The sequence below is a fragment of the Pediculus humanus genome, genomic scaffold (genome assembly GCF_000006295.1).
Source record: "Pediculus humanus corporis 1103172108318 genomic scaffold, whole genome shotgun sequence".
Lineage (NCBI taxonomy): Eukaryota > Metazoa > Arthropoda > Insecta > Psocodea > Pediculidae > Pediculus > Pediculus humanus.
Window position 1 is genome coordinate 2,243,352 of NW_002987887.1, and position 72,089 is coordinate 2,315,440.

General features: G+C 29.7%; 4 protein-coding genes across 4 annotated transcripts; 2 read left to right on the forward strand and 2 right to left on the reverse strand.

The window, feature by feature from the left end:
- Nucleotides 1-25,713: 25,713 nt before the first annotated feature.
- Phum_PHUM606450 (BTB/POZ domain-containing protein, putative) lies at nt 25,714-28,246 on the forward strand (the record flags this gene model as incomplete). Its single annotated transcript, XM_002432914.1, has 9 exons — nt 25,714-25,828; nt 25,911-26,095; nt 26,191-26,421; nt 26,500-26,764; nt 26,846-27,065; nt 27,147-27,376; nt 27,476-27,665; nt 27,752-28,067; nt 28,160-28,246. The coding sequence occupies 9 exons, from the start codon at nt 25,714-25,716 to the stop codon at nt 28,244-28,246; spliced, it is 1,839 nt and encodes a 612-aa protein (XP_002432959.1).
- A 1,093-nt stretch (nt 28,247-29,339) lies between these two features.
- On the reverse strand, nt 29,340-38,480 carry Phum_PHUM606460 (uncharacterized protein; the record flags this gene model as incomplete). Its single annotated transcript, XM_002432915.1, has 20 exons — nt 29,340-29,504; nt 29,604-29,807; nt 29,880-30,009; nt 30,095-30,268; nt 30,348-30,535; nt 30,623-30,778; nt 30,860-31,037; nt 31,123-31,403; nt 32,689-32,766; nt 32,938-33,144; nt 33,256-33,447; nt 33,532-34,059; nt 34,136-34,392; nt 34,445-34,724; nt 34,751-34,931; nt 35,006-35,311; nt 35,389-35,548; nt 35,707-35,784; nt 36,891-37,354; nt 38,110-38,480. The coding sequence occupies 20 exons, from the start codon at nt 38,478-38,480 to the stop codon at nt 29,340-29,342; spliced, it is 4,578 nt and encodes a 1,525-aa protein (XP_002432960.1).
- A 14,245-nt stretch (nt 38,481-52,725) lies between these two features.
- On the reverse strand, nt 52,726-53,412 carry Phum_PHUM606470 (uncharacterized protein; the record flags this gene model as incomplete). Its single annotated transcript, XM_002432916.1, has 2 exons — nt 52,726-52,734; nt 52,804-53,412. 2 exons carry the CDS (start codon nt 53,410-53,412, stop codon nt 52,726-52,728), a joined length of 618 nt encoding a protein of 205 aa, XP_002432961.1.
- A 15,094-nt stretch (nt 53,413-68,506) lies between these two features.
- Nucleotides 68,507-71,986, forward strand: Phum_PHUM606480 (ATP-binding cassette subfamily B, member 7; the record flags this gene model as incomplete). The annotated part of the gene is made up of 13 exons (XM_002432917.1): nt 68,507-68,556; nt 68,613-68,754; nt 68,885-69,109; nt 69,184-69,364; nt 69,459-69,625; nt 69,880-69,981; nt 70,062-70,238; nt 70,326-70,500; nt 70,599-70,756; nt 70,911-71,074; nt 71,169-71,442; nt 71,556-71,687; nt 71,768-71,986. 13 exons carry the CDS (start codon nt 68,507-68,509, stop codon nt 71,984-71,986), a joined length of 2,166 nt encoding a protein of 721 aa, XP_002432962.1.
- Nucleotides 71,987-72,089: the final 103 nt, after the last annotated feature.

Consider the following 72,089-nt stretch of genomic DNA (forward strand, 5'->3'; position numbering starts at 1 on the left):
AATTTTTTTTCGGGAGGAAAAAAGGTAAGAAATGTTTTCCATAAAATTTTCCGCCATTTTCCCGCCATTTTACGTCATCCGAAAGGCAAAACAAAAAAAAACCCGTACGGAAGACGAAACGTCTATAAAAATATTTGTTACCTTCCTACCTTCCTTTCTTTGGTCGGTCTGTTCAACCCTTTTCAACCCTTTTTTTTTTTACATTATTTTATTTATCGAAAGAGTTTTTTGAGTGACCCGTGAATGACCCGAACTATCCTACTGACCAAAACATTAAATAATCTCACTCCCTTCCATTCATATTCGACCACTGCAGTAAACACATAATAAATCATTTTTTTTTTTTAATACCCTCGTTCTTGTACGTTTCGTGCTCGTGCTTTACTTTACCACTATCATTATTATTATTATTAAAAATGGCAACGGAATTTCTTTCTTTTCTATAAACGCGTGCGAATGACGTAAGTAATAAAATTACGACAATGTAAAAATAAACGAATAATAATAATAATCCTATCATTGAACGTTGCCAAGCACACAAGTTCAGGCAGGCAGGCAGGTATTCTACGGTTTTGTTCTCTTTTTAATTTAATTAGTTTTGATAAAAAGGATTTTGTTACGTAGTAATAATGATAATAATAATAACATCAAAACACGGATTTAATGTAGAAAACAAAGAGAATATGTATAAAATTGTACGTGACTTGGAATGAGACGTGAAGTTTGTGGTCAGATTTAAATTAATCTTACATTAATGGCATAAAGAGGGAAAAATTATTAATGGTTTATACGTGTGTGTGTGCGTGTCTGTGTATATACACGAAGAGAAAATTCTAGATAAATCCTTTTCCGTCGTCTGCAAAACTATACTTTTTTATCCGACGGTAAATTTTTTTAATATCATTTTCGCTTAATAAATACCGACGTGAAATTATACGAATTGCTATTATTATTATTATTACTGTTATTTTCAAATTGCGTTTCCCGGAGTTTTCCCAACGTTTTTCACGGGTTTTTACTCTCCTCATCCCTAAGGAATAAATTCCTAAATATGAGTGGTACGATGCCTTTGAATATGTTACAACCTAAACCACATCATTCTCGTGAGTTTTCCTGAGACCGTTTTTTCCTGGATTGTGTTCCTGTGACAACAACATCTGTGGTGTCACCAGGATCAGTTGCTGCTTCAGAAGAACAAGAAGAACGGTTATAGTTCCATCTTGTTCTTCTTGTAACCAAAAACGCATCACGCTTCCAAGTGGCAACAACCCAAACAAATACTAATCCCGTTCGATTCTGTCTAATTTCTAATATATCCGGCACGAGTTATTATCATTATTATTATTATTTTTCGAGTGGTAGTGTCTTCTGCTTCGATGTTTTTCCCCGGAAAAAAAAAACGCGGAAGAAATAATTTTTTATTTTGGTTCTTACCAGGTGTCGTAAAACAGGTTTCGGGGGTATACAACACACACACACACCTATCCTAAGGTCATCGGTCACTCGTGCCCGTAGGACAACATAGTAGGTCAGGTCATCATCATAATAATAATAATCACCCTTCGATTCACGATCAATCCTGTCAAAACTAGTTTTAACCAATAAAAAAAAAAAAATTTGACCATCCTTTCATTGTATCCTTTTTTTTTTAATAAATAATTTTTTTTTTGATTTATGTAAGTCTAATGATGATGATGACTTGTGAATTAAGGGTTAATAATATTGGGTTGGCAAAAAGATATTTACGAATTTTTTAAGAAAACAAAAAACGATTTATTAATTATGTCAAATTATTTTTATCCATTATATTATGTTTATTATTATTAGTGACCTTTTGACATTTTTCGGGTGGTATCATTTTCCTTTTTTTATACAACTCTTTAGTTTTAGGAGCAAAAAACTGCTCCAATGCAGTTTTGACCTCATTGTCGTTTTGGAATTTTTGTCCGTTTAAAAAATTTTTTAGGAATCGGAAAAAATGATAATTATTTGGAGCTAGTTTGGAACTATATGGAGGGTGCAGCAAAACATTCCAGCCTAGCTCCAGTAGTTTTTGTCCAGTGGCTAAAGATGGGGAGGGCCTGGCATTATCGTGGTGAAAGACAATTCCTTTGCTATTGGCTAGTTCCGGTCGTTTTTCTTGGATGGTATCATTTAAATTTGTCAATTGTCGAATGTAAACCTCTGAATTTATGGTCTGACATCGTGGCAGCAGCTCAAAGTTGACTATGCCTTTGTAATCCCACCAAAATGATAACAATACCTTTTTTTGGTGAATGTCAGCCTTAGAAGTTGTTGGTGCCTGTTTCCTTGCCTAAACCAGGATCTTTTTCTCAAAAAGTCATCATAGACAACCCACTTTTCATCTCCGGTGACCATTCTTTCAAAAAAGAATCATTTGCATTGCGTTTAAGAAGCATATCGCAAAGACAGAGTCGCCTCGTTAACTAACGTTCCCCAAAGTAACGCATCAAGCTTCTTATGGCACCCAAGATGCCGCAGACGGTTTTTGACGCACATATGTGACTTATCTAGCTTTTTTACAATGTACTTAGTCAAACTATGCCGATCATAATCAATGAGGGCCTTTATTTGCTCATCTTTAACCTCCAATTGGCGCCCGGAGCACTCCTCATTTTGCAAAGAAAAATCTCCAGAACGGAATTTCGCAAACCAGTTTTGACACTGCCGTTCTATTAAGGCTTCATTCCCCTACACGACCCACAACTTTTTATTGGCCTGGGAAGCATTAACACTCTTTCAAAAATAAAAAAGTAAAATGTGGAGGAAATGCTCGCTCTGGCTCCCCATGTTTAATTATCTTTTGCTCGCGTACTATTTAAGAGTTCAATGAAATTTTGTTACCGAATGTTACAGAAGGAACCAAGTAATAACATATCAAAAGTTCATGTCTGTACAAAAACGTAAACGTACTCAAAAAAAATAACAAACTATCTGTTGGTAAAATCCGCAGTTACTTATTTGCCAACCCAATATTTTGTAAACAAATAAAAATAAAAATTTATTTTTTACCACTTCCGGTCATTTTTTTCTTTTTTTTTTTCTCAAATTTAATTTATAACGTTGAATTCGCGTATGCAAAAATAAATGCATCAAAACGAAATTTTTTTTTTTTTAATTTAAAAAAAAATACGAATTCTTAATTGAAATAATAACGCAACGTTTAACATTTATATAAAACGGACAATTAATATTTCAAAAAAAAAAAAAAAACGGTTTCGTTAAAAAAAATTTCCTTTGTTTTGTCCGCCATGTTTTTTTTTCCCGCGCGTTAATTAATTAACAAAAAAAATTTTAATATTAAAATTAGTTCGAACCGACAATGATTTTAATAATACCAACCTACTACCCCTTCCTTTTACACACACATAGACATCTGTCCAATTTACCCCCCTACCCTTGTTTTGGCAGCCATTTTTCTATACCAGAAAATCCTTTTTTTTTTTTTTTTATGAATTTAATTTCACGCGCGACCCGGAAAATGTTGTATATAACAGACACAAAAACATTTGCATTTCCGTATTTTATTATTATTATTATTATTAATTCAAACTTTGTTACCTGTTTCTTATTATTATTATTAAGGGTTGATTTTTTTTTCATCCCTTTTTTTTTTTTAGTACGTTAAAAACTCATCAAACCAGTCAGTCTTTGTTGTGTAATAATTTGATTTTTTTTTTCTTTTAAATTTTAATTTCCGCATTCCTCATTATTATTATTATTATTATTATTCACTATCCTGGAGAAAAAAAAAATTATGTACATAAATGTAAATATTTATTAATTATTAATTATTCTTTATTTAACGTGTGACGTAATAATTCGCATAATTTTTGTAAGAAAATAATTTTTCGTTACCGAAAATTAAAAATTTTTTTAAAACTTTTAATATTATTATTATTATTATTATTATTATTATTATTATTATTATTATTTTAATAAATACCCGGAGGGGGATGAAAAATTAATAATTAATTATTAATTTTTTTCCCCGTGTATGTGTGTGTGTGTGTGTTTCGTGTCATTAGAATTTTTAATTGTTAATTTTAATAATTTTATTGAAAAAGTTTTCCTTTTTTTTTTTTCATTCACTGTCTCTCTCTCTCTTTTCGTAGAGTTTAATTATTAAGTAGAAATAATAATAATAATTTTTATGTTATGGAAAACGAAGGACCAATCAGTTAAATGAAAAATAGGAAAAAAAAGGAAAACCCAACCCACTCACAAAATGGCAGAAATGTCAAAAAGGGAGGAACGTATATTGAATATGTTAATGAACGGACATCCGGGCAAACGTTGGTCCATTGTTTAATCTTTTACCCTCTTAGGGGTATACACATGCCCACACCCTCAATAATGGCCGACAAACTAAGAGAGAGAAAGAGAGAGAGAGAAAAATGCTTCACCCCTCGATTCGACTGTGTTATACAAAATGTTTCCAATTTGAAATTTTTTTTCCTTTTTTTTTTGAAATATTAGAAAAAGGAAAAAATGGAAAACAATGGAAAAAAATAAAAGGAAAAAAAGGAAAAGATATGAACTTCTTCTTATTCTTCAATTTATATTTTCTGCATGAATTGAAAATTGTTTTCCAGTTTTTTATCCAGTTTTCCCAATTTTTTCCTTTTTCTTGTATTGATCAATAAAAACTTTCCAGAAAAAAAACCTGGAGAAGAAACCTTTACGAAACTCAAAATTACAAAACAACCGGATATGGTTATTCTATTCGTACTCACAAAATGACGTCACAATTATTAAATATGTCCGATGATATTCGTCGCAATAAATTTTTCATTTGAATTAAATCAATCCGCCATTTTTTTTACACCCTTAATATTTTTTTTAAAAACAAAACAATAATAATAATAATAATAATAATAATAATAATAATAAATAAAATCTTCCGAGAGAACCGGAAATTCTAAAACGAAAAACGTTTCATTTATTAAAAAAATTCATTCGTTCGTTTCCGATTTGAAAAATTTCATTTGAAAATCTAGAAATAAATCCGACGCCATTAAAATTTTGAACATTGATGTTGATAATAATAATAATAATAATAATAAATTTAAATTTTACTTGTGTGAGTGTGAAGAAGATGATTTTGGGGCTCTAAAAATTTTTTTTTTAACAAACTCGATGATTTCCACACCAAACAAAGGAAAAAGGAAAAGAAAAGTGAAATAAGTTATTATTATTATTATTATTATTATTAAGTATCGAAACGGAAACGAATTCGCGTTACGTAAAGAACATAAAATATTGTTCGGATGAAATGAAAAAAAAAATAAAAAAGGAGAATAATAATAATAAAAAAAAAAAATTGTCTTCTGCTGCTACCCAATTACGATTTCGAATTCGAAAAAAAAAAATATAAAAAAAAAGGATAAAACTTCCCTTCCGTGATTAAGCTAGCTTCGTTCCGCCTCCCCCTTTCTTCCCCTCCCTCTCCCTTCCGTCTCCCCAAACACATTTTGCCCGGAGGGACTTTTATGGCCCATTTCAATCTTGATTTTCTCAATTTCGTCGAATATGTGGGGAGAACAAAGGCCCAAAGATATAACATTCAATAGAGTTTTTCTTTTTTTACGTTTCCGGTTTATTAGGATATACGGAAAATAAAGAAAGATGCGGGATGATGATCGAAGGGAGGATCAATGGGGAGGCAGGAAAGGGAAGAAGACGAAAATGTAAGAGAGAGAGAGATAGAGAGAATAAAAAGGGGCATTTGATTTACGCTTATTCGAGTCGCCATTTTTCTTATGGTTTCAAGTCCCCAGTAAAATTTAACTGCTTATAAAAAATAAACGGGGGTGGTAAGAATTCATATTTGAAAATTTGAATAGAAAATCAGTATTAGTAGTAGCAGAAGAAAAAGGGATGAAAAGTCTTTTTTCTTCTCCTCCTCCTCCTTCTTCTTTTCTCCGGGGGGAAATTTTTTAAACTTTTTTTACAACAACAATAACAAACGTTTGATTTTTTTTTTTTTTTGTTACGTTTCCGTTTTTTTTTTTGATTTTCTATTCGAACGAATCCAATCGACATCGAGCTAATTTAAAAAAAAAACCTTTTCTACCTCCCCTCCCCCCTGTTTCACTCTCAAATAATAATAATAATAATACAAAATTAATTTTTATTTATTTCTATGAATATTTTTTCCATCCATCCGGTTTCGTGTAAATTTTCGCAACAAACTAAGGAAGAAAAAAAAAAATTTTGCGGTGTTTGTTTGTTTGTTTGTTGTTATAAAGCCTACATCAGATAAAAAAAAATTTTTACGCTCAACCCTTTTTGTTGAAAAAAAAATTTTTTTTGTTTCCTATTGAATGACACTCGATAAAATTTTAACTTTTTTTTTTTTTATCTATCACCTAAAATCATCATCATCATCATCATTCGAGAGTACTCTTGACTATTACAATATTATTTAATTACTCACTTATTTATAAATAATCAATTGATTTTTATGTACTTCCGGTTTTTTTATTAAAAAACCAACAACGTACTTGATTTTAACGATAATAATCAAAGGATTCGAATATGGTAACGACACGTTTTATTTTTTTTTTTATATTTTCATCATTATTATTATCGAACAGAAATTTATTTATTTTTCTGTAAATGAAGTCGTTAAAGGAAAGAAAGAAAAAAATGTCGGAAGGTAACAAACCGTTTTAAAAAAAAAAATTGTGAATGCGTTCGTCACCCCGTTCGAATCGTTCGTAGTCGTCGTCATCGTCATCGTCGTCGTTTTTTTTTACATCAAAAGAATATTCAAATCACATTCATGCCAGGGGTTCTTTTCCATTTTGAATAGAAAAAAAAAAAATTCCCCCTCCCCTTTTCCCTGCATTCTCCTCCTTGTCCCCCTCTTCCTCCCTCCCTCCCCCCCAAATCACTTCATTTTTCTTTTTTCCAAACAACAACAACAACGAAAAAAAATCGTTTTAAATAACAATTTTTACTGGAAAAAAAAAAAAAAACTGGAGAATTAAAAATTTTATCCGAATTAAAAAAAAAGAAAAATTTTTTTTTGGAAAATTTGAATTTTTTGGAATTTATGACGTAAGAGGAATAAAAACTCCACGTGACAGTTTTTAAATTTTTAGTTTCAAAATCAATTTTTAAAAAAATTTAATAATTTTTATTGTTAAACATTTTTATACAACTCTCTCTCTCTCTCTCTCTCTATCTCTTTCTCTCCCCAGAAAAAAATGAAATGATGATGATAATAATAATAATCAATTCAGATCACAATTCTTATAAAAAAAAAAAAATTATTACTCCGGTCAACCCTGGAGAGAAAGAAAAAAAAAACGTTTTTAAATGACGGAGGGAACTAAACGATTTTTATTATTTAAAACTTTTTTTTCCTTTTCCTTTCCTTTTCCTTTCCTTTTTTTTCCTTTTTTCCTTTTTGTTTAAAAAATACGTTTTTATGAAAAAATTTTTATTATAAAAAAAAATCACTTTAGGATAATATATATGCCGAGAAGGACGGTTATAGGGAATTTTCTGGAACGAAAATTAATAAAAAAAAAAATTTTTTTTTTTTTTGAAGGGAAACGAGAAAGAGACTTTTTTTTTAATAAATAATTTTTTTAAAGAGTTATTATTATTATTATTATTATTATCATTATTACGATTTCATTTCCGTTAGTTTGCGATACATTTCCAGGTGATTGAATATGCATCCTTTCCCTACTTCCAGGTTCGAATAAAATCATATCGTTTTTTTTTAATGGTACATATGCGTAATAATTTTTTCATTTTTTTCCATAAAATTATTTTACATAAAAAGGAAAAAAAAAAGGAAAAAAATTTTCCTTTTATTATTTTATGTATCAAATATCCCCTATTCAATTTGAATTTTCGATAAAATTGAAAGTTTCCACCACTAAATCTATCGTAAAAAAATAAATTCTCTTTTTTTATATAAAATGATTCAAAAACAATTATTAAAATACATATAAAACAATATTCATTTTAAAATGAAAATTTTTTAAAAGGTCATTTTATTATTAATTGACCATTTTACGTCATATTAATTCAAATACGTATTACCTTCTTTTTAAAAAAAAAAAATTTTATCTCAAAACTCAATTTTAAATTCGACTACGACGTTCTTCCCGCACACGTGAAAATTCCGAGTTACTTATTTAACGAAAACCCATTAGGCTCATGTTTAGCATACGTATACGTAGGGTATTCTTTCGATTTATCAATTTTTCTCCATCCGCGTACAACAACACAATATTCGATCGAATCCTCCTTTAAGTTTAGAATCGAAACATTTTATTCGACTTAAATCTCGCTTATGTTTAACATATTATTTAATACATTCGTTTTAATTAAATCAAAAACGCACATGCACGCACGCACGCACGCACACACACACGCGATAGTTCGGAAAGTTGAAGAATAAAGAAGAAAGAAGGAAAATGTTTCGCTTATGTTTTCTTTTGCCAAATGTCAAATGGGAAAATGTTTTTACGAGTGAAAATAGTTTAATTTGATGCATGGGGCTAGTTATAAGTTTTGAGACCGGCGTAGGGGGATTCTTTAGGCCATTTGTGAGACATATATTATGGGTGTGGTTCTTTAGTTTTCCTATATATACATGTATCGACCAAATCGAATTTTCCCTTAAGTTTTCTTTTTTTTTTTTTTAAAAAAAAAAAGAAATTTAAGGGATGTACATTAAGAAAAATAATGTTTCTTTGTCGTAGATTGACTTTGAAAAGTTTGCCGGAGGGTTGAAAAACTGTTGGATCGAAACAAAACCTCTCGAATAAGATTGATTTTGATGGGAGACTTTTCTTTTTTTTTTTTTTTTCCTGTCGTATAAAATAAGATTGCTTTTCTCTCCATTATCTCCGTCGACCTTTCTTTTATATAAAAACGAAGGGAATAAAATAAAATAAAATAAAACTTTCCGTTGCTGCTGCTGTTGTTTTTTTTTTAAATAAAAATTTAGAAGAAAAAATTATTATTATTATTATTATTATTATATTATTATTATTATTATATTATTATTATTATTATGTTTTAAAAAACGTTTAAACGTAACCCGGAGATTAATTTAAGAAATCGAATATGTTTTAAAAAAAAAATTTCACCCCGTAGGTAAATAAAACGTTACGTTTTATCATCCCTAAAAAAAAAAGGTAATTAATAAATATAATAATAATAATAATAAAATTCGCGTCGTTGTCGTGGTAGTAGAATCCTTTTAAATAATAAAAAAAAAAGGTCAAAAAAAAAAGAAGAAGAGAATATAACAACAACAACAACAACCTCTTCACTCTCAGGGAGCAAAAAGCTAAAAATTTGCTAAGAAAAGGTTCGTGTGAAAAAAAAAAGAAAAAAAATGTCGTGGGGTGTCATTGAAAAAAAATAAGGGTAGCAGGGTGAGCGTTCCTTTTTTTTTTATATATACATAATAAAATATCGTACCCAAAGGGTTGAATGTATACATACATAAAAAATTATTCAAATAAATTTTTTTTGGCAAAGAGTTTTTTATTAAAAAAAAAAAATTCAACGAGTTGTAAATGTAACACGGAAAGGGTTGGTTTTTTCTAACGGAAAGGGTTGGTTGAATATTCATTTTTTTTTTATAAATTATCCCACAAACACAAATTTATAAGCACCCCGACCCTTCTCTGAAGGGTCGTATAAAAAAAAAAAAATCAAAAAGGAGTTATGAGGAAGAAAGAAAGAAAAAAAAAAAAATTATCTGTTATCCTTTTTACAAAAAAAAAAATTTCTATGCAAAACGGTTGACTCGCATATAATTATTATTATTATTATTACTTTTCAATGGGGTTGAATTGTAAAATAAGGGATGTTAACGTTAAAATTACGTTTATTAAAAATAATAAAAAAAAATATTAAAAATTTTATTTTTTTTTTTTACCGTCGTTGTTACTCTCTCACCTTTAAAACGTTTTTCCCCGCCTCCCTCTCTTCCGTTTTTTTATCAAATGACCTTTAACCTTTTCCATCATCCTTACACCCCCCTCGTCAAACCTGAAATTTTTTTTTTTTTCGACGAATCGAAATCTGAGATTTTCTTTGATTTACAAAAAAGGTTTTCAATACGTATCGAATTTTAAAAATAATTTCTTGGATTTAAAAAAAAAATAATGACGTCATTACTACTAGTTACGTAATCCAAAAAATTTTTTAAATGTTATAAAATGATAATAATAATAATAATAATAATATGATTCGTCTTTGATGAAAAGGTTTTCGAAATCCTTTTGATTCGGGTGTTGTTACCTTCAACGAACCGGAATATAATTTTTTTTTTTTGGCATGAATAAGAATAAATTTTTTTTGATTAGATTTAAAAGGGTTAAAAGGTTATCGTCTTCTTGAATCTTTTTATTACATCTGCTGGAACCATACGAAGTACAACAACAACAACGACAAACAAGTAACAAAGTTAACGCGGTTACACGCGGTTGTTTGTTGCGTTTTTTTGAAAATTTGCGGATTTTTTTTGTTTTTTTGTTTTTCCTTTAGTGTTTTTTTTTTAAATGTGTGTGAAAAACGCGCGTTTTTTTTCTTTGTTCATTTCCGGTTTTGTGAAAAAATCATTATTATTATTATTTATTTTTTCCGGTTTTTTTTTTCAAAGTTAAATTGGTTTTTTTAAATTTTTCACTTAGCTTCAACTAGAAAAGCGTAATGAAGGAAAGAAAATTTTCTTCCTATTTTCTTCTTCCTTTTACATTTTACCTTCCTTCTCCTCTTTTTTCTCCTACCCCCTCCCTACTACCCCCCTTTTTTTTAACCTAAGCCTTCTTCGTTACAAAAAAGAATCACTTGCTTGCCGTAGGGTTTTTTGCGCCATCTTGAAATGTAACCACACTCTCTTTCTTTGATCTCTTTTTCATTTTCTTCCTCTCCCCCCCACCACCATCACTCCTCCTCTTCTTCTTAACCCGGGGGGCATTTTTTAACTTTTCCTCTAAAATTTTCTTCCTCTGACTAAAAAATTTATTTTCAAATTTTATAATTTTTCTCCTTCCTTTGTCTTTAACAAACAAACAAAAAACTATCAATTTTTAACTTTTATACATATATAGCGAGCGGCCATTTTTATATTTTTCCAAAAAAAATTGGGGGGGGGGAAAGGAAAAAACCTGACAAAAAAAATCAATTTACGTGCAAATTTTCCTTTCCTTTTTTTCGTGCATCATTTAACATTAAATTTAAATAATTTGGTTTTATTTCTTGTTTTTCCTGTCGGTGTAAAAAAAAAATAAAATTTTCCTTTTTTTCCCAACGATTTAAATTAATAATAATAATAATATTAAAATTGCTTCTACTGCTGCCACTGCTGTTGTTGTGTTTCGTTGTAAGTTTTAACAAATCGAACGACGGTTGATCGTTTTTTTCTTTTTTATGGGAGGCTGTGTGCGCGTTTCGAATGATGAAAACCTTTTCCTTCCTTTTTAAAAGACGTTTTTTAGGAGTGAAAAATGATTCTAGAAATTTCTTTTCAAATATTTTTTTTTCTCACTCCTGCAGCGGTTTGTGAAAATATTCGTTATATTATAAATAACGATAAGTTAAGAAGATTGCCTAAAGCCACGATTCACATCAGAACCATGTTTAATGAATTATATGTAGAAAAAAAAAAAATTTTCTCGTCGTTGGTTGGTGTCTTTTCATTCCGCAATTCTAAAACTTCGGCATTTAATTATCTTGCAAGATTTATCTCCACCATCTTGCTTTTTAAATATATATCTCTCTCTCTCTCTCACTCACTCATTTCGTTTCCTCCCATTTTCCGTATGCGTGTATGTGTGCGTGTATATTTCTAAAATTTTCTCTCTCATTTTATCCACCCTTTCCTTTCCTTCTTTAATTTCTATTTTGCACAATATGTCAAAAAGAGAAAACTAGTTTAAATTTCCCTCTGAGCTTTTCTTAAGTTTATTTCTTTAAAAAAGGAAATCTATTCTTTAAATCAAGATTAAAAATTTCACTTTTTCTTAAAGCATCCATTTTGTTTAAACTTTTTACCTTTTTTTGTTTGTTTGCTACACTTGATTTAAATTCGAAAATGTTTTTAAATTAAAAAATATCATTCTTTAAAAATCTCTTTCTCTAAAAAAAAAAAGGAATACCAACGTGATGGATGGAATTTGAAGGAAAAGGAGAACCGACGGTGCGGCGGTGGCGGTGAAGGCGGTGATGGCGGCGGTAAATTTTATTTATTGGTCAAATATATAAGAAACCATCAATCATTTCTCCCTGTGCTCCCCGTTCATCATTTAGACCGGTTCCAAATGACCTCTTGTGACTCTAACACTTCATTATTACCCTCAATGACCCTGTGTGTCCCCGTGTCGTACATCCCCTACTGACTTTAAACCGATGCATTTTTTTTCAAAAAAAAAAAATATCCAGTTTAATTTTTCGTATAATTTATTTTCGTTCATCACGCCCCGCCATTTGTTATTTTCGGCTCATTTAATTGTTTAAATGACCGGTTAATTCGATGCTTAATACCGATGCTTTAGGGTCAACTAATATTTTTTTTACTTTCGATTATTATTATTATCGTAATCGTCATCGTCATAATCGATTGAAATTTCAATCATTTTGTAAAATCACGTGGAAAATAAAATTATTAACGATAATAATGATCGTGATGACGATGACGTAGATGATGACGATGATGGGAATGCCGATGAAGATGATGATGATGATGATGATGATGATGACGATGATGGAAATGACGACGACTTAGATGATGATGATGATGAGAATGATGAGAATGATGACGATAGTGATGATGATTTAGATGAAGATGATGATGAGAATGATGATGGTGATGGTGATGATGATGATGATGATGATTATGATGATGAGAATAACGTAGATGATGATGATGATAATGAGAATGACGTAGATGATGATGATGATGATGAGAATGAGGATGACGACGATTTAGATGATGATGATGATAGGAATGACGATTTAGATGACAATGATGATGGAAATTACGACGATTTAGATGATGATGATGATGATGAAAATGACGACGGTTGCGATAATAATAATAATAATAGAAGAAAGGAAAAAATTAAAAGTAAAAGTGAATAAAAAAAAAAAGAAAAAAAATTTTTTTTTCCCCCGTCAATGAAAAATGAATAATAAAACAAAATTATAATTGCAATAATTCCATCAACTCATTAAAAAAAAAAAAGCAGAAGAAAAAGAAAAAAAAGGAAAAGAAAAGAAAGAGAAAGAGGAAGAGAGAAAGAGAGAAAAAAAATGGTGAAAGTTTTTTTTTTTTTTTTTTTTATGAAATAGTAAGGGTAGGTCAAGCACATTTTTTTTTTTTAAAACATTTTTCAAACCCTTTTGTCTACTGCTACTACTACTACTACTACTACTACTGCCACGACGACTCAACCTCTCATTCTTTTTTTTTTTTTTATTTAAAAACTTTGATGAATAACTTTGCTACTTTTTTATTATTATTATTATTATTATTATTTTAATGCGAGAATCGTTACGAACAATAAGAAACTTGGCAATTTTCTTTTTTTATAAATTTTTACGCACACGCGTGCGTTTTTTTTGTCGCAATCAAAAAAAATAAAGTCTTAATTTTAAGTTTAAAAAGGAAAAAAAACGCTCTCAAAACAAAGGAAAAAAAGGTTCTCGAAACAAAGGAAAAAAGGAAAAAGGAAAAAAATTTTACGTGTTTTTAGGGATTTAAAAAAAAAAAAAAAATTTATTTACGTGTAATAAAATTCCTTTTAAAATATTTCAATTCCTTTTTCCTTTTTTCCTTTTTTTTTTCAATGTTTATAAGTCCAATTTATTATTTGTATTGTTTTTTACAACGACTAAATTTCCAAGGGAGGGGGAGGGAAGGGAGAGGGGATTTTTAACTTTGATACAACGCAACAAACTGTCATCCATCATATTTGACGAATAATAAAACCACGACAAACGTATACAATATTGAAAATATTTTTTTTTTTTTAAAAACGAGTTTTTATAATATCACTTGCCTCTTTTTTTTTTTATTTAAAATCGAAAATGCGGAAGTGGAAATAATATTTTTACTTTAAAAAAAAATCCAACCGGATTCTCGTCAAAGGAAACAAACAAAAAAAAAATTTAAAATGGGTTCTGTGTTGTCATGTCTCGGACGAAAAGAAAATAAATAAATATATTTATTATAAGTTGATTGATAATCTCATATGATAAACACGTGCGAAAATTTCAAAATGGTTTTTTTCCATTATTAAGTGGATATATTTTTGAAAAAAATATGACAAAGGTTACATCATATGTTGGGCACATTGTTAAGGGTCAGTGAAGAAAAAGGGTTGAAAAATGGCGATCGTTGACCATTTTTACCCCCTCCCCATTCGTTCGTTTTATCCTTTTTTTGAGTGAGTGAGTGTTTGCTTTGGTGTTGTTTTTTTTCATCATTATTGTATTTATTTTGTCAGAAAACGTAAAATTCTTCAGCTGCTGCTCTTGCTCCCGCTCCCCCCTCCTCCTCCTCCTCCTTCTACCGCCCTTAATTTTTTAAATAATAATAATAATAATATTTTCAGATAATTTTATATTTGATGAGTAGAGAGAAATAAAAATTTTCTTATAAATGTCTAAATCTAATGATTGAAAAGAAAAGTTATCAGAAAATGTCTTTTACTGAAAAAACCCCGTACTTTTATCTTTCGATATAATAAATATCGAGAGAAAGAGAGAGAGATAGAGAATGAAAATGGCGGAAAAGTTAAAAACGGGAGACGAGGAGAGGATAGGAGATCACCGCCGCGAAGGTAAATTTCTTATAAGATGAATGCCTTTTAGGGTATACAAAAAAGAGGTTGGTTGGAAGCTGAAAAGAGAGAAAAAGAGAGAGATAGATAGAGAGAGAGAGAGAGATTACAAATTAGTTTTGTTAATTCCATACCATTTTCTCGTTTTCCGAAAAATCCTACCCTTATTTTTCCCAAAAAAAAAAAAAACGTTAAATTGCTGACGTCAAACTTTTAAATTTATCACGTACGAAACCCGTCATCGGTGACGGGTCTTTCATTCTCCTTTCACCGTCAAACTACCACCCCTTCCTTTGCCACCCCCGCCTCGACTCCTCACTCAAATTTTATGTATTTTTCACCCCTTCTGAAAAACTTTCTCCCGGGGCATTAATTTCAAATAAAACTTTCTACTTATTTTTCACAAAAAAAAAGAAAACCACCCTTAAAATTTAACCTACGAAGTAAATATGTACATACGCGTAAGGAAAAAAAAACAACCCCTAAAAATTTGGTTTTGGGTCAATTAATAATTTAAAAATTATTTCTCATTTAAAAATCTGAAATATACGACCTGAAAAATTTTACCCTTTTCGAAAGTAAAAAAAAAAAAAGTTCTTTTGAAAATTTTTTAATACGAAGGGGGTGGAGGGGAGGGGAAGGCGGAGGTGGAAAATTATACAAAAAAATTAAAACTTTATCGTGACGACGACGACAGTATTTATAACTTTATTAATATTATTCCTTCCGTGAATCCTTTTCCTGTTTTGTATTAAATTTTTAAACGGATTTTTACTTTTTTTTTTTATTTTTGTCTTTCCCCCCACCCCGCCCACCCCCTCGCTCTCGCCCCCATTAATAATAAATATAACGAGTTATTAAATATGGCGTGTAAACATAAGTCGCTTAAAATTCTTCATTTTATTTTTTTTTTATAATAAATTTTGTATAAATTTTTTCTTAAGATAAAATTTAAATTTTATATTAATAAAATTATCGAAGGAAAAAATATATATAAATTTCTATTTAATCTTTTAGATTAATTTACAAATAATAATAATAATGATAATAATTTTTTTTCTAATTCCACGTCAATATTTATACCCGTTTCAAAAAAAAAATGGTTTATAATTCATCGAGATGATATGAAATTTTGTTTATTATTATTATTATTGCGAAGGTATATGATGAAAATAGTTTTTGAATAAGTGGCGTTGAGGGGGGGTAGTGGAAGTAGAAGAAAGGAAGGCGATGGCGGCGGCCCTCAAACACGGTTGATGAGGTGAAAAAGCTGCAGAAAGCTCATATGACTCCGACACATTTACGTAAATACAAAGTGATGTATGTGCCGCATCTCTCCAGAGACTTCCTTTTTGCCTCCTCTTTTTCACCTCTTCCCTTTTCTTCCTTTCCTCCTTCACCCCCGCCCTACCACCACCACCGCCACCACGACCCGTTACTGCTCTTTGCTTTTTACCCTTGGCAAAAGCTTTTCTCTTCCTTTCGTTTCTACGGTTTCTCACCAAACTCTCTCTCTCTCTCGCGTTCTTTCTTTCCTTCCTCTCCCTTTCTCTCCTCCTCCTTTTCCCTTCCCCTCAACTTCGTTCTTTCTGCCAAGTTCTACGGATTTGTGTGAAACGCAGTATCTAACTTTCTCCCTAAAAATTTCTGATGGTAAGATTTGAGATAAAGCTTAGTTGGAGGGTAAAAGGCGTGGTTTGAGAAAATATTTTTTTTTTTTTCGAAAATTGCTTTTTCGAAAACTTTTCTAAATAAAACTGAAACCCTTGGACTAAAGAACATACACACACACACACACGTGGCAATAGATTCCCCATGGAGAGAGAGAAAGAAAAAGAGAAAGAGAGAGAGAGAGAGAATTTTTTATAAATATTAAATATAAATTTTTTTTTTTTTGGCTTTTCTCTCTAAAAAATAAAAAAACGTTTAAATAAAAAAAAAATGGCGCGAAATCTAAAAAAAAATTTAAAAAAAAAAAAAAGTAAATTTTCGATCGAATCCGACGCCATTTTGAATTTTCATAAAAAAACCGTTAAAAAAAAAATTAATTTAAAAATTTAAAAATTCCATACGTTTCCCAAATAATATTATCATCGTTTAAAACAAATTTTTTTCTTATTTTCCCGCCAAAATTTAAAAAAAACGAACGGGGAAAAAAGGAAAAAGGGAGTTGTAAGTTTTATCCTCCGTTTTTTTTTTTTAAATCCTGGAGAAATGGGGGTTGGACATTGGGACACTCATGTCCGGGAAAATAAAAACGGCGCTTGCGTTAAGAGTCCACCACCAGGACGGCCATCATTGTCCATTTTCTTTCCTTGTCACTTGTGTTTTCCCTCTCTTTCTCTCTCTTTCTTTCTCTCACACATCTCGATATTTATATGTTTTTACCAATCGATATTTCTATGGACTCTTTTTTGTCGTTGTTCACCTTTGTTTTTAACCTGGATTTTCTTTTTACTTTTTTTTTTCCTCCATTTTCCTTTTTTCCTTTTCTTCTCCTTATTATTATTATTAATACGATTTTCTTTTTCTTTTTTAAATCGATTTTAAAAAATTTTAAATTTTAAAACATAGAGTAAAATAATAAATAAATAAAATTTTATAATACTCTATGGTTTTCTAACTGATTTTCTTTTGATATTTTTGTATTATTATTATTATTTATCACGATGATTTTTTCTTTCTTTTTTTTTGGGGGGGAGGAGGGGTTCGACATATTGTTCGTTCGTTTTTTTTGCTTTTGTTGCAATTTTAACAACGTAAAAAAGGGGAAAAAGAAAAGAAAAAAAAAGTGAAAAGATATTATTTTTTCGTATTTGTCGTCGTAGTTTCTACGTCGTCTGCTTCTGATACCAAAATTATTCAATATAAAAACGTGCTTAGGCTACCGAATTTAGTCACATATAAAAAAAAAAAAGTATTAGATAAAAGAGTTTTTCAATTTTACCCAAAAAAAAAAAAAAAAAAATGTTTTTCCCCGTTTGCAATAAAGAAAAAACCTTAAAAATTCACCCTCAGGTGGTTTTTACTCGTATGAAACTTCCTGTTTTCCAGGATGTTTGTGTCTGGAATCGTATACATAATATTCCTTAAGACCTTTAAGAAAGTTCTAGATAAGAGACAAAAAAAATTGCGTATCTATAAGTATATTAAAATCATTTTTGTCATCGAAATTCTATTTATTTTTCTACTCCATTTTTATTTAATACTCTTTTTTGCTTTCAGGTATAAATCCTCATAATAATAATAATAATAATAATAATAATCGATAAAATTATTTAAATTAATAACGAAAAACAAAAATGCAACGTCGCATACACAAAACAAAACAAAAATATCATTATTTAAATTTTTTTTTTTTTTTTTTGATATATAATGGCGTCCCGCGTTTTTTTTTTACGATTTAACAAAAGGATTAGTCAAATTAAGAACCTTTCTTCTTTTATATAAAAAAAAAAGGTTGTTATCCTCTCCAAAAAAAAAAAAAGGAATTCCTTTTGCAAATCATCTGCTCTCTGATTTTCATATATATTTAATTTTACATACATTAAAAAAATATTTTCAGGGATTTATACTAATTGATAAAATACAGACAAAGGACAAAAAAAAAGAAGCGAAATGTCACGTGATTAGAAAAATAATAACAACAACAACAACAATACGAAGCCGTTAATTTTTTTTTGGCTTGAATTCGAAACGAAATAAAAAAATAAATTGATTGATTGTGGAAGGAAAGGAGTGAGAGGGGAGGAGGAGGTAAAGGGTTAAGGGTAGAGAGGTAGGGTTCAAAAGGTAAAAGGAGGAAAAAAAGGTTTTTTGCGGTTACGAATAATTTTTTTTTTTGCATGGCTTCGTTCATTTGTTTCTCATTAACAACAACAGCAAAAAAAAATTTTAATTAAGATAAATTAATTAATTTTTTTTTCTAATTAAGATAAATTACTGTTAAAATTGATAATTGTTTTGTTTTTTTTTTTTTTCCTGGAGAATTATAATTTTTTGGAAATCATTTTAATGTAAATACAAACGCACGCACGCGCACAAACCCGAAAGGTTCGGTAGAGACAAAAAGAAAAAATGGCGGAAGTAAATAAATAAAAGGCAGGAATTTAATTTGAATATTAAATAATTATTTTCAAAAATGGCCATTTAGACGATGCCGTGTCAGAAGACAGAAACGTAAAAATAAATTTTTTTTCTTCTCCATCTTTCTCCAGCAGATTTCTGTTTTTTTTTTTTTTTTGTATCTCCCTCTCTCTCTCTATTCTTCCCCTTTTTTTTCTCTTTTTCTTTCGTTTCCTTTCTATTTTTTTTTTTCAATTACTTAGAGATTTCTATTGTAATATCATTGAATTTCTAAAATCTTTTCTATTCTATTGACACTTTGACAATTTATATATATTTTTTTTTCTCTCTCTCTCTCTCACACGCGTGCATCACCTTTCTGTTGGATAACTTTTTTTTTATAAAAGAAAATTTTGTTAATTTTTGTTGTTTTTTTTTTTTTTACTTATTTAAACCTTTCAATTTCCTATAAAAATAGAAAAAGGATAAAGAAGTAGAAATAGAAGAGAGAGAGAGAGAGAGATAAAAAAAATTATTCGTTGCTAAAATTTAATTTAAAACGTTGAAAAGAAAGTTTTTCCTCTCTCTCTCTCTCTCTCTCTCTCTTTCTTTCTCTTCCTTAAATTAGTAGTCGAAATTTCTTTGAAAATTTATTTATTGAATCGAATAAAATGAATAAAGGGTTTTAACGAAAAGCAGAGAAGAAAAAGAGAGAGAGAGAAAGAGTTTTTTACTTGGAGATTTCAAAATTCTGTTTGGCATCCCGAACGTGGCAGGAAAGGTGATGTCGTAAGTGTGAGATACGGAAAAACGAGGGGAGCGTAAGAGTATCCCGGGCTTTTTACGAAAATTTACAAAATCGAGAAAATTCACAATTGAATACGATTTCACTCGTATGCGAAACATGAGACTCATACGTATTTAAATATATAAATTTATAATAAAACTATTTCCAAAGTCTTTTGTGGTAAAAACAATTAGAATTCGTATTAATTACCAATTTTAACGTTGCCAACGGTATATACGGCAAGGATTTAAATGTGATACCTTGTCATGTACCCAGGTTATCACTTGGCCCCCTTAAAATTACATTGTTAATTAAAAATAAATTGATGTTACGTCGTCGTAAGCTAAACACGAGCGTGACAAAATTACTTATTTTAATAATTTTATATATATATAGACGTGTGCGTGCGTGTGTGTGTGTATATATATAAAGGAGGGAAAACCAGGAATGGAAGAAAATCTTCCTTTAAGTCTTTTTAGGAGGTTTTTCGGGAATATTTTCACAATTCGGGAATAATAATAATAATAATAATAATAACGTATGCAAGATATTTTTAAAGGGTTTCTCCCGGGTGAATTTGAATTGGGGGCTCTTTTCTCTTTTGGAAAAAAGAAGAAGAACAAAAACAAAAACAACAGCAACGAAATATTTTTCTAACTCTACCTTTTTCCCTATTAAAAATTAGAAAATTAGTTTTTTAAAAGGTTTTAAAAATTTAAATGACTGTTTTTATTAAAATACTCGGGAAACAACGAATAATAATAATAATAATAATGATTATTAACTTTTTTTTTTTTACTATGAATGCAAAAACCTCGTTTTGAAATTTAAAAAGAAATTTCCCCCTCCCCACCTTTTTTTTTCTAAGTGAACAACCTAGATTATTCCAGAAAAATGATTCTGGAAAAAGTTTTCCAAAACATTACGTGATTGATTATTAATAATAATAATAATAAATGATTATTCATTTAAAAATTTATTATTAATTATTTTAAACCCTTACGATGTGATCGATTTAAAATTTTTTTTTTTTATAAAATCAATAAATGATAATCAATACATATATCGAAAATTAAAGACAGAAAGAGAGAGAGAGAGAGAGAATAGAAATCAATCGATAATAATAATAATAATAATATTTTTCTAAACACCTTAAAAAAATAATAAAAAAAACAACCGAGTCGATTTAAAAAAAAAAAAAAAAAAATTCAGGGGGTTGAAATTGGGTTATTATCATCATCATTATTAACCCATTTTTGGCTTTTTTTTTTTTTAGGTTAAATATAAAAAATTAATACATTTTTTTTTTCCTTTTTTCCTTTTTTTTTATTTGATGTTTACTTTATACAAAAGCAACAGGTTAATTATCTTTATAATGTTATTAAAAAAATTGTAAAAGTAATATTTTTTAATGGAAAGAAAGAAAAAAAGAAAGAAAAAGAAAGGAAAAAACTTTTCTTTTTTTCTTATAACTTTTCTTTCTTTTTTTTTAGGCTCGTTTATCATTTTTTTTTTTCAAATTATATAATTTTCGCGGGTTTTTTTTTTTATTATACGACGTGTAAATAAAAATCTTACGTCATCGCAAGTTTAATATAATAATGGCGGATGGAAAATAATCATAGAGTATATAAAATATTTAAACAATGTTTTGTTTTTATAATGGAAAACAGTTTTTTTTTTTTTGAAACAAATTCAACAAACAATAGGAAGGGGGAGGAGGGGGATGATGATGATTAAGGGGTTGTAAGAAAAGAGAAAAGGTTTTTATGTGAAAAATAATATAAAAATAAAAATATTTTAAAATTTTCTAAATCTCTCTCTCTCTCTCTCTTAAGCAATCCATCATTCAACGAGGAAAAAAAAGAATGAGAGAGAGAGGGGGGGAGTGAGAGTGAGAGAGAGAGAAGGAAAAAGCAGAAAGCGATAAGATTAAATCTATCCCGAAAAAAAAAAAAATTGTACATTGCATCTAGTTTCTCAATATGAGAGAATTTCTAAAAAGAAACAATAAGAAAAGAGAATGTTTGACGATTCGAAAGAAATTCGTAGAAAGATAAAGAGAGAGAGAAAGGGAGGTGGAGGGATGGAAAGAGGGAGAAAGAGAGAGAGAGATATATATATATGAACAAGAAGAAAAACGGAAGGAAGAAAAAGAGATGAAGGAAAAAGCATGGCGGCGGCGGTGGCGGTGGTAGGAAGGGAAGAAGGGGTAAGGGGGGAGTAAAAGAGTGAAGAAGAGGCCGTATGTGGGGGAGAAAGAGAAGTTTAGATTTCTTCGAGAAATCACAAGTATGAGATGAGAAAATAAAACGTAAAATGATTTAATTTTAACAAAAGCGAAGAGTGGGTTCAAACACGTCTTCTTACGTTTCTCTCTCGAAAAAAAAAACTCTTATAGAGTCTTCCTCGACAAGTCTGCGTCCCGTGGGAAGGTAAAGGAAAATGGGTGGCGAGAAGAAAGTTTCAAGTGTGAGAGAAACGAAGAGAGAGGAAAGTAGGAGGAGGAGAAGTAGTAAGAAAAAGGAGGAATAAAAGGAGGGATGAAGTGGGAAAAGGGGAAAGAAATGGTTTTAGAATTACGAAACTTCAACTTGTCTTATATGGTCTCTGGTTCGTAGGTTTCCAACAGAAACTGTCTAAATCTCCGATCAAAATGGATTACCGCCTTTGTTTAACTTATGATGAAAATGTGAAATACATAAGTTATTAAAAACGTCTTTTATAAAATATCTTTAGTGTACCATGTTTTATTTGAAAGCTTTCAAAGCCGAGGGAGATGAAGGAGAGGAGCAGAAGGAGGAGGAAGAGGTTCGAATGAAGGAAAAGGAGAAATAATATGATGAAAAAGTAGAGAAATGATAATAATAATAATGATAATAATAGCAAACAACAGGAACAAAGAATAGAAAACGTTGAAAGGCTCATTTTAATAAAAAAAAAAGGTGAGCCCCATGTGCCTTTTCACCGAAAAAAAAAAAAAAAAAACCTTTTTAAATTATTTATTTTAAACGAATACTTTTTTTTGTTATTATTATTATTACTTTTAAAAATGTTGCCAACTTAATTTTTATCACTTTAGTAAACATTAAATAAATAAAAATTTACCATCACGTCGATAATTGCAATTGAAAAAAAAAAAAAAATTAATAATAATAAATTTTTATAATTTTTTTCCCCTCTTTCCCTCTCTCCTCCTCCCCTACTCAAGTCTCTCTCTCTTTACCTCTCTCTCTCTCTCTCCTTTTAAGTCAGAAAAAAAAACTGTAACCTAAAACTTTTTTTTTGCACAACAAAAAGAAAGAATTTTAAAATAAAAATAAAAAAAATTATTGTAACGTTCAACGAAAAAAAAAGTAAAAAAAATCGTGGAAGAAGAATATTTTTTTTTAAATTAACGAAATACGTTAATAACATTTTTTTCTTTTTCGAATAAGATTTTCTTCGATTAATCAAAAAAAAAAAAAAAAATTTACGCTAAAATCTTTTAAATTTAATATTAACGTTTTTTTTCATAACATAAATTTCGTTATTATTATTATTATTATTATTATTATCATTATCTCTATTTATTTTTGTTAATTTTAACAGTCGATTTTATTTAAATGAGAAAATAATTTTTCACTCAAATGATTAAAAAAAAACAAATTTTTTTTCGTTTCCATTTCATTACTCAAAGGATTATTATTTAATGATATCAACTAAAAAAATTTTTATGGTTCATTCCTCCTCCTAATCCTTAAAGAAAAAGAACAAGAAGAAGAAGAAGAAGTAAAGAAAAAGTAGAAGAAGAAGAAGAAGAAGTAAAAAAAAGTAGAAGAAGAAGAAGAAGTAAAAAAAAGTAGAAGAAGAAGAAGAAGAAGTAAAGAAAAAGTAGAAGAAGAAGAAGAAGAAGTAAAAAAAAGTAGAAGAAGAAGAAGAAGAAGTAAAGAAAAAGTAGAAGAAGAAGAAGAAGAAGAAGTAAAAAAAAGTAGAAGAAGAAGAAGAAGAAGTAAAAAAAAGTAGAAGAAGAAGAAGAAGAAGTAAAAAAAAGTAGAAGAAGAAGAAGAAGAAGTAAAGAAAAAGTAGAAGAAGAAGAAGAAAAAATATTTTTCTTATCAAATGATAACGATTGATTTGAAATATTTTTAACCGACGATTACACGGTTTGTAAGTACGTGACTTATTATTATTATTATTATTATTATTATTATTATTATTATTATTAAAGAAAATCACCTTGCTTTTTTACCTTATAAAAAATTAATAAAGACCAACAGCAGGAGATTAAAACCGCGGGTAGCAACCACCTCCCAATGAATTCATCTTAAGAAAGGGTTGAATGTGTGTGTGCCTGCTTCCTTGCATGCATGCATACCCTTTCAATTTTTTCTCCCTTTTCTTTTTAAAAAAGAAGAAGAAGAATACATTTTTAGAAAATCAATTTGGAAAAGAAAAAAAAAAATTTGTTTTGTTGTAAATGAAAATAATAATAATAATAATAAAAAACCGTACCCAATTATTTTTGTTTGTGGTCAACACTAAACCCCACCTTATTTTAACTCCATTTTTTATTAATATTCATGTTAAATTAAATGAAAATTTTTTTTTATTAATTTGTTCAGACATGCATTCGATTTTTAACATTTCAGACAATCATAGTGAGTTTAAGATTTTTTATATAAAACAACAAAAAAAAAGAAAAAAATGGTTGTGGAACTTTTTTTAAACAAACTTTAACTCATGTGTGTGTGTGTGTGTGGCTTTCAAATGTTTGTTGTTGTGTTTGTATCAAATTATATTGGCTAAATTGTAGTTTGTTGTCATATCAAACTAACTCATGAGTCAGTAGTTTTATTTTACAACAAACAAAATTCATGTTTAAAAAAAAAAAAAAAAATTACAAAATTATTATTTTGTTGCTATTTGAAGTGAGTGTTAAATTTTTTTTTTTTTTGTTTGATTTATTTAAATTTCTTCGAATTATATTAAACGAATTTTTAGTAACTATTTAAAGAAATTAATTAATTGTTGTTTTAAATATTAAAATGCATAATAACTTACATTTATTTTATGTAAAAAATTCAATTTCCAAAAAGAAGAGGAAAATAACAACAAATTTACATCTTACATTAATACCATAATAAGCGGTTAAATTTTCTAATGCCACGAAATTATGGTGGCAACATTTTATATACGTCATACGTACGACCTTCACTAAATATTATTTTCGACGCCATTTTGTGTTTTTATCTTTAAAAAAAAAAAAAAAAAAACATGTTAGGGGTTGAATATTATTTTTCGCTTTTAAAATATTCGGCGTAAATTTTAAAATAAAATTATTTATTATAAAATAATAATAATAATAATAATAATAATATTTTTTTTCGGAAGGTAATGAAATGATTAAGGTAATTATTATTATTATAAACAAACTACGCAGGTTTAATTGTTTGTTTTCTCTTTCTCTTTTTTTGTTGTTGTTGGATTTTATCGGTTGTTTCGTTTTTTTTTTATTTATTTCAATATGTAATACAGTATTAAAATTTTGTTAATAATAATAATACCGTCTTTATAATAATCAATTATAAACATTAATTGTCATCATTATACAATGGTGATTTTTTTTTTTTTTTTGTATTTTTCATTTGTTATGATTTTATCAAATTTTGATAACAGAAAACCTAGAAATGAAATAAAGTACAAATAATTTGTTATTGTTATTTTAAATTTTATGTCATCAGTTATTATTATTATTGTAATAAATAATTAAATTCTTTCTCATGTTTCGAATAGATTTTTTTTTTAAAAAAAGCATTATTCTCATGAGACATAAATCATTTTTCGATTAATTAAAAATTAAGTTAGTGTCACACTAGTGTAATTCACATAAAACAAAACTATTTACTTATTATAATGATTTCACTAGACTATAGTTATAACATAATGTGATGTATTTATTTTTCCAGCATTCTCGCTTTTCAATTTAATATTTTTCGAATAATTTGTTTGTAAAAAAAAATTTATAAGAAAATGAGTTCCATGAATGCTCCAAGTGGGGAAATAGAGCATACAAATTATTTGTCTGATCACATTGGAGCTTTATTTTTAAATGAAGAATACAGTGATGTCACATTCATCGTCGAAGGTAAGACTACATATTTACATAAATAATTATCGTTTCTTTTGAGAGGATAAATTTAAAATTGTTTTTTTTACAATAAAAACAGGTAATAAATATCCTGCTCATAAAGTTATTTTGGCTTCGAGAAGTGATTACTTTCGAGCACTCTTATATGGAGGTATGAAAGAATCTCAACAGACAGAAATTGAAATGAAAAGTGCTACAGTTGAAGCATTCAAGGGTCTTTTGAAATATATATACACTGGTCATATATCACTGACTAATTTAAAAGTAATTTCATTATATTGAATAATATTTTGTAATCTTATAGTGGGGAGGGGAGAAAAAAAGATTATTTTATATTGATAAAAATATTTTGTTATCAGGAAGAAGTTATATTAGATACATTGGGTCTTTCTCATCAGTATGGATTCATTGAATTAGAATCAGCGATTGGTGATTACCTGAGAGAAATTTTACAAATAAGAAATGTTTGTGGTATTTTTGATTCTGGTCGTCTTTATCAGTTACAATTCCTTACCAAAGTTTGTACCACTTTCATGGATGGTAACGCATTAGATGTTATTTCACACGAATCGTTTAATCATTTATCACCCGTGAGTGAGAAATTTAATTATAAATAAAAACAAAATCAGCAATGATTATTGTGTGTAATGATTCTTATTCGATTTCAGGATGCTTTGAGGGAACTCTTACAAAGGGATACTTTTTACGCTCCCGAAGTCGAAATATTTCGTGCCGTTTGGAAATGGGCAAAAGCAAATCCCGAATGTGACATTCAGGGAATATTACAAGTCGTACGATTACCTCTCATGTCCATTGAAGAACTACTAAACGTTGTACGACCTGCTAATTTGGTCAGTCCCGAAACCATTCTCGATGCCATTCAAGCCAAAATACAAGCTAAAGATAGCGAATTGAGATATAGAGGATTACTATGTATTACTCACAATAATAATAATAATAATTTTTCTCACGAGTTTAAAAGAGTTTTATAATAAAAATTTTGTTTGTAAACAGTGCCGGAAGAAAACATGGCTCATCCTTCGAGAGGTACTCAAGTATTAAAAGGAGAAATGACGGGTGCTCTCCTCGATGGTAACACAGACAATTACGATTTAGAAAGGGGATACACTCGTCATTCAATAAACGATAACGAAGATCATGGGATTCTTATCAAACTCGGAACTCAATCCTTTATCAATCACATAAAAATGCTTTTATGGGATCGAGATTTCAGGTGCGTGACGTGCGCGTGACGTAGCAAAACAACATTTTTATCATCGTACTACCCGTATTATTATTATCATTAATATTTCAGGTCTTATTCGTATTACGTAGAAGTATCAATGGATCAAAGGGATTGGGTTAGGGTAGTGGATCACACGAGATACTACTGTCGTTCTTGGCAGTATTTATATTTTAAGGAGAGAGTTGTCAGATTTATTAGAATTGTAGGAACGAATAACACGGTTAACAAAGTATTCCACGTTGTTAGCTTTGAAGCCATTTACACGAGCAATATGGTGACGTTAGAAAACGGATTAATAGGTGAGTAGTGGTATTATTCTTATTAATTAAAAAATAAATAAATTTATACGTTTTGTTTGTCGTTGTTGTTGTTATTAACAAAGTCTCTCGTCTTTGCAGTGCCTAAAGAAAACGTTGCAACGATAAAAAAAAGCGCAAGAGTGATCGAGGGTGTATCGAGGGTTAGGGATGCACTTTTAAACGGGGAAACAACCAAATACGATTGGGATTCGGGTTATACCTGTCACCAATTGGGTTCGGGTGCTATTCTAGTACAGTTGGGCCAACCGTACATAATTGATTCATTGAGGTAAATATAAATCGAACCTATCGATATCGTTTTGATTTTCTTTCTCACTCACTCACTCACTCTCTCTGTCTCTCTCTGTCTCGCAGACTGCTTTTATGGGATTGCGACGAACGGTCTTATTCGTATTACATCGAAACATCCGTCGATAATTGCGAATGGGAAATGGTGGCGGATAGAACGAGAGAAAATTGCAAATCTTGGCAAACGCTTAAATTCGATAGGCGACCGGTTGTTTTCATTAAAATAACCGGTACTCACAATACGGCAAACGAAGTTTTTCATTGCGTTCATTTCGAATGTCCCGCACCGTCGGAAATGGGTGAAAATCGTTCGCAAATGGCCACGGCAACGACAACAGCAATCACAACAACCGCAACCACAACCACAACAACTACATTGCAGGTACATTTAAAAACAATCTGTCGTCGCGTATCTATCATCATCATCATCATCATCATCGTAATTTTAATTTTTTTTTTTTACAGCAGCAACAGCACCAGCACCAGCAACACGTGGATGGTGATGACGTAGTAGGAAGTAGCGATTCGAAAAATTTGACATTTACAAAAGACAAAATTTAAGAAAAAAAAGAGAGAGAGAAATGAAAAATAAAAAAAAATGATAATGATAATAATAATAATACGTATAAAAGTCATCAAATAAATAAAAAATTTAGTTTGTAATAATAATAATAATAATAATAATAATATTAGATAATTTAAAATGCTTTTAAATAGTATCGCGCCATTTTTACACTTTAAAGCCGTCGATTGTAACAAAAAAAAAAAATAATAATAATAAAATTGGATAAAAAGAATCGAACGGTGAACGATAATTCGATCGATATATCGATTTAAAAAAAACGCTTAAGTGCGTTTAAAATGAAAATTTTAATTTGTGGAAAATGATTTCTGTGGAGGGGGGGAATATTCGAACACGATTTAAAAAAAAAATTTTTTTTTTTGTTTTCTATTATTCATCACGTAAAAAATTTAGTAAATTTATATATATTTTATGTGCGTAATTAATTTTGTCGATATATATATATATATATATTATTTTTATATATATATACATAAATAAATAAATATATACATATATGTATGTATAAATAAATAAATAATATATGTATGTTCATACGTAATTATTATTTCTTTAAAAAATAAATAAATTATTATATAAAAAAAAAAAAAATTTCATTCATTCATTCATTTATTTATTTTTCCCCCCTTTTTTCCTTTAAATTTTTTCGAACCCGTGTGTGTGTGAACACGACAAACAACAAACAAACAAACAAACAAACAAACACCTTATACGTTTATATATATATATTTTCTTTCTTTTTGGAAAATTTAAAAAAAAAAACAAACAAAAAAATTTTAATTAAATAAAATAAAATAAAAAAAAAAACTGAAAATTATATTATTATCATTATTATCATCATTATTATTATCATTTATACTTTTTTTTTAAATATAAAAAATTTTCCTAGTAAAAAAAAAAAAATTAAAAAAAAAATAAAAAAAATGAATGATTCATTGATTGATAATGATAATGATCATTTAAAAAAATAAAAATTTATTATTATTATTATTATTATTATTATTATCATCATTATTATTATTATTTATATTTATTTAATTTTTTATTTGTTGTTGTTGTTGTTTGTTTTCGTTACGACGACGTTCCGTGTTGTTGATCGGGCGTCGATTTTAATATATCCGGTTGTTGTCCGGGACGTCTGAAACTTCTACGGGATAACGAACCCATTTGAGGAGTTCCCGGCAACCTTCCCAGAGCGTTCATGTAATCGGCAATGAGCAGTGTCAATTGTAAAATCTTTAAAAAGGAATGACAAAAAAAAAAAAATGAATGCGCGAATCGAAACACTCCACGAGTAGTCGGTAGTAGTAGTAGGGCAGTAGGGGCAATACGGACCTTTGGTTTGCTGAGAGAGAAAAGATGTTTCTGATGTGGATTAACGACGAGCATGAGATCGTCTTGACATCCACCGAACGTGACCACTTCCGAATATGGATGCCTAACGAGCGGACTCATTGTTTCGAGATCGAGAAGCGTTACGGCATCTTCTCCCACGGCAACCCATAAAACCCCGATTTGATTTTCGTCTCCCGTTTTCAACTGCGAAATCCATCATCAGTATTATTATCATCATCGTCATTCGGTACCCGAGTTAAAACCCGTTAGACTCACCTTTGCTTGAAATAATGAAGAACCAAAAAAAGGCCACTTTCGCACGCACGTGAGATAAATTCTCACGCAGTCAGGTATCGTTCTTCCTTTGAGTGCCTTCCATTTATCCATTAATTCATCTTGGAGTTCTCTGTTTGTTAAAAAAAAAAAAAAAAATTTTCATACGTTTCTAAAACAAACAAACAAACAAACGGAACAAACAAAGTCTTACTCACTTCATTTTCTGCGGCGATAAACCGTCCCTGTACCTGTACGGATAAAAATCGTTGACGGCTTGATGTAATAAATTTCCGCTCCTTCCCTGACTCCTTTCTATGCTGTATTCGCCATATTCGATTTGCGTCATGAGTGCCGATAATTCCAAAGCCAATTCTTTCGTGAGAGGAAACCTAAAAAAAAAAAAACAATTTCGTGTATTCGACGGGGGGCGGGAGGGAGGGGACTGCAACCATAGCCATCACCACATACCGTCCCAAAACGATTTGCTGATTCGTTTGATAACAAAGCAAAAGCCTTTCCTTTTCCGTTTCCGTTCTCGTCGAACATTTAAAATACAATCTGTTTTTATAGACTAGTTGTATAAGGCGTGAATTTTCAAATTTTCCAGAACCTTTTTCCCTGAGAGCCGTTTCCCACTTGGATATGACGTCGCACAACTGCAAAGAGAGAGAAAGATAAATTTTTTTTGTTTTTTTTTCAGACGTCGAATTTTCCAGAAAGCAAAAAATGTCGAATTTTCGTACTTTGGCATCCAACGGTATGAAATGTTCTAGATTTTTCTCTATGGGATCATCGCTGAAAAGCGTGAAACCGTTCGCGGACGATTCTCTGCAACCGATTTCCTGTGCCAACGTCGATAAAAATTCTTCTATCGTCGTCGAACCGTCGAAACTCACGACCTATCAGTTAAAAATCAATCAATCAATCAATCAATCATTCAAGGTTGGGGAGATTTTCCATTCGAAAATCTCCTACCATACCTGATAGGTATCGTTGAGCATGTGTACGGGTATCGCGTGAGGTAGAGAATGATCGTATGGATTTTTAAGTAAAATCGACAGGACTTCCATTCTGGATGGTTTGACTTGTCGGCCACCGTTCTGAAGAGTTCTTCCGAGTGCTCTCGCACAATATCGAGCATACTTTCCACATTCCGTCCTGCGGGAAACACAAAACAAAGTTAACAAACTTTTGTTCGTTTCAAACAAAACTCTATCTCTCTCCCCCTCTTTCTTGCTCTTACTTCGTATCTGCGTTCCTGCTCAGGTGAAGTTTGAGAAACCACAATAGCTTATTGTTTTTGAGTAGGAAAAGTGAACACGCGAGTGCGAGTAATTGCCAACCCTGCGTGAGGACTTGTATGGATGGACACCCTTTGCTGAAATCGCCGCAAGTTGCCTGCACAGAAGTAGGCGAACCTTTAGTCTGACTGGATGCCGAACTGCTCGAATCACGATTCGTCGAGTCGCAGCTGAACAACGACTGAGTCGCACACAGAAGATATTGCTGCAATAGTTGGTGCCCCTTTTTTTTATCAGCCAAAAAAAAAAAAAAAAAAAAAAGAGAACCGAACCCAACCCAAAAGCGACTGCGATGGAAAAAAATCCCGTTAGAAAAAAAATGAAGTGGCATTAACTAAATTTCTATTGTTTTTAGGAAGTGGCAACAAGCAGTTTACAATTCATGCAATGAATGAATTAGCCACAAAAAATAATAATAATAAAAAAAAAATCTAAGGCAATAAACGTGTCAATAGTGAAAAACGAGATACATTTGAAAAAGGAGGAGGTGGGAGACAACAAAAAAAAATTCTACGTGCCCACCCCCCTCCCCTCTAGCTACCCTAATAATAATCACCACTACCCCTTCCCTCCCCTCCCTCCCTCTAACGGCCTTATTTAACTATTGCCACGAATACAGGAAATGCAATAATTTTTTTTTTTTTTTGTAAATAATAACAAAGCGTAATAAATAAATAAATAACAACAACAGGTATTAAAAAAAAAAAAAAAAAAAAAATGGAGGCCATTTTAAAACCGTCAAATAAATAAAAAAAACAGAACACCAACATTCCAGGCAAAAAAGTTCCAGGCATACAGTCAGACTTTTTTTTTTTTTTTTTAAATAAAAAAAATTAAAATTAATTACCGGGGTAATTAAATATATATAGATATAAATTCTAACCTGAAAAATAAAACAGGTTTTTTTTTTTTTTCTATTTTTTTAAAACAATACAAAACAATAAATAAATAAAAACTAAAAAGAGACAGACAGAGAGACAGAGTGAGAGAGTGAGTGAGAGAGAGAAAGGATATATCGGAAAATGTGAAATGATAGAAAAGAGAGGTTAAAGGTTAAATTACACTCAGTAGCAAATAGTAAATGGAAAAATTCGTTTGCGAAGCTTTTTTTTTTTTTTTTTGTCGTGGCGCGAGAAAAAATCAAATAAATAAATAAATAATAATAATAATAATGGTGAAATGCTATTGGTTTAACATTGAAAAAAAAAAAAAGTGCAATTTTGAAAACATACTGGAAAAGAAAAATGGGGGGTGGGGGAAAATGTCAGCAATAAGCACAGCAACTTAAAATTAACAAAAAAAAAAAAATTGTTTAATCGCTTATTAAAAGTTTTCCTTTTTTTGGGGGGACGCCGACGAAAAAAAAAAATCTACTTTTGTGAAACAATGTTTCGAAACTAATTTATCATCATTTCGCTCTAAAACGACTTAATTACGACAACAACAACAACAACAACATTACAATGTTTTAGTGTTGTTTTCTTTTTTATTCTAATCTATCTAATAACTACACTAGTAGTTGGGGGCTTCTCGCTACGGGTATCGACGGGTATCGAAAGTAGGTAGTAGCAGCGTCTACTGCTTGGCTACCATATTTAAAAAATTTTCTTTTCGTTCGTCTGTATCGTGACGTAAATTTTCATTTAAAACTTTAATAAGCTTTCGTTTAAAAAAAAAATAAATAAATAAAATAAAAATTATGTAATCGTAAAAATAAATAAATAAATAAATAAAAAAATAGCGAATGCAGGACTTACGCGGGGAGTTTTTAATTTGATGGTGCCCTTTACCTGGACCCCCTGCTTTTGCTGTATCGGACGAGATGTTTGCTTTATCAGACAACTGATAAGTTCGGATTGAAGTTCGGGTTGATCCAAACAAAGTTGAAGAGCGTTTTGGGCAAGTACGACGTGATAATCGATTCCGGCTTGATCCAAAGCTGCCGACATGAACAATTGGCAGGACTGGAATGGAAACAAAAAAATACATTCGACTCCTAATTGGGGGCGGGGGTACCGAAGGGGGGCGGGATCAGATTGTGTTGCTCCTCCTCCCCTCGTTTTTTTCCTCCTTACCTTAAATAATTTAATGGCTTCGCTTTGAAGAGTTTCAGTCGAGAGTGTCGTCAGCGGAGACGTGATGCAGTCTTTTGAATATAATAACATTGGATGCCTCCAAAGTACGTTATTCGGATCCCCGTCGGTTTCCATTAATTTTTGTATGAGTTGTTCCCATTGTGTCCCGGCGTTGGGTCCTCCACCGGAAACCTGTAATTAAATTCACTTGAATTATTATCAGGGGAACAACCATCATTCCAACCATCATTTTTTTTTTTTTTTTTTCATACTTACCACCGTCAAATGATACAACCACGAGTCTTTTTCTAATTTGTTCGAGAAAATCAGGTACGTCGGACCGTAGTGCGATGGAAATATCGCGATCGTGTACTCGTTACTCTCCCCATCTCTATCCTCGCTGTCGCTGTCCGACACGTGATCGACTTCTTCGACTCTCGCATCTCTCATGTTTATCTGTCCGACGGGATTCGTTTCCGATGAACTTTTGAAATATAAAAACATTTTCCCCAGGAGTACGCACCAACATTTTCGCGGATGCCCGTTTTTAACTTTGACCAACCATCCTTGCAACGTGGGTTTTTGCTCTTCCTTGTTCAACAGTAACTTGGTCGCGTTCCTTCGCTGAACGTTTTGTAATATTCTCAGCCATTCTTCCATGTGTGCGATGGAATCTGCCGTTAGGTAATATGTTTTCCGTCCGTTGTTTATTTCGAACGTTGCCGCGCCTTCCGCTCGTGTGATTCTACACGACTCGTCGAGGAAAATTTCTCCCGCTGGTTTTTTGTTTTGATTGACGTCATTCTGACAAAAAAAAAAAAAAAAAAGTTTTTCACGATTTTCATTTCCGCGCAAATTTCATTTGTTTAAATTCACTTACCTGCGATTTCCAGTAGATAAGAACTCCATTTTTCAAAACAAACCATCTTTTCCTCCACGTTTTAAGCTTTCCACCGAGTTTCGTCAGATACCCGGCTTTTTCTAAACTTTCGATTCCCTTTGTTTTCGTCGGGCTATCCATGTAAGAGCTCCTAACTAAAATTGACGGTATGGATGATTCGAAAGATGCAGAAGTGGAAGAAACAGCATCCGGAGGAATGGCATAATCGTCGGAAGTTCCAGATTCGAACGATGTATCTAACGGTGAATTCAATTAAATTTAAATTTTAAAATTACGCGCCCTTTTTACCTTTTTTTTTTTTTAATAAAAAATACAAACCTCTCGTTTTGGAAGGCAAAAGGCTGCATGTTTTTAAAGGACTAGAATTAGAACCGCCAGACAAAGACGTGTCTTCGCTGGAACTCGTGGCTCGAGTGGCCGGCTGACCTTGACTAGCATGACTATGATTGGGACAGTCTTCTCCATCGCTCGAATCATCGGAGGAGTCTCCGGTGAACGGAATCGAACGGATTTGACTAGCACGCTGGAAAAAAAAAATCGAATGACGTACAATGTCTGATCCTCGGCACTAATTGTTTATCGCATTGTACTTACGCCTTTAACCGTAGCGTAGACAGGCACGTTAATATCGCAATAACCCATGGTACCTGGACCCGTGCCACCGCCGCCGCCGCCGCCGCTTTTATCGCCGGTCGTCACCAAACTCGCTCCAATCACGTTATTATTACTGCATTCTGAGCTATGAATTTCATTAACTGAGCAATTATTCTGATGACTGGAATCAAGATAGAGAGAGGCAAATGGTAACACTGTACAAACAAAAAAAAAAAAATTCATTCACCAAACTACCTGGAATTGATTTTGTGATGCAAATTTGGAGAGTGACAGGCCTTAAATGCTAAATTATGAGGAAGAGAATTGTGTAAAGGCGACATGTTTGTCCCGTGACTTGTTTTGTCGTAGGGCAAAGAATTTGTCATGTTCATGTGGTGAGCAGTGGAAAGAAGGGGATGATTGGAGGCAACGTTGAAACCCGCTGCAGCTATTTGATATATTCGGGATTCCCAAGAGGGAAACCTGTGCAAAGGAGGCGTCGGTGGTTTCGGCGGCAAATCGTCGGATTCGATAGATCTCACGCTACAGTTGACTTCTTTCCTAAAAAAAAAAAAAGTCTTCATTTTTTTTTTTTTTTTTTCTAAAACAAAACAAACAAACAAGAGAAATTAACAAACCAAGGCATTCGTTCTTTGGATGGAGTGTATATTTCGGCATAATCGTGAGTCAAATCATCACCGCTCACATCTCCATCCATGGAAATATCTGGAATGATATTCAAATTGACAATGGCTTCTTCTAAATCTTCGGATAAACGTGAAGTCATGACTTCGGTATCTGAAAGAAAACGCACCCCCCCAAAAAAAACAAAAAAAAATTTTACAAAAAACGTAAAATCAACAATTTTTCTTCTCTTTTCTTTCCTTTGTTTTTCTCACCTGGAAATTGTTTTGCTGGAGTGGAATTTGTTATATTTTTTCTTTGTTTTAAATTACTTTCAGTCTTTTTTAATTCAGCATAAAGAGGTTCTTCGACCGAATTTCGGCTTATGTCTGATCTACGCTTTGTATTAGCTAATAGAAGAGCATTCGAAGTCGTCGACAAAGGCCTACAAACAATAATAATAATAATAATAATACTCTTTATTATCTCTAACACGCGCGCACTCCCTCACTCTCACGCACAAAGAAATTAATCAACGTGTATTTCCATAATATTCACACACTACTCCAAACTCCAGATAAGAATTAAATTGTACATAATCTGGAGAGAAAACATTTACAATTTTGGAACGGGATAATTTATCAGAGTTAACGTAACAATTCCATTATTTATTACCCTGATAATAATAATAATAATAATAATAATAATAATAATAATAATAATAATAAATTCACTCTGAATAATTTTTTTTTTTTTTTCCAAGTTTTTTTTTTACAACCGTCACCCAAATTCTAACGCGTACTTACGTCACTTATCGGCAATATTTAATAATAATAATAATTTTAAATAACCTTTAGTATATAACTTATGTACATAAATACATAAATCAACGCAGATTAATTAATAAAATTTATTTAAAAATTAAATACAAATTATTATTACTTTTTTTTTTCCTTTTTAATTTTTTGTTATTTACAACAAACCAAACGTTAGTTTCACACTTGCAAAAAATAAATAATAATAATAATTTTCTTTCACGTGTATTCTTCTTATTTCACGTTTGCTGGATAAATAATTCCAGGTTTTTTTTAAAATTTATTATTTACACACTTTTTTTTTTTCATAAAAACATTATTCGAGATTTTCCACTGGAGATCGACACACATAAAAAAAAAATAAAAACACTTTTTTCACTTGACAGCTGATTACATAAAACAAAAAAAATAGTAAAGAGGAAGAGGAGCACGGGGGAGGGGGGTAGAGGGAGAGGGGCTGGGGGTTCACGTTTTAAAAAAAAATTTTTTTTTATTCTTTTCAATAAAACGAGTTTTGTTACGATCAAAAAACGTAACCTATAATTTTTCTTTTTTTTTTTTTTAAAAGAAAGAAAACAAAACAAAACGCGTAAAAATGATATAACCTGTTTTTTCTTTTTTCTTTTTATTATTATTATTATTTTTTTTTTTCGTTTCTCCTTACACCAAAAAATCGTCTGCGAAAAAAAAAACTCGCTAACAATATTCTTCCAAATCGACCATTTCGGCATCCATGATGACATCATCGTCGTTTTTGAACTCGTTCGAAATCATCGAATCCGTCAAATGGGGGCCCATCGCGAATTTGATTTGACTCTCAACTCCGACGCCCTTTTTCCTTTTGTCATCTTCCAATTCTTGAAAGCTCATCGCTTTCGACAAACGGTAACGATTTCCCTCTTTTTCCAATACTTTTATAGCGACTCCTCTCCTGAGAGCCGTCATGACTCTCGTCATGACGCTTTCCACGTTCACATCGTATCGCGTGCAAAGGTAATCGAGTATGTTTTCCACGCACGAACCGTTTTTTTCCCTTAGATTAAATATCGCGCTCTGTATGAAATCCAACGTTCTCGCTCCTCCTTTCGGTCTCCTATCGTTCTGTTCGAATTCTTCGTTTTCGGCCAAACTTATCAAAACGGTGAGAACTTTGTCCCAGAGCTTGCTTAAGAATTGCGGCATCACTTTGAATTTTTTTTTTTTTTTTTTTTTGTTTTTGTTTTTTTTTATTTATTTTATTTTTTAAAAATTTTCACACACTTTAAGGAATGATTGAATGAATGAATGAATGAATATTAGAATGAATTATTATAAACTTAATTTTTTTTTTTTAAATTTTTTTTTGTTATTTTTATTTTGTTTCTTTTTTTCTTTTTTTTTTTTCTTTTTCTTTTTTCCCAATCACACTTAATAATTTTGAACTTTGTCAATGGACGCGTACACGTGTGTATACATACGTATATATACATACATATTTATTATTATTATTATTATTATTATTTTCCGTTGTTATTCGTTCGAATTTTAAATATATATATACATCTCCTTGGAAACTGATGAAAATTGAATTCGAATCCATTTAGAACGCGAAAAAGAAGAAACAAAATGTCGTCGACAAATATAATAATAATAATTTTTTTTCACGTATCCCTCGATAATGATTAATTTCAAATTTAACCTTTTGCGGGGGGGGAGGGGTAGGGAACTTCTAGAATTTTTGTACAGTATTAAAAAAATCAAAGTTTAAAAAATGGGTGCAGGGAAAAAAAATAAATAAAGAGAGTGGAGCGTTCCCTTCAAAAAAAAATTTGTTAAAAACATTCACTTCCGGTTTCGGTTATACTCCATCCCTTTTTAACTCTCTTACGTCATTTCCCTTCCACACCAAAACGAAAAAAAGAGAAACAAACTCTCACTCACCTATTGCATATATTGTTGAGCGAAGTTAATTCTTCTTTATCCACGTCCAAACTCAAACTCGTTCTCACCCCAGGTTTCATGTGCCTGAGTTGTTCGAGGTGATTTCTCAACAGTTCTATTTGCTGATTGCACCTGTCGTTTTGCTCTCTCAGCTGTTGATTTTGCTCTTCCAAACCTCTCAATTTATTAGCGACCCATTCCTTTATCAAAGCTGCTTTCGCTTCGACTTGTTTCGCTTCTTGCAACCTCAATTTTTTCTGCTCTTCGACTTGCGTTTCCAATTTCGTTATGACTTTTTGCGTTTCGGGTATTTCCGCCGATTGATTGCTCGTCGTTTCCGAATTAATCGACCAATCTCCCCTTCTTTCCATCATACGCACCTGTCAAAATCAGACCAACATTAATTAATATCACAAAGTAATGGACAAAAAACCGAAAAATAAAAAAAAAAAAAAAAACCTAAAAGAAAAAAACTTACGAAACGCGAACAAATTATTTATCCGCGTCATTTTTTTTTTTTTTTTTAAATCACGAAATTAATAACAACCAAATTAATAAAAAAAAAAAGCAAAACAAACAAACAAACTACAGATTGATTCGGTTTTAGAAAAAGACTAACTAGTCATTTCGTATATATACCACACGTTTATATATATATATATATTCATATTTTTCCCCTACAGGAAAAAAAAAAAAAAATTACGAGTGGGGGGGAGATATTAATTTCGACGATTCTATTAATAGGGTTTTCCCACAAAGAATAATACTACTAAGAATTTTTTTTTGCTGCTGCTGCTGCTGCTGCCACGGCCGTGAATCAACTTCCTTTCAAATCGATCCTCATCGATTTTTTTTTTTTTAATGAGACATGGGAAGAAATTCTGATAAGCGCAAAAAAAAAAAAAAAACGCACGGATTTATTATCACAAGTTTACGACAACGACGATTACGACGATTCAACCCTCAAAAAAAAAAACACTTTCGCCCCCTCCCTTCCCTCTCCTTCTAACCCTATGTGTATGACTCATAATTGATCGTATTTCCAGTAGTCAGCTGACGATGACGACGATGACGACGACTCTTCAGAATCAGTCTTTCATTGTTATAATAACCGTCGGTCGTTCATTCACCCCCTTCCCCCCTCCTTATTTTTTCCCAGTTTCTACCGCATGAGAAATGCTTTTTACTCCCCTCAAAAAAAAATTAATTGTTCGAGTGAACTGACAAATGCAAATAACAACCCTCTTGTTTCCTCCACCCACTCTCCCCCGCCATCTTTTCCCATCGGTTTTCTTTCTCCAGGATTTTATATCCAAGAATGAGAGATGATTTTTATTTTAAATAAATTAAAAATTGATTCTTTATTTGAATTATAATAAATTTTGTCTCTCTCTCTCCCCCTCATTCATTCATTCTCTCTCTCTCTCTACTCGTCTCATGATACTTATTATTATTATTATTCAAATTCAAGTTTCAAGTGTAGTATCGTGTATATATTTTAAAAAAAAAAAAAAAAAACGAGGCACTGTGCCAAGGGAAACTACAAATAATAATAATAATAATAATAATAATTTTAGTAATCAAGAGTTTTAGCTTCGAGTTTTTTTTATTAACTTGAAAGTTTTTTTTTTTTTTTTTTAAAGCTTTTAGATGCCACCACCCATTAGTCACTTTGATCCTGTAAGAGTCTGTGTAATCATAACGGAACATTGAAACCAAAGCAGACGATTTTTTTTTTTTTTTCTGAAGCACTTCGATGGATTTTGTTTCCTTTTTTTTTCTTGGCACAAATTCTTCGAATCCTCATTTTTTTTTCTTCCCTAACTCTTCCCTTTTGTTTTTTTTTCTTCCTTTTTTATCCCTATTTTTTTTTATCTTTTAGTTTGTTTGTTTGTTTGTTTGCCAACGAACAATCATATTTATTTATTTTTTTTTTTATCGACATCTTATTTTATTTTAAAAGATTAAAAAATAAAAAAGGAAAAAAAAAGAATTTTTTTTCTATCCTCCTATTTATCATTCGATAACAGGAGACGAATTAGTTACAAACAACAACAACAACAACAACAACATGAATCAAACCGACAATAAAAAAAAAAAAAAAAAAAAAAAACAAACGAAAACAAATTTTTTGTTGTTGTTGTTTTCCAACTAAATTATTCAATCAGATTAAATCAATATATTAAATAACAACAACCACCAACAACAACAAAATTTACCGACAACAAAAATAGAAAACAACAACAACAATCGCTATTGTATTTAAAAACAAAACTACAACAAACAAAAAATAAAATACAACCTTTTAGAACTTTCGACAACAACTTTTGACTAACATAAATGACGTCAATTACGATTCTCATTGTCAGATTTTAATTAAACGTAAAAACAACGACAAACGACAAACGACGACGACGACAAACATTTTATTATTAAAAAAAAAAAAAAATGACAACCAATGTCAATGTTACCGTTCGAGTAAAAAAAAAAACAAACAAAAAACAAAAATATTAATAATGATAATAAATTATTACACGAACAAACGAACGAGACGGGGGTGAACACGAGAGCGTGCCAAGGACGACGAGAGAGAGAGAGAGAGAGAGAAAAAACGGAAAAATCTAGAAATTCATAAGTTAAACAAAGACTGACAATTTTTCGAACGTAAAAAAAAAAACAAAAAAAAAAAAAAACCACGAGAAAAAGGGTCCACGATCAATGAGTTCGTCGCTAGGCAACGCTCACACAGATGAGAGACAGAAAAAGAGAGAGAGAGAGAGAGAGAGAGAGAGAGAGAAATAAAACTACGCGGGGGTTACCCGAAGGCGAAACTCTATAATAATAATAATAACAATACTAGTAGTAGTAGTAGTAGTAGATGGTGGTTCGGAAGATCGTTTGCGCTTTTTTTCCCCCTCCTCCTTCATTTCCCCCTTTCCTCCCATCCCCTACCATCCCCCTTTTAAATCGAAAAGCGTTTCTATTGACCCGATCCCACATCGCGGGTCATTTTCACAAAAAAAAAAAAAAAAATTAAATCAAAACAAACGCGACAATTAATTAAATAATTAATTAATTAACAAACTTAACGCTCCTCTCCTCTCCACTCCTCTTTTATTACTATCATTATTATTATTTATTTCCTCTCCCATCGATACGACGATAATTGATGATAATAATAATAGTAATAATAATAATAATAACAACGGAAAACTCTTTAATTTTTTTTTTGTACGGTGACGGTAAAATCGGTTACATTTAAAACATTTCACGGAACGCGAATCGGAAAAACAAGAAAAACGGTCAATGGTCACAATCGAACGTTTTTAAAAAATTTTTTTCTCGCAGGAAAATAATTATCGAACGATAAAAAAACAATTATTTCGATTTATCGAAAACGATTATTAATAAAAACAAAAAAATTTCGATTTCACGTCATCAAACAAACAAATAAACAAACGAGAAAAAAATAAATAATAATAATATAAAAATTTTCTCACCTTTGATTCAGCTTCAACGGCCCTCTCTTCAGCCTCGAGAACTCGCTGTTCCAGTTCTGCCACCTTAAAAAAAAAAAAAAAAAAAAAAGTGAAAAACTTTAACATTTTATCAAAATAACAAATGTAACGAAAAAGACTATAAACTCGTCTCGTTTAAAAAAGAAATTTTTTTTTTTTTCTTTTTCCATTTCACAAAAGATTTTCGTCTTCTTTTTAAAATTATCATCATAGTTTTCTTTTCTTTTTTTTTCCAATCCGAATTTAACCAAAAGGAAAAACGGATGATGATGATGATGACGGGAAAGAGAGAGGGATGGAAAAAAAAAAAAAAAAAAAGAAAAAACGACGGAAGATGATAAAAGCATGTTAGGGAAAAGATTGGAAAAACAGAAAAGAAACAGAGCGAGAGAGAAAAAGTGAGACGGGGAAAAGCAGAGAACTCTGTTGATTTTTTTCCGAAACTCTGGAAAACTATGGAAAATTGTGGAGAAAAAAAAAATTCGGAAAATTTCCAATAGATGGAACTCCAGAGCGTTTGTTTTTATTTATAAAAAAAAAAATGTATTCTTCGCTCTTCAAAGGGTATTACCCTCAGAAAATTTCTTTTTATTATTTTTTTTTTTCTCTCGTTTTTGTTGCAAAATTACACAGCTTTTTTTGAATTTAATAACTTTCTCTATCTCTCTCTCTCTCTTTACATTTAAACGATTCTAGAAATTTCCGTCTGGATACGAAGAAAAAAAATAATAATAATAATAATTTAAAAATATGGACGACGTTAGAGAGAGAAAGAGAGAAAAAAAAATGAATTCATCAAATCAATAATGAAAACTTTTTTTTTTTTTTTTTTAATATATATATATGCAAAAACCGATAAAATAAATAAATGATAATAATAATAATTATAATATAAATAAATAAAAAAAAGGTCTGGAAACGTCTGGAAAGGTCCGGTTTTTTTTTATTCCATCTACACAATAAATAATAAAAAAATCATCGGTCACTTGTACGTGTTTAGAATTTTTTTTTTTTCTTTTTTACACTATCGACAGGAATCCATAATTTTTTTTTTTTTTTTTTTTTCATTTTCTTTTTCTTTCCTTTTTATCGTAAAACAAACAAACAAACAAACAAAACAAACGCGCGCACACGAACTCACGAATTCAAATACATGCAAATCACAATTTTCTTTTTTCCAACACATTCGATTACCTTTTAGGAGTAAAAAAATTTTAAACCCCTCCCCCCCTCACCCTCCATTTGGGGGGCGGTTTAAAATCATCATCATCATCATCATCATTATTATTATTTTATTATTTTAAAATTTTTCTTTTACACCACCTCAAATTTTTAACTCGGAGACGAAAAATAAAAATAAACAATTCAAATTTCCAAATAATATTATAAATCCGTCGTCATTATTATTATTATTATCATTATCATTATTATCATTATTATTTCTCCAGTTTTTTAAATTTAAATTTCAATTTCAATTTTTTTTATTGCAAATTTTAAATTAAATAAATAAACAAACGTATAACGCGCGCTTATAAAAAAAAAACGTGTGAAAGCCTTTTTCAATTTATATTCACGGGAATAAAATGTGCGTAGGTTTGTGCGTGGGGGTGCGTGCGTGAGTGCGTGCGTTTACACACCCCCTCGTTCGGATTTAACTAAAAAATAATAATATTAAATAAAACGGGAAAACTCATTTTCAAAAAAACAAAAAAAAAATTTATTATTCATACTTAAGAAAAAAAAAAAGAAAAATGTTTAAATGAAAATTCTTCCACGTTTTTCTCAGATTATTTTCCGCATGTGTGTGCGTGTGTGTTACGAGAGCCATGGAAACACATTTTACTCATGATTACGATGATGATGATGATGATGATGATGTTAAGAAAATAAAAAGAAAGAAAAATAATGATGATGATGATAATAAGTAAAAATAAAAAAAAATTGAAAAAATGTTTTCCTTTTTCTTTTTTCCTTTTTTTCGGGGGAGGGAAGGGAGTAAAAACACGACGACAACATAAAAGTCTGGAAATGTTTGATAAGACGAAGACGAGACACACACGCGCACGCACACACAAAAGAGAAAATTGAAAGAAAAACTTTTTATTTTCATAAACCAAAAATCACGAGAAAGTTTTCTCTTATGAAAAAAAAAAAAAAAACCCTTATTGAGAACCCGAAAAGAGATTTTCAACCCTTTTCTTGTTTTTTTTTTTTTTTTTTTTTGCTGTGCGGCGGTCACATTTTCCCCTCTCGACTCTACCCCCCTTCTCTCCGTCCCTCTCTCTTTCTCTCTTTCTCCAACCTTAAATCATTAATATTTCAGAAAATTTAAAAACTTTTTTTTTCCGCCGCCGCCATCATCATCATCATCATCATCATCATCGTGGAGAAAGAGAGAGAGAGAGAGAGAGAGAGAGAGAAAAAGTTTTTAAAATTCATTAAAATAAAAAATAAAAAATTTTTTTTTCTTTTTTGTTTTATCCTTTCTTCCTTCCTTCCATTTTTTTTTATTTTTTATTTTTTAATTTTTTTCCTTTGCAAAAAATAAAAAATAAAAAATTAAAATTAAAACCTTTGGTCTCAAAGGAACGATCAATCAAAACGATAAAGTTTATATTCGAAATAAAAACTTTTTTAAAGAAGGGAAAGAAACAAAAAAAATGAATTTTCAAAAATCTACTCCAGTTAAAAAAAAAAAAAAAAAAAAATTCTTCGGCAAGTTTAACATTTCCTTTTTATTAATTGCAAAAGTGGTAAGAGAGAAAACACGTGGCAGAAGAAGAACAAGAATAAAAAGGAGGGGGTGGAAAAAAAAGAAAAATGGAGTACCAATCATTATGCAAACATTTCAATCATCGATTTCATTTAATTAAAAAACGACGGTTAAAAAATTTTCGAGATGAAAAAAAAAAAAAAAAATTCTTAAATTGATTATTCCGCCATATTTTTTTTCGCCTTCCCCTCCCCTCCACCGGATGAAAAGCATTCGCGACAAAGAGGAAAAGTGGATGGAAAAAAAACCGCAAACGACATTTTATCTATCAATTATCGACGATAACAACCGTCAGGCAAAGGTCATGCCCTCTTGTTCTTATATCTCACCCCCCTTCTCCCTTCTCCCCCCTCTTAATTTTTTTGTTTTATGGAAAATCCTGATACTTATTATTATTTTTTTTTTTATATTTATAGTTATGCATATACATATATATTTTGTGTTCTGCTACAAAACATGGCGCCGTCTGTTTTTCATTTTTTTTCTTTTAACTTCCACGACCGTTTTCGATTCGAGAAAAACAAAACAAAAAAAAAAAAAACATTTTCCTTTTGCTTATTTATTTACTCTCGTAATGGTTTTTCCTTTTTCCACAAACACGCACGCATAAATACGTTTCGAAAATCAGTTTTCCTTTTATTTTTTTTTCTCTTCGGAAAATTCGACGTCAAATCCACCATCGGAGAGGATTTTCCACGACATCTTTTCATCCAGATTACGATAAGCACACATTATCATCACAGATATCAAGAAAAAAAATTTTTTTTTTTTTTAGCTTTTCAGTCAAACTTAAAAAATGATGATGATTTTTAACTTTTCCGAAGGAAACGAAGACAAATAATAATAATAATAACAACACACATTCTCTTTAAAAGAGGGGGGGAGGAGAGAAATATTTTAATAACCATAAAACACAGAGTTCATAAATGGTTCATAAAAATATTTTATATCCTCGTGATGAAATTGAAATTGAAATTGAAAAAAAAAAAAAAAATTTTCCCCGAAAATTTGTGAAAAACAAAAATAAAATTTTTTTTTTTTTTTAATAAAGAGAGAGAATAAAAGGCAGAAAAATTATTATTATTATTATTATTAGTTTTTCTTTAAAGCAATAAAAAATAGATAATAATAATAATAAAGTTTTACCCAAAAGTTTTTATATATACATATATAACGGAAATATCCCAAAAACAAGAAAAAAAGTTTTTTTTAAACAAAAAAAAAAAAAAAAAATTTTTAATATTCTATTTTTTCAACCTCTCTCTCTCTCTTTCTCTCTTCTCTCTCTCTGTCTCACGTCTCTCCATCTTTCTCTTTTAACTCTCGTCTTTCTCCTTATAGTCGATTCATTTCAATAAAATAATAGTCGTCTTTAGAAAAAGTTTTGAAAAAGGACGATTGTGCTCTCTCTTTCTCTCTTCCTCTCTCACTCTCTCTCTCTCTTTCTCTCTCTCTCTCTTTCTCTCTCTCTCTCTCTCTCTCTCTCTTTCTATCGAATGTTCCCATCGAGACTCTTTTTTTTTTTTTTCTTTTTTGTTCAACATCCTAATGCAATTCAAATATATCGATTAGTAATTTAATCGAATGAATGTTTACTATATAGAATTACAATATGCTCCCATTATATTAAATTCTTACGATAGAGAGACATTCAAAAAGTAATTTTACGTCATAAAAACGACGGTTTAATAAAAAGAAAAGAAGAAAAAGCAGAAGACAACGTCGTCGTCGAAGACGAGCAACTTTTCACAAAAAAAAAAATTCAATGACGTAAAAGAAAAAAACCTTCGAATCCAGAATATTCCACGACATTAACATAAGCTTTTTATACTCCCTCCCCCATTTTTTTTTTTTTTTTGAAAAAAATCGATGGAATTTATTCGTCGAAACAACGACAAAAAAAAAAAAATAATGCAAAACTTTTCGAAACGCAGACAAGCAGACGAACAAACGGATTTTACACACACACAACAGCAGAAGACAAATAAAAAATAAATAAATAAATAAATTTTTTTTTTTTTTTTTTTTTGTATATAAACTCCGACGATGATGACGACAAAATTTCGTTTTTTTTATTATTCCCACCATTCCTATTATTATTATTATTATTATCATTATTTTGTATTTAAAAAAAGGGAGATTTAAAATAGATTTTATGTGAAGACAGAACAAAAAAAAAAAAAAAAGGTATAAAAGGCGGTGGCGTTAATGGCATTGAATAATTTATTTGAAACGATAAAGAGAAAAAAAAAAAAAACTTTGAATGAGTTTTCCTTTCTTTTCTTTTCTTCTTCTTTTCACGTACAAATAATTACAATTACAAAATAAATAAATAAATTTTTGCACGATTGCGACAATTTGACAAGTGACGACAAATAATTTTTGGCAAAAATTAAAAATACCTTTGCAAATAAATCTTCGAGTATTTCCATTTCGATTCGCGTGGGATCCAATATGAGATCCTTGACACCCAACATTTCAATGCCGATTTCGCCGACACCTAGCCAGAAGTAACGATTAAATAATCACATTTAAAAAAAACACCTCACCCCCCCCAAAAAAAATACACGCACAACCAACGCAAAGAACAAACAACAAATTATAAAATAATAATGATAATAAAATCCAAAAAAAAAAAAAAACAAACGAAAACCAAAAACAAATAAAAAAAATCAAAAAACGACGTTCGACTCGTTTAAAATCACGAACGTAACTGGAAAAAAAAAAAAAAAAAAAACGGAAACGAGATCTTTGCCCGTTCTTGTTCTCTTATTTCATCTCGTTCGTTCAATCTCAACGCACGCACGCACGCACGCACGCACGCACGCATGTATCCGAGCACTCGCAGCATCTCTTTCATTGCGTACGTAAATAAATAAATAAAAAAAAAAAACTCTTCTTCCCTGCTTTATTATGCTTATCCCCTTTCGCGACGCGGTGATTTCAAAAAAAAAAAATTATTAATAATAATAATAATAATGATTTCAATTTGTTTAATACGACAAACAATTGTTAACAAACGACAAACGTTTTGCAATTGTCGTTTGTTTGTCTGCCTCAAAAAAAAAAAAAAAAAAATTAAATAATAAAGTCGCGTTTTACGTCCGGAAACGGGGTATTAACATACGGTAGGTACTTGGTATTCGATTTGAACAAAAAAAAAAAAAAAACCGCGTGGGAAGAGAAGGAGGAGGAGGAGGTGGAGGAAAACACCTTATTACCCTTTTCCTTTACTTTTTCCGTCAAAGGTGTTGCACACCATGTTTGAATTTTTACTGCCCACATTGACCCACAATAAATTTTGTTTTTTTTTTTTTTTCTTTTTTTTTTTCGAGGTCAAATTTTCTTTTAATGGTTATGAGAGAGAAAGAGAGAGAGAGAGAGAGAGAGAGAGAGAGAGAGAGAGAAAACCAAGCCGACAATCATTTTTTTTTATTTTATTTTATTTTACCGTATTCCGACATTCGTAAAAAAATCTCGTTTTCTTTAAAAAAAAAATTCTTTTTTCCTTGTTTAGTAATGACACGTGTCAGATGTAATAATAATAATAATAATTTTTTTTGTTTTAAAAGGGAGGGAGGTCCCCCGTCCGGTGTTGGTGCGAGTTTTTCGTTCGTTATTGAAAATTTTTTTTTGCTTTTTTACCGTCAAAAACAAAAAAAAACCTCTTCAAGATTTTTTTTCGTCCGTTTAAATTGTAAAAAAAATAATAATAGTATTTTTTAAAAAATCGATATTTAATTTTGTCGTCTGCTTTTGAAAATTAATCACTTGAGGCGGAAGGGGAAAGGGGGGAAGATGAATCCAATTGAAAAACTGCTGATGGGAAAAACAGAGAAAAACAAAAAGTCAATTTTCATTTCGATGGCTAGCTACTACTTCGAACAATTGAAAAAATAAAAAAAGTTATTATTTAATAATAATGATAATAATAATAATAATGATGATAATAATATTAATAATAATAATAATGATAATAATAATAATAATAATAATAATAATAATAATAAGTCAACGGCCATACCGTGCTGGTCACACCGGTTCCCGTACGATCACCGAAGTTAAGCAGCATTGGGCGTGGTGTAAACTTGGATGGGTGACCGTTTGAGAACGCCACGTGCCGTTGGCTCAAAAAGAGCAAAAAAAAAATGAGAACAAGACAAAGTAAGAACCAAAAACAAATCTTGTTCTACTGTCGACCTGAGGCAGCTCGACGAGAACGTGAATTTCACTGCTTCTGACCCTGGCCACTCCAAAGATGTTAGTCACTGGAGCCCAGTTCAGGAGACAAATCGTTCCCATCGAATAAAGATGGACTCAGGAAGACCTTCAAGAATTGATGTGGTGCTATCTTATAATAAGTGGCACCACCGAAATTCGAGTATTTGTCCCTAAGGATTCGGGTAGAAACCTCGGATAAATACTTAAAAACCCCGACAAGTAGCCTTGTCGTGTTTAATGGTGGATAATAATAATAGTAAAGAAAAGAAGGAAAAGAAAACTTTTTTTCGTATATTAAATGCTCGCCATATTTAATCCAGAGTTTTTCCAACTTAATCAAAGTTAAAAAAAAAAAAAAACCCGATCCCATAATCTCCGAAATGAAAATTCCAAACTTTATTGGGGAACCGACCATTCATTACGAAAGAAAGAAAGAAAGAAAGAAAGAGCGCAACAATTTCGCAAATGGCTCGAATGAAAAAGGAAAAAACAAAACAAAAAAAAAAGAGGAGGAAAAGTATTAATGATAAAGGTAAAAGAAAACGGGGAAAGATGGGAAAAGTATTTTCCGTAAGTGGACGTCAAACGGGAAAGGGGAGAAAAGAAAAAAAAAAAGAAAAAAGTTTTGACGAGGGTCGGTCAGAATTTGTGTTTTTGTTTTCCTCCCAAACCGGAGGTAGAAGGGGAAGAGGGGGAATAAAACAAAACAAAAGAAAACAAAAGAAAAGAAAATAAGAAAAAAGAAGAAAATAAATAGAAACAAAACAAAAGTTTGTTCTTTAATTATTTTGAGTACAAGGAAATGTAACAAACAATGGCAATAACAAGAACAGACAAATTTATAAAATGCATGATGGCGTCCCATTGCCACGTCACACACACGCACACGCACTTCGTCCAAAAGATTTTACGATTATGAGATAAAATTTTAATTTTCTCCATTCAATGCTCTCGAAACTCTCTCTCTCTCTCTCTCTCTCTCTCTCTCTTTCTCTTTCTGTCTCTCTCACTTCGAAGCAGATTTTAATATTTGAATAATCTTTATTTGAAATTTCGTTGCTGACGTTGATGCTTCTACGTAAGAAAAAAATACCGACCGTGTGGGGAGAGAGAGAAAGACAGAGAGAGAGAGGGGGGAAAAAGGGAAATAGGAAAACGGAAATGGTGGAAAGGGTCGAAAACGAGGTGAAAACTCAAAATCGCATTTTCACTTCCTTCATCGGCAATTTTATATCCTCGTAAAAAAATGACAAAGAAAAAAAGAAAATAAAGAAAAAAAAAACCAACTCTGAAATTATTTTTATTTTTATGGACGGGGTGGAAAAAAAGAAGGGGGTGGGAGTGGGGGGACTGACGAGAAAAATTACTGCAATGCGGCGACAAAAAAAAAAAAAAAAAAAAAAGTAAAGCCTGAAAATCATTAATCGTAAATGATACACACAAAATGTCTGGCGATGATCATTTAAAATTGTGTAAAGAGAGAGAAAGAGAAATAGAGAGAGAGAGAGAGAGAGAGAGAGAAATAGAGAGAGGGGGGAAAGTGGGGGGAAATCTCAAAAAGAAAAAAGAAAAAAAATATTTAACAACTCGTAATTATATAAAAATATTACGTAATATGAAATAACAATTTTTGAAAAAAAAAAAAAACAATAATAATAATGATAATGATAATAATGATGATGATGATGATGATAATAAATTGTCAAACCTACCAACTTCCTTACCCTCCCCCCCTTTCTCCCCATTAAAAAAAAAAAAAAAAACTTATTTCATTACGTAATTGCTTGCTCTTTTTTTTTCTTTTCTTTTCTTTTATCCACAGCAGACGACAACTGGAAACTTTAATTTTTCCCGTTTTTTTTTTTTTTCTGCTTTCCTCTCCCACTTTTTGTCTTTTATTTTTCCTTCCTCTTCCTCTCTTTTCCTTTTCATTTGTCCTGTACGAGATTTCGAGTTAAGTAAGAAACCTTTTTGAATGGTTTATTACTTTCTTTCTCGTAATAATGTATTTTTCTACCACTCATATAATACTTTCTTTTAATGGTTTTTTCTTTTTACATCTTTTTTCTCTTTTTTTGTCTCCCACTCCCCACTCCCCGCTTGCTTTTATATACGTACAAATTCTTTTATGTTTATTTTAAACTTGAAACAAAGTTAAAGTACGTTTTCTTTTTTGTCGTCACTTCCTCTTGTCCTTTCAGTGTGTGTGTGTTTGCGTGAGAGAGAGAGAAAGACAGAGGGGGAAAAATATAGATATAATAGATAGAGGGGGAATAGATATAAAAAAATGTTTGTTTTCTCACTTTTACCCCCCCTCCCCTCCCTTTCCATTAATTAAATATAACCATTACGAAACAATCGAAAGTTTTTTTTTTTTTTTTTTTTGAAATTTTAACCAAATATTTGACGAGAATTGGAAAAAAAATTCGCCATTTTTTTTTTCTCTCTCAACTTTTTTCCCATTCTTTTCTCTTTTTCTTTTCTTTTCTTTTCTTTTTTTTTATAATGGAAAATCGACTCTAAATAAAATAATATCTTTTCCCCCGGTATAAAATTAGAAAAAAAGACATTCTACCGTAAAATAATTTAAATTAAAAATATTTTTAAAGTCATTTTGAAAATCTTTTTATATTCATAGAGCGTTAAAGAATTTTTTTTTTTTTTTTTTTTCCTCTTTGCTTCCTGCCAGTTTTTTTTTTTTTTTTTGGAGAGAGGAGAGAGGTAGGGGGGAAGAGGAGAAAGAAGAAGAGATTTTTTTTTTTTTTGTTATATTTTCCCCACGAAATCTTATTTCGGGGCCAAATTTAACAAAAAAAAAAAAAAAGAAAATTTCACAGTCGGCAGAAATTTCGCTTTTTCGATTCCCTCGTGTAAAATGAAAAAATCCAAATGAATGAAAATGAGAAGAAGAAGAAAACCCGAATGGAAAATTCTTTAAGATTGTTTAACTTAAATTATCATTATCATTATTATTATTATTATTAAATTTTCCTATTAAAATTAGAAAAACTTCAATTTTCCTATCCAGTTTTTTCCAGATAATCATCGAGAAAAATTTTCAAAGAGATTATTGCATTTTCACAACGTGACGTACAAACTTTGTATCGACAACAAGAACAAACGACACAACAAACAAAATAATAATAATAATAATAATAATAAATTTTTTCAATAAATAAAACAAGAAAAACGCGAACAATTTTTTTTTTTTTTTTCAAACCGACAAAGCAATTTTTTTTATTGACCCGGTAAAAATCAAATTAAAAAAATTTTTTTTTTTTTTTCTTTTTGAGTTTAAAAAAACTCAAGCGTGAAATTTCAAAAGCAACAACAGCAACAACCACAGCCAAAAAAAACAAACAAACAAACGAACGAAACGAAAACACCACTTCAAAGATTTTTCAAAATTCGCTTTCATATTTATATTTTTAGTATTAGAAAGAAGGATACGTGAAATTTTATGCATGCAAAAAATTCAAATAAAAAAAAAAAAAAATCATAATGAGTTTCCCTCTGAAAATCTAGGTTAATTAACTAACCCTCTCCCCTTCCTCCCCTCTCCTATCTTCCTCCTCCCAAATAATTAAAGTTTTCCACTTTGACAAAAAAAAAAAATAAAAAAAAAATAAAAAAAAAAGAATAAAACCCGTAAAATTAATTAAACTTGTAATTAGTTATTAGGTTTCGCTCCAAATACCTTTTTTTTTTATCTAAGAGGAGCCCCTTTCCCCTCCCCCCAACCTTCCCTTCCCCGAAAAGCAGACGCTTTTTTTTTTTTTTTTTTTTTTTTAAAAAAAAAACCTTAACACGGTAGAAAATGTTAACAAATTTTTCTTATGCCTTGTATAAATAATAACGAGTCACATGTTTGACAATTAACAACGCCATTCAAACAAATGCAACAATTATTTATTTAAAATTCAAAACACACAAGCCGCGTACAAAAACAAACAACAAACAACAAACGCATACACACACAAACACGCGCGCGCCCGAGCTCACAAAACGTCTGAGGTTTTTGTTTTCTTCTTCTTTTAAATTACATTCACAGAATGTCAAAAGATGAAAACAAAAACAAAAAAACAAAATTTTTTTTTTTTTCATTTACGCCATCTTTAAATTAGAGGGGAGAAAGGGGAAGAGGGGGGGGGGTAAAAAAAAGAGAGAGAAAAAAAAACTCACCTTGTCTTGCAAAATATCTTTGACTTGCGATGCCTGATGTTTAAATCTATGGAGTTCCAATTCCAATCCCAAACATTTTTCCTGCCAGTTGATTTCCATTTTTCCTTTGTTTTGAATCATTTTCCTCGGCGATCCTCCTCCCCTTCCTTCCCAACGTCCCGCCGAATAATTGAATTGACTCACGCTCGAATCGACGGCGGAAAAATTTCCAGACGTTTCCGACTCCGGCACGTTCGCGAAATCGTCACTTTCGATATCCATGAGCACGAGAGATGAATTCGACGTGGGACGGTTCAAAGGAGTCGATTTGTTTTGAAAACCGTAGGAAAATGGAGATGGAGACGATGATAATGATGATGATGATGAAATGGTGACGGCTGAATTTGAACCTCCCCCTAAAATGGGGGAGTTTTTCGTCACGTGTGAAGAAGAAATGTTCGGAGCGTAAGTTTGACGGACCCTTCGCGGAAGGAGACGAGGACTTCCCGGATTCGAACCTCCTCCCACGGAATTAAACGAGGATCCCGAAGAAATATCGCTTAAACGAGAAAGCGGATCTGATATTTTCCTTCTGTGAGATGAAGGGCTGCTGCCGTAATCCTCAGCCATTTTTTCTTTTTTCTTTCTTTTTCAAATTCACCAACACATTTTTCACGAAAAAACAACTTAAAACCTTTCTTTCTTTCTTTCTTTCTTTCTTTCTTCTTTCTCTTGTATTTATTATCACATTGGAATATATTTTTCTCTTTTTTACTATTTAGTACGAGAAACAAAAAACAAAATTTAAATGCATAGTAAAACTGGAAGAATCGCGATTATTATAAATTTCATTCTTATATTTTTCTATCTACATAATTATTTATCTATCAATTTATCTACATATATATTTGCCTATATATTCATAACAACTTTTAAATAATTTTACGACTGATCGAAATTTTATATAAATCGTAAATATATACACATTTATATATATAAAAAAAAAAAAAAGTGATGTCGGTGATGTTACTACATTTGATGACGACGACACGAGTGAAACGTTTCTTTAGTGACACATCTGAAACACAAAAAAAAGACAAAATTATTGATGACGATTCTAGAAAACATTTTCGACAATAAAAACATTAAAAGAAACAAAAGACAAAAACAAAACACAGAAAAAACAAGAAACAAAACAAAACAAAAAAACTTTTTCCATCGCATTTTGATAGATAAACACATTTACTTGTGATTTATCGTTTGCTCTCCCCCCCCCCTATTTTTTATTTACGGGAAAAGGAAAAATAAAAAATTGCTGATAATAATAATAATAATAGAACAAAGTTATAATGAAAAATTATTGGTAGATGCGGATAATTTTTATTTTTTTTTATTTGCTTATCGATCACATCGTAAAAAAAAAAAGTTGTAAAAATAAATTTTTAAACAACGGATTTCCGGAGGGGAAAAACAATTTTCCTCAATTAGAGGGCGTTAAATCGTTAAACTAGTTAATAAAGATCATTGTCATGGCAACACACCTGGACAAGAATTCAATTTTGAAAACTGACCGGAAGGCAAATTATATACTTCGTGCAAAAGAACACGCGCAAGAAAAAAAAAAAAAAACCGGAAAACCGACGACGAGGAAAAACAAAAAAAAAAATTCATTATTTAATTATAAAAATTTTCATTTTCTTTTCCGTCGCTATCCCGGAAATTCCGGAACCGATGATATTCGCGATTCCAAAAAAAAAAAAAAAAAAAAAAAAAAAAAAAAAAACAAAAATTCGATTCTCATCGAACCGGAAACCCATGAATTTTTTAAAAAGAAACGAAAAACACGAACGAAATAATCGGGGAAAAAAATAATACATTTATTATTATTATTATTATTTTTTATTCGATAACGTAAATTATAATCATCATCATCATCATCATCATTTTTTTATTTCCGGAAATAGTTTTTGAAAAAAAAAAAAGAAAACGATTCGCGTGACTTTTTTTTTTTCAACACAAAAAAAATTATTATAAAAAAATAAATAATTTTAAAAGCAAACCGAAAGGAAAAACAAAAAAAGGCGGGAAAATTTTTTTGAATTTTTTATGTAGAAAAAAAACAAAAAAAGAAAAGAAGAAAAAAAGGTTTTCTTTTTTTTTTTTTTTTGCAACCATTTTCACGTTACAAATCTGCGGTGATGTTTGTTTGAAAAATAAAAAAAAAATGTTTGCATAAAACATTTTTCTCTCACTCTCTCTCTCTCTCTCTACCTCTCTTTGTTTCTTTCTCTTTTTCTCTCTCTATCATTCTTTCTCTCTCTTCTTCTAATATTTTCCTCCAACATTTTCAACTGGAATATCGATTTATATGCACATATATATTAAAATAAAAAAAAATTTTTTTTTTTTTTTCCCAATTCGAATCGTTTCCGCAATGTCATCCACATGTTTATTGTTAACATCATTATCATCATTATCACGATCGTATTTAGCAGTCCTCGTGACCCCAAGTTTCGAAGAGGACAAGGGGGCAGGGGTCATGAAATTTCCAAAATCAAAAAACTCATGTTTTAAAATTTTCCTTTTTTTTCTTCTCTCTTTCTCTTTTTCTCCCCAATGAATTTTCCTCTCTCAATTTCTTCTTTATCTTACTTTTGCAGTCGAACAATATTTAAACAAAAAAAAAAAAAAAAAAAATTAACGTGGAAATAGGTAAAAAAAAAAAACCTGTCAGGGAAAGAATAAAAAAAAAATTTTTTTTTTTAGAAATTTGTTTACTCGCACACGAGCGCGCGCGTTTTCGTTTTTTTGCCAAAATCAAAAATTTTATTTTCGTAAACATCATTTTCCGGTAAATTTGATTCGTGGAAATAGTTTTCAAAAGAGTTTGTCGAGGCGTTAACGGATATCCTTTCATTAAAAACAAGAGGGAGGGGCAACAAAAAAAAAAAAAAAACGTTTTCGAAACCTTTTCCCTCCCTCCCCCTTTCCTCCTCTCCCTACTCCCCACTCCCCTTGCACAAAACCTTTTCTTTTATTTTTAAACACTCCAACAAATCGCGGTAAAAAAAAAAAATATCAACATTAATTTCTCTTCCTCTCTCTCTCTCCGATCGTTTTCTCAGAAAAAATTATTCTAAAGCCACGATTTTTTTTTTTTTTTTTATCACTCCACCGCTAATTAATATTTTTAAGAATTTCAAACAACAAAAAATTATTTAAAATTTTTCTTTTTTTTAGTAGTAAACTATTAATTAACGCCATATTGAAATTTCACACCGCGAAAAAAAATTTGTTATTAATATGCTTTCATCATCATTAATTGCTTCCGATATTTTTCCATTGAATATTTTTAAAACATTAGCAGACGACATATTTTTTATGACGTCGACTAAAAAACCGGGAAACTTTTAAAAGAAATTTACAATTTTTTTTTTTTTTTTTTAAACGTGGCAGCAAAATGAGATAAATTTATAAATTAGTACGAAAAGTTTTCCGTGTCGATTTTTACCTCGTTTAAATTTTCCAAAGCTTTTTAAAAAGCTTCTCTTCTCTCTCTCATCTTACCCTCATATAAAAATGCTAATTTATCAATTTTTACGATGTTTGAAAAAAAAGAGAGAGAGAGTGAGAGAGAGGAACGGGAAAAAAAAAGGTTTTTGAAAAATGTTTAAAAAACACGAAGAGAACGTTTCGGTGATTGAGACCCTCATGAAAATTATAAAAAATTCAAACCATTTTTTTTTTTTTTTTTTTTCCTCCAACCAGAAGATGTAGGATAAAGAGAGAGAGATAAAGATAGATAGAGAGAGAGAGAGAGAAACTTTCGAACAAACTCCCAACGTTCTTTTTTTTTTTCCCTGATTTTTGTTTTGTTATTCCGAAAATAGCTTTTCAGTCAATTTCATAAATTTTAAAAAATTTTACTTTCTTATTCACCCCCCTTCCCCCCATAAAAATATCCATTATATGTATTTTTTTTTTTTTTGATTTCTTTATTTATGACCCGATAAAAAAAAACAACTAATAATAATAATAATAATAATAATCGCAATAAACAAAAAAATAAAATAAAATAAAAAATGTATGTTTAATAGTAACGTAAACAAATTGTAAAAAAAGTTTTTTTTTTTCCTCACCCGTTCGAAATAAATCCGACGAACGCTTCCAACGTTTGTTTTTCCCTTTTAAAAAAAAAAAAATTCAATCTCACCACCAGTTAAACGCATTCGCGTTCGGGTAAGAAAATTTATAAAGAAAAAAAAAAAAAAACAGCAACAAGAAATATCGCGCGGCACGTGATTAAACGATCCCGAGGGAAAATGAAAACGGACTTGAATGAATTTAAAAAAATTATGTGTCTCAGTTTTTTTTTTTTTTTCCTTCTTCTCCAGTTAATAATAATAATGATAATAATAATAATAATAATAATAATAATAATAATAAAAAGGCAAACAAACAAACAAACAACACATGCTGGCGTATTTATTTTATACGGAGGTTGATTGATGACGACAGTAAATTGGATTTAATCGGATTAATGTCATCATTTACTTCGAATTGTCCAGAATGTGAAGAAAGAAAGAAAAGGAAAAGGAAAAGGAAAGAAAAGGAAAGGAAAATTAGTCACGTGGTAGTGGTGGCGGTGATGGCGGCATGAATTATATAAGTTTTACTGAGAAAAATAATAAAATAATGAAAACGTGCTTCGACTGTTTTTCTTTTTTAGAGAAAAAAAAAAAAAAAAAAAAACGGACTCGTTAAAGTTATTATTTACGTTTTATTAACGCACACGCATGCATGCATGCACGCACACACACACACACACACACACACACACGCTTTACATGTGTGTGAACAATTTTGTAAAAACGAAACAACAGCAGTAAAACCAAAACCAAAACAAAACAACAATTTTAATAATAAACAATTGTTTTCTGTTGGAAAAAAAAAATTTTTCGCACATGAAAAAATTTCTCTTTCTCTTTTTCTCTTTCGGGAGAGAGAGAGGAAGACAGAAAGAGAGAGAGAGAGAACATCCCGAAGGTCCATTGAAATTATAAAAAAAAAAAATTGTAACTGCACAAACAAACCGCAATGCGTACAACAACATTTTCCCTTTTTTCTTTTTTTTTTTTTTTTTGTTCGTCGTCTGCTAACAATTTTTTTTTTTTTTTCATTTTTTTTAATTTCCTCGCATGGAGTAGAGATAATCCGTCAGAGTAATATTTTAAAAAAAAAAAAAATTAATGATCATAATCCGACAGCGCGACATCAAAAGCATAAAGTTCCTCATTAAAAATTATAAATTTTTTTTTTTATTTTTTGTCTCTCTTTTGTTTTTCTAATTCCACGTCAAATTTTAAAAAAAAAAAAAAAAATCTTCCCCCATGATACCATAAGTATTTTTATCTCTTTTTTTTTTTTTTTTTTTTTTTCCAAGTTTTGCATACTCTCTTCTTAAATTTCTCACCACGAAAAACGGTTTTTTGTGTTTTTTTCGAATCGATATCGAAATTCTATGCCACGTTTACTTTCTTTCTTTTTTTTTTTTTTTTTTTTTTTTTTTTAAAAAAAAAAAAAAACGGTCCCTCGTTTAAATAACACGTCATCATGGTTTTCAATCGAAAACTTTTAATAATAATAATAATAATAATAATAATAATAATAATAATAATAATAATAATAATAGTAAAATGATTAAACTTTTCGCAAAATCTATACAATTCCTTGTTTTTTTTTGTTTTCTTCTTTCGTTTTTCTTTCTTGTTCTTTTTTCTTTTTTTCCTCCCCTTTTAATCTTCTCCTTCGCGTTTTTTTTTTTTTTTAAAAGAAATTCAAAGCAAATCACGTACAACTCGTGAAAAATGAGTTTGAATGTAACGCAGTGAAAGAAAGAAAGAATGAAAGAAAGAAAGGAAAAAGATACGAAAGAGTTTACAATCGTTTTATATCAACGCTCTACTCCCCCCACTCCCCTTTCCCCTCCTCCCAAATCCAAAGCACTGATAATACAATGATACCATTAAATAAATAAATAGCAAAAAGGAAAAGGTTGCGGGAAACGTAATTCATTGGATAACCCCCCAAGAAAAAAAAAAAGAAAAAGAAATGGAAAAGGGAAAACCGTAACCGCGGCAAATGCTTTAAATTAAAATTTCAACCTTAATAACCTTTAAAACCCGGCATTAATTAAATAATAATAATAATAATAATAATAATAATAATAATAATAATAATAATAATAATATATATTAACCTACGTCCTTTCGAATATACAACGTCCGAAAAATCGGTTTCGAATAAAATAAAAATAAAAAAAAATAATTTTTTTTGTTTTTTATTCTTTTCCCTTTTTCCGATTATCGATTTACGATAATCGAAAATTTCTTTTTTTTTCTCTCTCTCTCTCTCTCTCTTTAATTAAACGAAAAAGAATAATGATAATAATAATAATAATAATAATAATAATAATAATAATAATAATATACGTACACCTTTGACCGAGATAAGGTAATTTAATTTTTTTTGGGGGCCTAAAACGTGATAAAACACAAGAAAAAAAATTTTTTTTTTTTTTTTCCACGAGTCTTCCACCACGTTTTTTGAAAGATTTTCTTTTTTGTCGTGTCAATAAATAAACACAGCAGTACGATAATTATTTTAACATTATCGATTTGTTTTGACACTTTACAATTTCTCTGCTTTTATCCATTTTTTTGTTTTTTTTTTGTTGGAAAAATAAATTATTTTATTTTTTCTTTACATCCCTTTTTTGTAACAATAAGTTTCAACAATTTTTTTCTTTTTTTTTTTTTTTGAACGTTCAAAATGTCGACATGTTGCTGCTGTTGCTGCTCCTCCTGCTGCTACGTTCATAAATTCGCTGACGCGAAATTTTCTCGTGTTTTCAAATAAATGTCAAGTTGACGACACAAGTCAAAAAAAAAAAAAAAAATTGAAATCAGTTTTCCTCGGTATTTTTCGTTTCTTCTTACACTTTTTCTTTTTTCGAAACAAATTTTTGTTTTTCCTATTGCAAATTCAAATTCTTCTAAAAAAAAAACTAATTTCCATTCGACACTTTTCCTAATAAAATCGTTAAAAACAATTTTTTCTTAAAAAACAAACAAACACGATGAAAAAAAATTAATTTTTTTTTTTTAAAAACATATCGTCTGTCGTGTGATTCAGGTACGATTCGTATATCGCTTTTTCAACGTCAACTTTTTAATTAACAACAAACAACAACAAACGAAAAAACTTTTATCGTTTTTTTTTTTTTTTTTTTACACGATTTTCAAAAATTTCATTTCAATAAAAAATTATTTTTATCGTTATTAAAAAAAAAAAAAAAAAAAGAATGAAAGAAAGAAAGAAAGAAAAATGAATTAAAGAATTTTAATTAAAATCGTGTCAACAGAAACACCTGAAAACGGTTTTTTTTAAAAAAGTAAAATAAAATAAAATAAAAGCTTACATAAAAAACAAACGATAATTTCTCTCTTGAGACTTTTTTTTTTTTTTTAACATTCACCTAAATATGATACACCTGAGACGCTTTTCCGAAAAAAAAAAAATGGCACTTGGACTTACTAATGTCTTTTGCCTTTTTTATATATATTTTTTTTTTTTTTATGAATTTACACCGGAAACGTGATTAATTTTTTTTTTTTTTTTTTTTTTTACACTCGTATATATATAAACAACCACTTTGTAAAAAAATTGTGATTCATTTCGAGTTTTTCCAAAAGAAAAAAAAAAAAAGAAAAGCTGAGGTTGTCGTAAGTTGATTTTTTTACCCCCCCCCCCACCACCACCAACTTCACCAGGGGGCACCTGTAGACGTTTTGAACTTGAAAAACTTTTCCCTTTTTCCTATTTCCCTCGATCTTTTCGTCGTCCGAAAATTTCGTTTCCGCTTTTCCTTATTTCCTTCCTCATTTCCTTTTTCTCTCTCTCTCTCTCTCTCTCTCTCTCTTTTTTTTTTTTTTTTATTATTTGCTCGAGTCTCTTTTTTTTTATGCGGCAATAAGTGTGCAGGGTCACGAGTTTCACTTTTCCACCCTTTCAAGCAGGGGTAACTTGATTAATTTCCATATTGCACAATTTATAGTTCGTATCGTGGATGCAGACATTTTTTTTTCCTCCCGTCGCTCTCCCTCTTCTTTTACGCTCCCTTTCTGACACTTTTTTCTTTTTCAAAACTTTAGGCGCGTTTATTCATTTGAGACAACAAAAAAAAACGCATAAAAATTATTTTTTCATATTTTTATTCTCCAGTACGAATTCTGGAATTTTTTACTAACGTGACCGTCACCTGATTAATAAATTTCGTAAACTCCATAATCATTCCCATAATGATAAAAAACGTTGAGTAATTTTTCCGACCTCGTACGAAATCGTAACTCCCAGTAAAATTTAATAAATTTAAAGGAGGGGGGGGGGAAACAAAAAAAAAAGAAAAAGAACAAGAGGGACTCGAGCATGAGACCGAAATAAAGAAAAAAAAAAAAAGAAAAAGATCAAAAAAAAAAAAGGAGGAAAAAAAGAAAGAAAAGAAAGAAGAAAAAAAATTTATGAAACGAACCTCGAAGAAATATATAAAATCATAAAGTTTTTTTTTTTTTTTTTATTCCCCAGAACCGAACAATTTTAGATGAACCACATTGGGATTTATAGGGAGAGAGAGAGAGAGAGACAGAGAGAGAGAGAGAGAAAGAAAAGTAAAGTAAAGGAATTGAAGTAAGAAAGATAGAAAAAAAAAAAGAAATGACTTTCTTCAACAAACTTGACTTTCTATTAATCATTTTCAAGACTCCATTTCATCCAAAAATAAATAAATAAATAAATAACTTTTCCGCAACTCTGTTTTTTATTTTTTCCTTTTTTTCCCTTTTTTTCTTTTCCTTTTTCTTGTTTTTTTATTTCATTTTTTTTTGCTCATCTATTTAAGTACGGCATCAGTTTTATTTTTCTTTTCGTGAAAACGAATAAGATGTCATTATTGTTACACTATGTTATTCCTTACGGGATTTATAATTCGCGGCCATATTTAAGGATTAAAAAAAAAAGAAAATTTTCCATTTTCCTCTCCCCTTCCTCCCCCCTGCGCGCGTTTATGCATACGAAGGTAAACGAAAAAAAAAAAAAAAAAAAAATGTATTTCACCCCAATTCCCATCGAATAATTCGTTTTTTTTCCTCTTCCTCGGTTTGTTTCCTTTTTCGAAAAGATTCATTCAGTCATTCAGTCATTCATTCATTCATTCATTACCGCGGAGAGACAAAATTTTCACATTAATTCACAATTATTTATCGACGATTCTTACGCACATTTCGTGGCATTTTTTTTTTCACATTGAATGAATTTTACGAGTTTTCCTCCACGAAAATTATTACGCTTTTAAATCGTATAAATTAAAGGATCTTTATAAAATGTAACAAAAAAAAAAAAAAAAATAGTTGAGAGAGAGAGAGAGAGAGAATGACGTGAACAAAAGTGATAATAAAGTTTTTTTTTTAAATCCTCCAGGAATTTTAAATAAAAAATAAACCGGAAACTCCTCTTTTGAAAAAAAAATCTTAAACGTTATATATACATAAAATTTTTTTTTCTTTCGTACATCATGTAAATGTTCCTCGTAAACTTAAAAATCTCTCTCTCTCTTTTTTTTTATTTATTATTCGATAAAAAGGCTCTCCGTGTACAAAAAATAAAAAAAAAAAATTTCAAAACCTCTTTACGGTGAGTCGTTACCAACATTAAAAATAAAAAATTTTTCAATGAAATTTATTCATAGCCTTTTAATATTCGAATAATTTTCTTCTTTTTTGGGGGGGGGAAGGGGGGGGTAATAAAAACAGCCGTTTTCGTACATTTAAAAAAAATCTCGCAAACTATCATTATTGCCCCTTTTTTTTTTTTTTTTTATAAACATAAAAATAAAAAATAAATAAAAAAAAGAAAATTTATTTACTCACCGTTTCATCGTTTCCATTTACACCTGAAACGAAAAATAAAAAAACGTTAATTTTTTTTTTCTTTTTTTTTTAATAAAATAAATAATTTTTTTACTCGCGGTTTTCCTGTCTTAGAACGGGACGACATGTATAAAATAATAATAATAATAATAATAATAAAGTTTATTTATTAATATTTTTATTATTATTAAAAACTTTAAATCACGGCCGCCATTTCCCGCGCAAAACTTCTCTCGTACTATATTATATTTTTTTCGTAAATGACGTAGAAAAAAAAAAAAAAACAAAAAAAAACATAACCGACCGAAATGTTTTTAAAATAATCACAAAAACACAAAAAAAACTCACAACTTTTTGTTTTGTTTTTGTTAATCCAAGAGAGAGAGAGAAAATTACTTTGTTCTTACATTGAATCACAACAAAATAATAACCGAGTTTCAGATTTGACATCGTCTTTTAATACTAACCGGAAGTGAACAAAACAAAAAAAAAAAAAAAAGAGTCAAAATTAAGTACCGGACTAAAGACGAAAAACATTATTATATAAAATATAATAATAATAATAATAATAATAATTCAAACGTTGATAATTTAAAATTCAACCAAATTAGTAATAATAACATTTTTTTTTTTTTTTTTTTGGTAGGGCTCAATGACCCAGTTTAAAGGTCATCTGAGTAAAATAATTATTACCATCGTGAGTTTTTTTATTTTTTTTTTTTATTTTTCCTTTTTGGTTTAAAAAAAAAAAAACGTAATTTATTTATTTATTTTTTTCTTTCGTAAAAATAATAATAATAATTCATCCGAGTTTTAACTCACAAAAATATTAAATTACTTTTATTATTATTATTATTATTATTTTGAATCACTATTCAGAAAAATTAGAGAGAAAGAGAGGATTAACGTAACAAAAAAAAAAAAATGGAACTCTTAAACATCACGGGTTATGAAGAAATTCAAGTTTTCCCCCTTTCTCCCCCTTTTCCTTCCTCCCCCCCCCCGAGAAATTTTGAACCTTTTAGTCTTTCGCACGTTGATAAATTATCATAATTAGTATTAACGCATTGGTAATTAGCATTTAATTGCAACGAAACAAACGACGCGGGAAAAAAAAAAAAAAAAAAAAAAAAAAAAAACAGGAAATGAAAGCTTTGTTTACTATTATTATTATTATTATTGTTTAAATATCAAACGATTTTGAAAAAAATTTGACAGAGTTAAAGGTTGACGATGTTTCCCGAGGGACCTTTTTTCCATTTATTCCTTCCCTCCTCTCCTACCCTCCCCACCTTTCCACAACACTTTTAGCCACAACGCAAAACCTTTCCTACGATGACTAAAAACCCAGACTATGCTCGCCACAATTTTTTTTCTCTCTCTCTCTGTCTCGTAAATTGATTCCTTTTAATTTTTTTTTTTTTCCTTTTTTCCTTTTGCATTTCATACGTGGGTTTCCATTGAATTTAGACGCATTTATCGACTTTATCGATTGAAATTTAATGTCGGAATATAACAATTAATTAATTAATTAACTTATTTCTCATCGAGTTCGATATTATTCGCGGAAATTATTAATTAAATAAAAGATTTTTACCGCGTGTGTGATGTCGTTATCATCACAAAGTAATTATTATTATTATCATTCCTCAGAAGAAAAAAAAAAAAACTGCGTATAATATTTCAATTAAGATAATAATAAAAAAATAATAATAATAATAACGTTGATCGTTTTTTAATTGGATTTTTTCCTGCGGAGAAATGAAAGAGTTTTAGTCGAATTCGTTAATAAAATTAAACGTAAAAGTCATTCTACGTTCGAGAAAAAAAAAAAAAGAAACAATAATAATAATGATAATTTAAAAGTGACACCGAGGTTTACTACGAAAAACAAAAAAGATTCTAAATCTCTTTAATTTAAAATACGTCAATCGTGATTACAATGATGAATTGGTCTTTGAAAACAAACGTTTTTTTCCGTCACTTCCGGGGGGAAGTACCCCCGGAGCGAAACAACCAAACGTTGTTGAAAATAAACTCTCGTGGCAGTTGATTTGTTAACACAAAATAATAATAATAATATAATGGTGGTAATAAGACGAATTTGTCAACCAAAAACAAATGTCCCAACAACAACGACAACGACAATTCGGTACATCGTACAAAAAATAAAAAATAAAATCATTTCTAGAATGTTCGAATCAAAAAAATTCGAATTTATCGTAAATTTATTTTGTCGATCTTTAAATTTATGTTTAAAAAAAAAAATCTAAAAGGCGATAAATTTTTCCGAGGGGCGGGAAGGGAAGGAGGGAAACAACAAATGAAAAAGAAAAAAGAAGAAGAATTTACCGAAATTGTGTGGAGTAAATCAAATTATTTTTTTTTTTTTGGGGGGAGGGAAATCGAACTTAAACTTAATTTCAAACTTAAGTTAATGAAAAGTAAGTAAGTGAGTAAGTAAGTAAGTAAGTAAGTGTCTGGTATGTTCTACATCGAAACTATAAAGAAAAAAAAATTATTATTATTATTATTATTATTATTACTATTTCTTCGAATTTGAGCGAATTTTTTAAAGGAAATACGCATTATAGAAGAAATGCTCTGGCTTAAAAATAATCAAAAATTAGAATTTTGATTGTAGTAATTACCGAATTTTTTTTAAATGTCTGTGAAACAGTAACAACAACAACAACAACCAAACCAAAGCAAACGATGAGAAAAAAAAAAAAAATGAAAAACAGGTTTTTATATTTTTTTTTTTTTTTTTTTTAAATTTTTTCATTTCTTTGTTATGCGGTAAGATGATACACCTTTAACCGGATTAAACGTCGTGATGTACTCCATAAATAATATTTTTTATTTTTTTCATTTTTCACTTTTTCATTTAAAAAAAAAAAAAAACAACCTTCGTCACATGAGTGTTTCGTTTGAAGGAAAATCAAAAAATGACACGCGAACAAACGAACAAACGTACAAACGGAAGTATTACAAAAAACAATGACAATTCACTTAATAATAATAATAATAATAATAATAAATCATTACATTCCCATGATCGGTTGACGAATATTTTCATTACAACATAAATAATTAAATCCCTAATTATTATTTTTACGTCGTCACGATAAAAAACAAACAACAATTTTCAAACAAACGAAACAAAACAATAACAATAAATTCTCACGTTTAATTTTAAATTATGTTATTAACTAACAATTACTAAAGATACAAAACAATCGGAAATACGATCGAACGAACGATGATTAATTATATTTTATTACTATTTTAATTTACGTGGTAGCAAAAAAATTTTTTTTTACAGCAAATCAAGTCAAAAATCGAGTAATAATAATAATAATAATAATTGAAAAATTTACCTTTTTAAATCACGTAAAAAAAAAAAAAAAAAAAATTCAAAGAACGGAAATTGTAACGACCTGACAAACAACCACGATCGAAATATATATATATTATTCGTATTAGATTGTAAATCGACAACAACGACAACAACAACAACAACAACAACAACGACAACGACAATGTCGAAATTTACTACTTAGAAAATAATATTTTTGTCACGATAACAAAAATTATATTCGATTCAGCTATTTAATAATAAATTCATCGAATACATACATACATAAATACATGTATAAATAAAATAACAATACTTAAAAATTGCTTAATAATGAAAAATCAAATATTTTTTTTTTTTTTTTAATTTTAATTTTAAGAAAAAATTTTTTTTATGTTTTAAGCAAACAAAAAAAACAAACTTTTTATTTTTGAATAATATTACTAATAATTATTATTATTATTATTTTTCAAATATTGTAATTATTATTATTATTTTTAACACACAACCTTTGATACTAAATAATAACGATTGAATTTTTTTTTTTTTTTTTATCTTTTATAATATTTATATTTATATTATTATAATTTTTAGAGTTCGTGACATTTCATAATTATTTTCAAACACACAACAAAAGCCACCACCACCACGTGTTTATTCATTCGCGTTTCAACGTTTGAATAATAAATTATTATTATTATTGTTATTGAAATAAATTTTTTTTTTTTTTTTGCATTTCCTTTTATCATGTTAATTTTTTTTTACCCCCCCCCTCTCCCTCTCCCCCTTCCTTCCTTCCCTCTTTTCAAAGATTATTTTATTTTTGCACAAAGAAAGATTATAGTTGAAAAAAAATTATACTATCACATATTAGTTTTAAAAAAAAGTTTTTTTTTTTCGAGTTAGATTAACATGTAAAAAAAAAAAAATTTTTTGTGAAATGAAAAGAAACATCGAGTAGTTAAAGTGATATTGTTACTTTTAAAATCCATTAAAACAAAATAAAACAAATATATATAAGATAAACAATATTAATAAAGTTAAAAATTTTATTAAGACAGCTGGAAGTAATAAAAAAATATATTATGACTACCTGCTGCTGCTTGTCATTAAAAATAAAAATAAAAAAATAAAAACCGATAATAAAAAAATATGTATCTCATTTAAGAAAACGAATAATGTTTTCTGGTCTCCCCCCATAGCAAAGCATATAATTATACAACTAATTAATAATATTTAATCCAAAACAAAAAAAACATGTGTGTGTGTGTGTATGATTAAATGAAACAAAAGAACAAAAATAATTTATCCACAGTAAATAATAAAGTAAAAAAATTTTTTTGTATGCAACAAATGAATGTTTTATAGAAAAAATTTTAACTCAACAAAAAATTATAATGAAGCTTTTTTTTTCTTTTTTGCTTAAAACAAAAAAAATTTAATGTATAATAAAGTTGAGAGGTTTTTTTAAGAAAATGCACTCAAAAAAAATTAATTTAAAAAAATAATCAAAAAAACTGTTTAAACTGTAATTAAATCAATTGAAATATTTATCTTACCTGTTTACATTATAAAATCCTTTTTTCAACTAATCGTACAGGAATCATAAAACAAACTATGATTTTAACAAACATGGCCGGACTTGTTAATCGTTATTGTGAATTCAATTAACGTTATTTTTGTAAACGGCAATTATTATATGGGTCAACTGTCAGGCGTCTATTAAATAAGGTGGCCATTTTGTTTCACTTACAAACTTCACTTTATATTCAATAAAAGTATATTAATAATAAATCTTTTGTAATATGTTTCCGGCCCACGATTTTTTTTCCCCCCTCTTTATTTTACAAAAGTTTTCATTATTTTATTTACAATAATAATTAATATAACAAATAAAAATTAATTTTATAAATAATTACGTAATCCTACGAAAAATAATAACATAAACTAAAATCCACTTGAAGAAAAACTCACTGCAAATTTAATAGGTGCGCACGGCAAAGAGTTAAAAGCGATGTTGCCATTTTTCAAAACATATTTAAAATTTAAAATAACCGTTAAAAATTCCATCGTGGAACGTATTTTTTTCAAAGAAAATCTTGATTTAATAATTTTTTAATTGTATTGTAATTGAAAATATTTTTTAAGTTCTTTAACAATTCATTTTTTATTGTGCTATTTAAAAATTTGTTCTCCATATACACAAAATTTGATTGATTGGTAAATTTTATTCAGCGGCCGGCAAATTGAATTAATTTGAATTTTTGCATATCAAAATTGCTTTTACTAACAAAATTAAAATTAATTAAGATTTTAATTTAAAAATTTCACGGTTGTTTCAATAATATTTTCAACAAATTTTACCATAGACATAATTACAAAAATGACCTTCTCAAGGTTCTTGCCTCTATGCGTTACAGTGTCATGGCGTCAGTTTTTCTGTTAAATCGAACTGTAGTTAAATTAAAAAAATTTTCTAAGTTGTTTAGAAATCTTGAACTCAACCAATGGTGTGTTAACTGCAAAATTAATAGATCCATTTATACAGCTTCTCCTGCAAATAACTCTATTAAATCAGTAAGGCTAATTAATTCATTTAGTTACTTAACTGATAACTCAGTTTTAAAAAGGGTACGATGAGAAATAACTATTACTACAAGACATAAGTAGTTTTTTTTTTTAATTTTTTAAGTTTTCTTTTTTTAAACGAATATAAAATAATGTCATGATTTCATCTACCTGATTTTTTTTTGTATTACAGTATATCTTCACTTCTTCAGTATTTTGTAAGCTCTCAACTCCAAAAAACGAATCATCTGACCCAAAAAAGCATGGCTCTTTTACGGGAAGAAATTCGCCTCCTAAGAGAGATTGTTTTCATCCAGGAGTCTCATCTTTGGCTCGAGAAAAAATATATTTTCCTCAGGCTACGAAAGTTACTGGTTTGGACATGATCAATGCAATGATGTCGTATATTTGGCCAAAGGTGGGCTCTATCTGAATTTCGATCTTTTTTTTTTTTGCCAAAATATTATAATGTTAAATTTTTTTGTTTTACAGAATGATGCACAAATCAGAAAAAGAGTTACAATTGCATTAGGTTTATTGGTGGGTTCTAAAGTTTTAAACGTTTCTGTACCTTTTTTTTTTAAATGTGCCATTGATGGGCTGAATACTGGTCTTAACATGAATTCACCAGAAGAAGCTCTTTTAACTGCTGCAGTTTCACTCATGATTGGATGTGTGTAGAGTGTAAAAAACATTTATCTCAAATAATAAATGTATACTATGAAAAGAAATAATGCTTGATTAATTTTTAATAATTTTTTTTTTAGACGGTATTGCTCGAGCTGGAGCTGTCGGATTCAGTGAACTAAAAAATGCTGTTTTCGCAAAAGTTGCTCAGCATTCGATTAGAAAAATTGCTAAAAATGTATTTCTTCATCTACACTCTTTAGATTTATCTTTTCATTTATCAAGACAAACAGGCGCTTTGTCAAAAGTAAGAAATCTTTTTTTTTTTTTTTTTTTTTCAAATTGATTAAATTAAAATAAATATCATATAATTAGGCTAATCGATTCGAGTAATCTGAACTTTTATTGTAATGTTAATTAGAAAATAGGCTTCATTGTATTTGCTGATAAAAACAAATATTTTGATAACTAGCCATGGCAATTATTAAAATCTCTTTAATTTAATTTTTGACTAGAGTTAATATTTAAATTAAATTTAAAACTTGTCTCCATATTTTTCAGGCTATAGACAGAGGGAGTAGGGGTATTAATTTCGCTTTAAATTCAATGGTATTTAATGTGGTGCCAACTGTAATCGAACTCATCTTAGTATGTTCTATATTGGTGAGTTTATTATTCAGTTAATTCAAAAATTTAAATCAACTGATTTTAAATATAATTAATTCATTTGTTTATTATTTAAGGGTTGGCGTTTCGGGCCAGAGTTTGCAACGGTTGCTTTGTCATGTGTCGGAGTTTATGCTGCTTATACTCTCGGAATAACACAATGGCGGACGAAATTTAGGGTATACATGAATCAAGCAGAAAATGATGCCGGAAACAAAGCTATTGATTCTTTGATAAATTACGAAACGGTCAAGGTAGTTAAAAAATTTTATTTATCAAACAATTTTTGTTTTTTTTGTAAAGAATCGTTAGTGTTTTTTTTTTTTTTTTTTTATTTCCAGTATTTTAATAACGAAAAATTTGAAGCCGATCGATACGACAGTGCTTTAAAAAAATACGAAACGGCGAGTTTAAAAACGTCAACAAGTTTGGCTTTACTTAATGTCGGACAAAATGGAATTTTTAGCGTGGCTCTAAGTGTAATTATGATTCTTGCTGCAAAAGAAATAGTCAAAGGTATTTTTTTTTTATTTTAAAAAGGGACGTACATTAAATGCTATTAAAATCTTGTTTTTTTTTTTTTTTAAATGTATTCAAATCAATTATTTATTTAGGAAACATGACAGTCGGGGATTTGGTCATGGTCAATGGTTTATTATTTCAATTATCAGTACCATTGGCATTTTTAGGATCAGTTTACAGAGAAGTCAGACAAGCTTTAATAGATATGCAAACCATGTTTTTGCTTATGACCATGGATCCACATATCAAGGTACGTTGATAACATAAATATTTAAAAAATTTTATTTAGAAAACTAAAAGACTGATGTTTGCAAAGAAGAATTATATTTAATGGCGTCCGAGAGCCCGTCATTTTATAAATAATTCATTTATTATTATCATTATTATTTTTTTAATTTTAATAGAATAAATCTGGAGCTCCGCTATTGAAAATATCTCCAGAAACAGCATCTATCGAATTTCGTAACGTCTTCTTTCAATACGAAGAAGGAAAACCAATTTTGCAAAATTTATCGTTTGTGATTCCTCCTGGTAAAAAAGTTGCCATCGTCGGCGGTTCAGGCTCAGGGTAGGTTTAATAATAATATCGATGTTTTTTTTTTTTTTTTTTTTTCGTTTAGTACAAGAAAATATCGTAATAAATCACTTATTAAATTGAACAGGAAATCATCGATAATACGACTTCTGTATCGATTTTTCGAACCGGATTCCGGTGAAATATTAATCAACGGGCAAAATATCAAAGACGTGGAATTAGAATCTCTGCGAAAAAATATTGCGATCGTACCACAGGATAGCGTACTCTTTCACGATTCGATTTATTATAATTTACATTACGGTAATTTAAATAAAACTCGAGAAGAAGTTTTCAAAGCTTCCTCTCTGGCCGATTTGCACTCAACCGTTTTGCAATGGCCTAAAGGTTACGACACGCCGGTGAGTTATCATATACTGAACAATTTAAAATTTCGTTTGATATTTTTAAAATGTCGATTCGGAAAACATTATTATTATAATAATAATAAACGATTAATGTTTCTCACTCTTAGGTGGGAGAAAGGGGATTAAAATTATCCGGCGGTGAAAAACAAAGGGTCGCCATTGCCAGAGCAGTACTAAAAGATTCACCAATATTAATTTTCGACGAAGCCACGTCAAGTTTGGATTCGATTACAGAAAGAGTATAAATATTTTTTTTTTTTTTGTCTAGATTTTATTTTTTATTTTTCCCTTAAACGAACAAACGTTTGTTTGTTTTTAGAACATATTGGACGCATTGAAAAGAGCAACGGAAAATAAAACGTCAATTTGCATCGCTCATCGTTTGTCGACCGTTCTCGATGCATCGGAAATTCTCGTTTTAGATAAAGGAAAAATTGTCGAGAGCGGAAATCATTACAATTTACTCTCTTCTAAAAACAGTCTGTATTCAGAACTTTGGGAAAAACAACAATTTGGAATACCTTCACCGGCAGCATGAATATAAACATCATATGGGAGTCTCCTAGAGTATAATTAATTAAAAAATGATGAATTTTTTAATTTTCAGTAATCTACGTTTTACTACAGTTTTTATTATTATT